The 67,219-nt window shown below is 33.3% G+C and overlaps 8 protein-coding genes across 8 annotated transcripts; 7 read left to right on the top strand and 1 right to left on the bottom strand.

Annotated features, from left to right (window-relative positions):
• The first annotated feature begins 8,180 nt into the window (after window positions 1-8,180).
• LOC123915255 lies at window positions 8,181-10,364 on the top strand. The gene has a single exon (XM_045966397.1). The coding sequence runs from the start codon at window positions 8,181-8,183 to the stop codon at window positions 10,362-10,364; it is 2,184 nt and encodes a 727-aa protein (XP_045822353.1).
• Window positions 10,365-19,407: 9,043 nt separating this feature from the next.
• Window positions 19,408-20,922, top strand: LOC123915254 (protein MAINTENANCE OF MERISTEMS-like). The gene has a single exon (XM_045966396.1). It carries the CDS (start codon window positions 19,408-19,410, stop codon window positions 20,920-20,922), a length of 1,515 nt encoding a protein of 504 aa, XP_045822352.1.
• Window positions 20,923-24,224: 3,302 nt separating this feature from the next.
• Window positions 24,225-25,811, top strand: LOC123915253 (protein MAIN-LIKE 2-like). The gene has a single exon (XM_045966395.1). The coding sequence runs from the start codon at window positions 24,225-24,227 to the stop codon at window positions 25,809-25,811; it is 1,587 nt and encodes a 528-aa protein (XP_045822351.1).
• A 2,225-nt stretch (window positions 25,812-28,036) lies between these two features.
• On the top strand, window positions 28,037-30,630 carry LOC123915252. The gene is made up of 3 exons (XM_045966394.1): window positions 28,037-29,953; window positions 30,381-30,392; window positions 30,511-30,630. The coding sequence occupies exons 1-3, from the start codon at window positions 28,037-28,039 to the stop codon at window positions 30,628-30,630; spliced, it is 2,049 nt and encodes a 682-aa protein (XP_045822350.1).
• Window positions 30,631-36,318: 5,688 nt separating this feature from the next.
• Window positions 36,319-39,057, top strand: LOC123917175 (serine/threonine-protein phosphatase 7 long form homolog). The gene is made up of 2 exons (XM_045968834.1): window positions 36,319-38,487; window positions 38,793-39,057. Exons 1-2 carry the CDS (start codon window positions 36,572-36,574, stop codon window positions 38,803-38,805), a joined length of 1,929 nt encoding a protein of 642 aa, XP_045824790.1. The 5' UTR covers window positions 36,319-36,571; the 3' UTR covers window positions 38,806-39,057.
• Window positions 39,058-41,308: 2,251 nt separating this feature from the next.
• Window positions 41,309-43,778, top strand: LOC123915251. The gene is made up of 3 exons (XM_045966393.1): window positions 41,309-41,871; window positions 41,960-43,186; window positions 43,691-43,778. The coding sequence occupies exons 1-3, from the start codon at window positions 41,309-41,311 to the stop codon at window positions 43,776-43,778; spliced, it is 1,878 nt and encodes a 625-aa protein (XP_045822349.1).
• Window positions 43,779-45,182: 1,404 nt separating this feature from the next.
• LOC123917174 (probable serine/threonine-protein kinase PBL23) lies at window positions 45,183-48,006 on the bottom strand. Its single transcript, XM_045968833.1, has 5 exons — window positions 47,558-48,006; window positions 47,193-47,374; window positions 46,891-47,080; window positions 46,132-46,523; window positions 45,183-46,004 (listed from the first exon to the last, which is right to left on the bottom strand). Exons 1-5 carry the CDS (start codon window positions 47,673-47,675, stop codon window positions 45,585-45,587), a joined length of 1,302 nt encoding a protein of 433 aa, XP_045824789.1. The 5' UTR covers window positions 47,676-48,006; the 3' UTR covers window positions 45,183-45,584.
• Window positions 48,007-61,601: 13,595 nt separating this feature from the next.
• Window positions 61,602-63,263, top strand: LOC123915250. The gene has a single exon (XM_045966392.1). It carries the CDS (start codon window positions 61,602-61,604, stop codon window positions 63,261-63,263), a length of 1,662 nt encoding a protein of 553 aa, XP_045822348.1.
• The last annotated feature ends 3,956 nt before the right edge of the window (window positions 63,264-67,219 follow it).

The raw sequence follows: 67,219 nt of genomic DNA, 5'->3' as shown, positions 1-67,219 counted from the left end.
AATTTTAAAATAGACTTAGACTCTTATGATGTTGATAGTGAAATATATTTGAATAATTAAAAGTTGTCAGAAAGATTCTAACAATTGAAAGTATAATATTTAAATTTTCTTTCACAATATTATATATTTTAACTAGTATAACTTACCCGTGCAATTGCACGGATTAATGTTCAATGAAAAATATAAATTATTAAAATTTTAATATTTTGTGATTTTTTAATTATCTATAATTTTTTTTATTTAATGTAATTTATTTAGATATGAAAAATAATACAAATTTTACATATTTTAAAGGGGAGGGTGTATATTAATCTTCCACTCCCCGTTCCCAACTCACATGTTATTTTTTCTCTCATAGACATCTGCATCAGTTTCTGTAAGGATCTCATCAACATATTAAAAAAATTGAATAAATAAATTTATTCTTCGTCTTTAAATATGCTCTTTAGATCCAATAGAAAAAACATATAGGCCATAGAGATGAGAAATGATAAAAAAAAAACTAAATAAGAGAAAAGAATATGTAAAAAAAATAATTCACAAATTGGTTGAAAAACAATCCTAGATGAGGGTGATGAGAAAAAAGAGATGAAAGAAAGCTGAGAGCAAAAATATTTTTAGTCAATTTTGGTAATGTTTCTAAAATTTTGTTTTATCATCAAATCATATTCCTTGAGTGTAGCTATCTTATATACCAAAGTTTGACATAATATTTTTGGTGCAATAATTAATTCGTAATTAACACACGATTAATATAAAGACTTCTATAGAAAGCTAGAAATTAATATACAAACTTCTTGAGAAAGTCAAATCTCATAAAATATGAAAATTTCAATAAATTAATGATAGTATTGCAAGACCAAAAATAAATTAATGTATTTAAATAAAAATAAACAAATTGATGAAGAGAAAGTTTCATTTTTGTTTAGTACCAAATTGTAAAAAAAAAAGTAAACTAATTCAAAGTCCAATGAATTTCTTTTAAGGCTTAAATATGTCATCGGTCCCTGTAGTTACACTCACTTTTGGTATTAGTCCCTGTACTTTAATTTGTTGGCTTTTGATCCCTGTAATTTGAAAATTGTTTGCTTTTGGTCCCTCCGTTACTTAAATGTTAAAAAAATGGGTATAAACTAAAGGAGTGCCACGTGGCCCAATCAATGTAAGCCATGTGGCACAACAAAAAGACTTACTTTTATGATTTATATTTTTTTTTATAACTTTTACAACTATTATTATTTAATATTTATATATTATTTTTATTAATTAAATTAAAAAATATAAGGCTAAGGGAAGAAGCAGAATCACGGCAAGAACATCTCCGGTTAAGATCCTGTCCACAACCAGTAGCCTCACCTGAACTAGAATCGCCGCTGGTTTGTGTTGTTCCTTTTTTGAGTTCGAATCTGGTTGTTTGAAGATCGATTTTCGTAAAATTTCTGGCCATACTTGGTCGCATTTGTTCATGAATGTGAATGTTGTTGATAAAAATGAAGAAGAACAAGAACACAAATGAGTTGTGAATTGTGATTGTTGTTGTCTCACGAAGAAGAAGAAGAAGAGCAGCATACTTTTTTTTTTGAACCAAGAAGAGCAGCATACTTTTTTTTTTGAACCAAGAAGAGCAGCATACTTAATCCCTCTTTTTATGCAATTTTTGTTACTTTTTAATTATTTATTTCTATTAATAAAATACTAATATTAAATTCTCATTTATTTATTTTTCTTTAAAATATAAATCATAAAAGTGAGTCTTTAGTGTGCCACGTGGCTTACATTGATTGGGCCACGTGGCACTCCGTTAGTTTATACCCATTTTTTTTAACGTTTAAGTAACGGAGGGACCAAAAACAAACAATTTTCAAATTACAAGGATCAAAAGCCAACAAATTAAAGTATAGGGACCAATACCAAAAGTGAGTGTAACTGCAGGGACCGATGACATATTTAAGCCTTCTTTTAATTAACCTAATTTTAATACCTAAAACTATGCATCATTAAACATAATTATTTGGATTTTATTTTAATATTTTTAACTATACAAATAACTAATTCAAAGTCCACTGATTGTAAAAAAAAAACTATACAAATAACTAATATGAATTCAAAAACTAAAATAATACGTAAGAAAACTACATAGTGAGGTACATATAAAATTTCATATATAAATAATGATGAACATAACACTATTGAAAAAATACATCATTTGATCACTCTGTTGATTCATTCATTAAGAGAATACATCATTGATATTTCAAGTTGTATCCAACTCATAATTATTGTTAAAGCAAGATAAGAAAAAAAGAGACTCCAAGTTTGATCTCAATTCAATCCATTTTGTCAGAATGTGATGCATTTCTTATTGTCTTTCAATGATTTCTGTGTCACAAATAATAAATTGGATTAATAAATAAAAATAAAAATATAAAGACCAAAAGAAAATAATCTAAATAGTAAAAAAAAACAATATAAGAAAAATCGAACAAAGAAAAAATAATAAAGAAATTTTTAAAAAGTGACAATAGACAAAAAAATTGTGAGTATTGAGAGAGATGAAATCTATAACAATATATAAAGGGGATAGGGGAGTTTGAGTTGACTTTTTCTTATGTCTATTTTGCCCTTCACTACATATGAGTAATTTTGTCTTTAATGTAAAATTAAATTCATTAAAGTCAAATATATTGATTCCATTTTCAATTTAAAAAACGTATTAGTAAATATATTTGTAAATAAGGCATATTCCATTCCATTATATTATAAATTGATGCACATGAATATAACTCAAATATTCCATTTTTTTAAGATAATAAAATATGAAGAATTGGCTTGTTAAAAAAAATGAAGAATTATATTTTAAAATAAATTTCAAATTTTAATTTTTATTAATAAATTGAATGTGAATAATTTTTTTATCAAACTAATGCTTATATTTTAATAAAAATATATTAGTTTTTTAGCATAATTCTTTTTATCACATAATAAGAATTTGTTTTCGTATGTTAAAAAAATTGGGGTCTTGTTTAAAAAAAAATTGGGGTCTTACCATTTTAGAATATTAGTACTATAAGTTGTTTGATTGCCTCCTAATCTCCTAATAATAATGTATTGAATTCTTACCAAAATAAATAATGTTTTGAATTGTTTCCAAATATAGAATATAAATTGACTCCTCATTTATTTTCATATGTATATAATATAAAAATAATTTGTTTTAAAACTACTCATTTATGTTAAAGGTAATTTAGACAAATGCACTCAAATAATAATACAGTTTTTTTTATTAATCAAATAATAATACACTTAAAAAATAAGAATTGAAAATATTGTAGATATTTTTCAAACGAAAAAAAAAAAACTCAACATCTAATGTTGTTCAAATTAATTTATAAGAATAAGAAATTTCTATATATAGTTATAATTTTTAAATTTGATTTTTGTGATTAAACCCGATTAATATATCAATAATTGTCTTTCTGATTTTGATTTTTGTGATTTAAACCTGATTAATATAGTAATAGTTGCCTTTTTAAATTAACCAAAGGTCAAATAAATAAAATTAGAGAAATGTTCTAATAAGTCGCCACATAGGAGATTAGTAAATAGTAGAGTGACACCTAATCAAGTGATCAAATAGAGAATGACACATAAGAAAAGTACTATGAGAGAGAAACTCTCAAACATATAAATAATAGATAGATTATATAACTTATAAAAAGACGGGGCACCAAAAATAATCTTATACTCATTATTTTCATACTCTGGATATTATTTTAAGAAAAACTTGAATTTTCCAAGGTAGAGAAAAACCTCTCCATTATTTTTGACTGAGAGTGTGGTGATTTAGGTTTGAATTGTCCAGAAAAAAATTGTGGGGGTACATATTGGCAGGACTCCTAAAATCGATTTTACTTCTTCGACATTTGTCAATGTACGAAGATTCCACTTTCCACCACCACCGTTCTTGAGAGCAGCTTTGTCCAAAAAAAACTCATTTGTGAGTTGTGTGGCAACTTTTCCTTCTTACTATACGACTCCTCCTCCATGATGTCATCCACATCGTACAAGAAAGAGGGATCAGCGGGGACTTGTAGCTTTCTCTTTTTCCATGCCGCCAAACCAACCGATGCAATCTGAGTAAGTGGGCTCCCCCGTGGTTTCTTGTATCAATAGTTTTTTGTCCCGATCAGAATATGGCTAGTGAAACCATAATGCCGCTAACTAGAATACCATAACCCACCCCCGCTTGCAATATGGTCCTCAATGTAAACCATCAAGGTCACTGCGATTAGTGACCCGATATTTACGATGAAATAAAACTAGTTAAAATTTTTATCCATTTTCTTCTTTTCTACTCTATTCTTCTCATCAACCTGGTTTGACCTAAAGCCTGGCACACTTGCTTTTAATCCTCCAGTGCCAAGGGTTGTGATGAACAGGGCCAGACATAATATTAGCAGTTGTGTCCTAGTTGAATCAAAATTTTAGGCGCACCAATATTTTTTTACTTAGTGCGTGCGTATGTGCGTGCGTGCGTCCGTATGTTAAAATAAATAAATTAAATAATTATTATTACTAAATTTTAAAATAGATTTAGACTCTTATGATGTTGATAGTGAAATATATTTGAAGAATTATAGGTTGTCAGATAGATTCTAACAATTAAAAGTATAATCTTTAAATTTTCTTTCGCAATATTATATAATTATCTAATCTATATAAGAAAGTTGATTGTTCTGAAAAACTCCTAATTGCCCTTACTTAAGATGCTGCCATGTGTCCAAAGTGAGGACAATTGGTGTCCAAAAATTTGCTAACTAAACTGAAAGTACACACCGGGAAACCGACCAAACCACATGAGCCAATTTGGAACTTTGTGAGTGGAAATGTGATTTTTCAAACCACCATTTGGTAAACTAACTAAGCCACATGAGCCAATTGTTTCATTGTGACTAGAAAAGTGATTTTTCTAACCAAGCCATGTAAGCCAACAATAGAAAAAGCAACAGAACAAAGGAAAGTGAAAAGGCAACTTTTGTCTCACTCATCACAAGTCGAATTTTGAATTTTGAATTCATAACATTTCCCCTCTTTTCACTAATTTAAATTTCATTATGTACTCACATCAAATTTCATTCACTTCTCCTCTTCCTTTTCTCTCTCAGATTAAGGACTAACAAATTAATTAAATTGAACAAATCATTGTCTTAGTCTTAGCTGTCACATTGATTTATTTTTTTTACTCAAAAAGCTGTCACATTGATTTGTGAAGGTGTAGTATGAAAATACTATGTATATTTAACAACCCAATGGACTTCAACAAAGATAAACACTTCCCTCACATCTCATACAATAATTATAATATATACTAAATAAATCGTACGCGGGATAAAATATTATATTGATTCAAATACGGGAAAAAAATTAATTATAATGTGCTAAATAAATTAAACATTGGATAAAATATAATAAATATTAAGCGGGACAAAATACGATATTGATTCAAATACGGGAAAAAATAATTATAATTTGCTAAATAAATCAAACACTGGATAAAATATGCTATCTGATACGGGACAAATTATAACTGATAAAAAACTTCAAAATAATTATCATATATACTAAATAAATCATATGCAAGACAAAATACGATATTGACTCCAATACGGGAAAAAATAATTATAATGTACGTACTAAATAAATCAAACATTGTTGTACCAAAAAAATAATCAAAAACTAGATAAAATATGCTATCAGATACAGGACAAATTATAATTGATAGCAAATTCAAAATAATTAGCATATATACTAATTAAATCATACGCGGGACAAAATACGATATTGATTCAAATACGATATTATTTATAAGTACTAAATATATACATTGGTAAAAAAAAATGCTTTCGCATACACGATGAATTATAACTTATAAAAATCTCAAAATTGCTATTATATATACTAAATAAATAATTAAATATTAATGAAAGTCTTATGATTTTTTTCAAATGACTGTCTTAATGCAATATTTTATTTTTAAAATTTTAATTAGTAAAGTGTAACTTAAAAAAATATTGACGTAACGCTACGACCCGTACGATATCACGTGTCTATTACTGGTATAACTTATAAAAAATTGGGACACAAAAAATAATCTTATCCTCATTATTTTCATACTCTCTGGACAAAGAGACAAAAGAAAAGAACAAGGTCAGAAACTGGCCCAAGCAACACTTGGAATATTTGGATCCCAAGCAACACTTGGAATATTTGGATTATGAGAAACTTCATTGTTTTTAAAGGTGGAGAAAGAGGCATTGAGTTTTTAAAGTTATATTTAGTCTCTTGGTTCATTTGTAAGGTGAATAAAATACTAGTCTCTCTTTTGCAAATTGGTTGAATAACCCTTTAAAATTGTGGTCCAAATTCGAGTGTACATATAGTATAAATTTATGGTATTATATGAGCCAAAAATAAATAAATAAAATTGAGAAAAAAAATTGATAGATATTTTCAAGGACTAATTTGAAATTTGCAAATTCTATAAGAATTAAATTGACCGACTTTTTCAATATAGAGCACTAAAATGTCTAGTATTCAACTACAAAAGTCGACGTACTCAAATTTGGAAGGAAAATTTTAGGGGTTCCATATACTCTCTGTGACGCAAAAAAAAAAAAAAAATCAGACCCAAATGGTTCAAAACATAAGGGTTCCGGAGACTGTTCCACGGGAGCTATCAGACAATAAAATTTTATGGGTATTATTTTTTTTTACTTAATGTATATGCGTGCATTCTCGTGTGCATGCGTGTGTGTTAAAATAAATATATTAAATAATTATTATTGCTAAATTTTAAAATAGAATTAGACTCTTGAAGAATTAATAGATTCTAACAATTGAAGTATAATTTTTAATTTTTCTTTAGCATTGTATATTTATAATTATTATATAATAAAAGGTAACAAAATTGTAACTCAGCAACGGGCCCTAGCTCAAAACATTTCCTTCTTCCAATTCAACCATTTTAGAAATTTTGTATATGTATACCGTAATGAAGAGAATTAATACCCCAGTTGTGAGATGTACGACAACTTATGCTTCTTAATACTATTCGACTCCTCTGTGATGTTGTCCACATCACATAAGAAAGATGAATCACAACAAGGATTTGTAGCTTCCTCTTTTTCCATATTGCCAACAACTACTACAATTTGGGTAACTGGACTCCCTCATGGTTTCTTGTATCTGTAGTTTTTGGTTCCCATCGGGAATATGACTAGTGCAACAATGAAGCCGCTAACTAGTATGCGGTAACCCATACCCCTTTCAAGACGGTCTTCGATGTAAATCATCAAGGTCACCGTGATGAGTGACCCGATGTTTATGATAAAATAAAACCAGTTGAATTTTTTTTTTCTTCCATTTTCTTCTTTTCGACTCTGTCCTTCTCCTCAAACTGAACCGACCCAAAGTCCAACACACTTGCTTTTAATCCTCGTGTGCCATGAACCGTGATGAAGAGGGCTAGACACAATACTAGTAGTTGTGTCTCGCTTGTAAGCAAGTAGGGACGGTGCATCTGGGAGGTCTTAGGATTGGAATAAGGGTTGAAGCTCCACCCCCTAAAAATATTCAAATTTGAAAGTCACGAACGCGGGCAAAATATGTGATACTATGAACATATATATGGTCGTCCCAGAAATTTTAAGTGCTCTGTGCAAGTTATAATTTTGATGCTATATTTTTTTTTATAAGTCCTCTAAAAGTAAAAATATAATGACACATGTAAAGAATAAAAATAATAGTTCATCAAAAAAATAAAAAAAATAAAATTAAATAAAGAAATAAAAATAATATTTTTTAAAAATCATTAATAAAGTATATTTTTTGCGTGTGAGTGTGACTAAAAATTCTGAATTTCTGATTAAACACCTGCGACCAACTATTCATTTAAATGACCCCTTTCTTTCGTTTGAGGTTTTCAAATTACAGACAGGACAAGGGTAATTTGGGGGTTTCACATCATTCTCCCTTCTTGTGCAAGGATTCTCTACAAACGTCACTTCTACAGAGCAACCATTTTTGGAAAATAATTTCTTCATCCTTGAAAGTTTATAGTTTCAACCCCATCACAGTTTCTCATTAAAGTTTATAGCTTTTTGAGGAATAGTCTCAAACCCATGAATCAACAGTCATTGGAAGATACCATGATTGAGGTGAGGGAAGATTTCATGGTTTCACCTGCTGGTGATAGTCAACCAACTTTCAGAACAGCCCATTTTCTAAACCCAATTGAAAACTCCATTAAAGAACCAGCTTTTAAGTGTAACCCATTTTCATCATCTTCTTCTGTTTTTGACCCAAATCAATGGCCTTTAGAAATCCATTTCAATGGGTGGCGTTACCCACAAACTAAATGGGTTAAATGGGTTGATGAACTTAAGCTCAAATATGAATCACTGTGGAAGAAAGTTGGAATCTTTGAAGCCATAATGAGCACCAAATGCTGCATAAAGAAAAATCAAGACTTGGTTTATGGGGTTGTTGAGAAATGGTGTTGGGAGACAAATACCTTTGTGTTTCACTTTGGTGAGGCAACAATAACTTTGGAGGATATCATGGTTTTAGGGGGTTACCCTGTTCTTGGTGATCCTGTTTTCATTTCACTTCAAGATGAAGAAATGAGAGAGGTGGAGAAGAAATTGATCTTTGCAAGAAATGAGCTTTATAAGACTAAATCAGGTAAGCCTAGACCATCAATATGGATGGATATTTTTATTGGTAAAGGTAGTGAAATTGAACATGAATCATTTCTTGCTACTTGGTTGTCAGTTTTTGTTTTTCCTAATAAAAACTTTTTGGTAAAAAGTTGTTTGTTTCCTATTTCTATTCATCTTGCTAGAGGAAATCCTATTGCTTTGGCACCAGCTGTTTTAGCTAGCATATATAGGGATTTAACTTTGTTTAAGAAAACAATAGTTGATTTGTCAAAATATCCTACTGGTGGTGATAGGTTTCCTGTGGAGATTACTCTTCAATCACCCTTTTACTTGGTTCAAATTTGGGTGTGGGAGAGGTTCAAAAATTTGCAACCAAAACCACAAACTATGTTGACCAACCATGGAGACCCTTTATTGTTTAGGTGGCATAAGGTTAAGGCCTTGAAAATTGACAATGTTAAGTTGGCGTTAGACTCAGCTAGCGATGATTTTCTTTGGCGTCCGTATGTTATATGTGCTGATAAATGTGGAATGTTTTATCCAAATGATAAAATTTGGGCACCGTTTGAGAAAGATTTGGATAAAGAAATGCTCTCATTTGTTACATGCTTGAGAGTTTCTAAGCTTGTTGGATTTGAGTCTATGGAGCAATATCTCCCACATAGAGTCGCTATGCAATTTGGAATGGATCAAGATGTTCCAAGTTATGTGCCTAGGCTTAACGAGACTAAATTCATTGCTTGGAAAAATTACTGCAGGCCCATATCTGATAAAAAATTGTATTTCCCACCAAGATTATTTGAGGCAGATGTTACCATGCGTTATGCAAAGTGGTGGAAGCAATTGGTATTGGGTCATGACGATTATGTTAAGAAAGTTGTGCGTCGGAAGAGAAGCGCTAGTTTAAGAAAGCACAGACTTCATGTTGTAAAATTTAACACAAGTGGTAATGATGTTGGTGTTCCACCTGGATTTCCTCCCAATCTTGTTGACACTCTTAATTGTGGAAAATTTTGTGATGATGAGGGTTTAAAAATTAAAACTAGGAAGGTTGAGGATTTGTATGCTGATGTTCCTGCTAAAAATTCTGTTCTTAATTGTTTGATAGATGATGAAATTATTGATGCTGATGTTGAGGTTTGTAAGTCTGTGTTGGAAGAGTACAAGTGTGGTGGCAAAGTCCATGAATCTAAGAATTTATTGAACCGATGTTGTTCAACCTCTTCAGAAGATGATGAGAAGATATTGCCACTGAAAAGGCCGGTTTCAAAAGATAACACTGAACTTTCAAAAGGGGTTTTGAAGGATGAGTTAAAAGATGCAAATGAGAGCAAAAAATCAAGGATGTGTAGTGGTAGAGTCTGTTTATCTGAGACTCAAGGTGAAGGCAAAAACAAAGTCTCTTTGTGTAGTCATGAATTTGGTGAATTTATATCATCGAATGTGAGTAATGAAATAGCTGGAAATGGGGATGAAACAGGAATCAAGATTCCATTTTGTGATAGAAATGGTGAAAAAGGGGAAAGTGTTAGTCCTTTTACATTAGACATGGTAATTGATCTTGAAAACAGGATTCAGAAGCTTGAAAGAGTGATTGCTAAGCTTAAAGAAGCAAGATTTGGCCACAAAGTTGACATGGTTTGAGCCAAAGCCAATTTCATGTTTCTAATTTTGTGTCATAGTTTCCAATAATTTCATTGCTAACAGTCCCCTAGTTCTTGTGCAGTATGCGATAGTTGCTTTCATTTGTAGTAATTAGTAGTAGGTGATTAATATGAAGGTAATTGACTTGTGGTTATTTTGTAGATCATTGAAATACCAAAGTGAATGAAGTTACTGATATATTTTGTTGTGTTTATCACTTTATATGTTGATTGAAATATTTTATCAGTAGCAAATTATTGATTTGTATTGATGAATAACTTGTGCATCAGAAAGTATTTTAACTTCATATTAGTGAAATTGCAGAATTTAAGCACTACTTAATGAAATCAAAGACTAGTTATTCTTTGAAGGTGATGAAAATTGACTCTGAATGAAGCTGGCAGTAGTTTTTCATTATTTGACCATGTGGTTTTAGTTTCGGTAAGATTTTCGTTCGGGTTCAACCCCTGTGGTCGTGTGACAACGCAATGGTACTGCAAGTATACAGTCGTGTCGTGTAGTTTTAAAAGATATCGAACCCAAAGGACCAATAATCGACCTACCGTATTCTAGTGTTGCTTTGTAAATCTAAGGCTAATGATTTAAAGGGTTATGATTAATTGAATAACTAAAATAAGAGAAATAAATATTTTTTTAGATTTTTAATATGTAAATAAAATATTGCTAGGACGTGCTATTAGTTGCTTCAGAGGGTTCAATACTTAGTTCGCGCTAGACAAAATTACTACCACATCTAATTGTCGTATTTTAATAAAATCGATGCTCCAGGCGAAAGCCGTTCTCACTTCCAGCTCTCACAACTCTCATCATGAAATTAATAAAATACTTTACAAAGTAGTTGCATTACTTCTAGATTTTAGTGGTGTAAACAATTAAATTTTCAAAACTATATTGTTTTAAAAATACAATTCAGATAGTATTATAAATTATAAAGGTGGTGCTTAACTCTCGTCCTCACACCCGCTAATAAAATACTCTTTGAAAAACAATATAATTTAATTAACTCTAATCCCAACTCTCGTTGCGAATTAGATTTAATGTTCAGTTTTTACTATCTAGTAGAAATCTCACGCTCTCGCTCTATTGATTTTTACTTTAATTAATTCTCACTCTCGTGACGAATTATAATCAACGCTTAATTAAAAACTGCTTAAGAAAATAAAACCGTTGTCAGTTTTCAAGAATTATATTTAATTTAAAAAACACTAATCTCAGCTCTCGCAAATCTTGACTAGCGTTATACTTAGATAAAATAAATGCTCAGCTCTCACGCGCTCACTTACCTATATAAGTACCTTTGAAAATCAATATAAAACTCACTAATCCTAAATAGCTCTCGCGGACTTTAGAACTAACGGTCAGTTTTAACTATCCGACCCTAAACCTCAACTCTCGTCAATGTTGGTTTATTGCCTTTAAAATAATCCTCACTCTCGTGACGAATTATTTGATAACATATTTATTTAAAACTGGTGGTTGAAAACTATTAAGCACGAATTAACTACCGAACCCCTATTAACTACTAACTACACATCCTAGCAACGCTAAATTTAGCTAGACATAACTAAAACTAAAGACATAAAATAAATAAATAAAAATAAAGACATAAAAATAGAAAAATAAAATAAATAAAATAAGCATAAAAATAAAGAAAAGAAAATAAAATAAAGAACCTGAATTAATAAAGGAAATCTTGAGTACGGACACCGACAGCGCAACAGCAGGAAATAAAAATATTAAACTAAGAGAAGAAATCAAGAATTAAATCTTAGTCTCAATTCTCTTCCTCAACTGTTACCAGTTGGTTGCCTAGAAAGTGGAGAAAAGGGACCTATTTATACTAAAATACAAAACACCAATGTTGTGTACTGCCCGATGTGGGACTAATTGCAAAACACGCGTCACCGTTTGATTAAATTTTGAGGAACGGCTGTGATGAAAAGTGGCAGGCGCCACTTTGGACAATTTGGCAGCCGCCACTTTGTTTTGTTTGGCAGGCGTCAATTGTTGTTTGTGGGCTGCACACGTGTGGCCCAATTGGTTGCACGTGTGTGGCCTTTTTGTCCGGTTTTGCTCCTTTTTGGTCCGTTTTCGCTCCTTTCTTCAACTCGTACACTTTTTATCTGTTTATTTAAAATACGAGAAATAAGTAACGATTCATAATATAAAACTTCGAAATCGAAATAAAAAATAATTAAAATATAATAGTAAATTAACTAAATAAATAGCACATTTTTAGGTGCATCAAACTCCCCTAAACTTGAACCATTGCTTGTCCTCAAGCAATTTAGCTTGCATGTAGAAAACATTTGAAATGCGAAGCAACTCACACACACAGACTTAGAGGAAAATAACATCACAAGTACTCATACGTGGTCAGAAATTCAAATCGGCTAAGATTAATTAGTTAGGTTCTTTACACAATCAAGAAGGGTATTTCAACGACACACAAAGTTCTCCCTCTTATACATATCGAATTCGGATCATGCCGTTGTACTAAAATCTAAATCTTCTCCTTTGTTTCATCCTTTTTCATTCTAGACAGTCACATTAAGACCCTTTATCTATGTCACACACATGGTAAGAAAATCGGTTAGCGTCTTTATTCATCTTTTTCAACCTGCAATTAGCTTGATGATACAAATTTTGATGATACAAATTTTGTATTAGCAATCATATAAATATTTTTTCAAGGTTTAACCGTATTACCACAGTATGACCTTATATATTTTTTTCTTTAAGGTTTAACCGTATTACCACAGTATGACCTTAAGAATTTTGCTTAGATGATTCGCTTATATTCATCGACAAACCTACTTAATGCGTGACTTTATAGATGGTGTCCGACTGGATAGATAAACTACTAAAGGATTCCACAAATTTAAATCAGGAGATTTTGGCACAATGGTTATTCAAATTGATATCTATACTAGGGAGACTTCTGGGTGTTGGAAAAATACCGATTTTGTTGTGAAATTCCCTAATTTCCTTAACTTAGCCTCTCGTCTTTTCTTAACCTATATACTTTCTAAGTGAGCTATTGTCCTAAGTCTTTGGAAATTTTTTTTTTATTGGTTCAAGGAAAGGAAAAATTTAAAATTTACCCAAAAATAGTGCTATTATTTTATTTGCGAAAAGGGAAATCGTACTAAAAATAAAATAACTGAGAAATAGAGTAAGGATGGTAGAATACTCCCCTAAACTTAAATCCAACTGTGTCCTCACTGTTGAGACTCAAGTGTAGCTTTGGAGCACAAAACCTGGTGGAGAGATCATGAGGGAGGATGTTGATAATTTTGGAAATTGTTGAACTGAAGCCTCAAACCGCCTAGCTCTTGTATGACATTGTCGAGCTGTTGTTGACGGTGCTCTTCGGAGCTCTCCCACCTATGATAATAGCCCTGCATCTCATGTTGGTTTTGAAGAATTTGGTCTTGCTGGGCTTGCATGAATGTCATTCGTTCCATCATCTCCTCTTGTTGTTGATGCATGGCATAGAATAATCCATCGCGCTCTTGATTTAATGCATTTTGGGCGCGTATCTCATGGAGTACATCATCGATGGAGCTTTGCCTTGATGAGGAGGAACTACCTGCAAAAGTGTTAGAAAAATGTGTAGTGTGTGCAGGTGGAACAATGCTTGCGCCCCCACCAGCAGCAGCATTTGGAGAAATGTGCGTGGGAGCTCTATTAGTCGTAGAATTATTAGTATAGCAAAGATTTCTCGGGTCACGTACATCCGTTAGCCATTGGTTAGAAAGGGTGATATTATTAAAAACACGATTTTGAATCATTAAATCATATCTACCATCTTCTCTTAACCTTACTAGGTTCATACTCCTTACCATATCTTCATCGATTAACTGAGGTGGAGTATGTTCTAAATTTCTTAATTGAGGTCCTAGTCCTATGGCTTTAGCTATGGTCGTGATTAGGCCTCCAAAAATTATCGCTCCTCCCCGACTTATATTAACTTGTGAAAGCATATGTGAAAATAAAAACGGGACGGTGTTAATTTTTGTTTTTCTAATTGCAGCAAACATGTAAAACATTTCTTTGGAGTTAACTTTGCTTAAATAGGCTCGGCCAAAGATGGTATGTGCCAATAAGTGGCGGAAATAGCGTAAGGCCGGATTATGGATGGATGAGGCCTTATTTCCTTCATGACTATTGATTTGTTTACCGATGATAGTCATCCAAAAATGGCTAAAACTATTTTGCCACTGTTCATTATCATGGACTTCACATGTTACACTTGGTCCATGGGGGAAATGCAAAATGTCAGCCATATCATTCAAAGAAAATTCATACTCAGTATTAAACATTGTAAAATAAACAGCGCCATGCGAACTCCTAGTTTCACGAACAGTGTTAACAATTAAAGAGCTTAGGAATTCTAGCGTTAGTTGAGTATAAACGGGATTTTGTTGAGATAGGAAATGTCGAAGATTTAAATTATCAAGCAAATAATTCACGCTATCTAACAATCCTAATTTTCTTAAGAGAGAATTGTCGGCATACCTTGTAGCTTGTATTTCCCTTCTTCTCAAATCCTCGTAAATTTGAGATTGATTTGAACTTCTTCTAAAAACTAACTCATAAACCATTTTGTGATTTGGAAATAGATAGAGAATTTATGCTTTAGAAAGAATGTTGTAGAAATGGTGAGTTTAGTTTGTGTTGAAAGACATGTATTTATAACTTGAAAAAGAATCTCCTTATGAAACACAAGGTCCTACCAATTAATTTTCATTGATTGTTTTGAAAGGTGGAAAGGAAATTGTGTAAGGGAATCAAAATTTGCATGCCATGAACTTCCAAAAATATTTTCCCTATGGAATCTATAGCATGGTCACGCCATGCTTCATTTTAAGAGTGTGGGAAATTGAATTTTGTTTGCTTTGAAAAATGCTTTTTGACCAAAGACTACTCTTTTGATTGAATGCACATTTAATTTATGTTTGACCAATTAAATAGACATTTGTAAATGCATATACTAATCGACTAATAGACGGTTACGAAAATAATTGAAGATTTTTGAAAATAATGACTAAAATAAATACTAATAAAATACTTAATAATGTATTGAAATGGAAAAGAAACGTTTCAATGAAAATACTAAAATATGCGGAAATAAAATCACACAGAAAAACAGGGAAACAATTCAAAGAAAAAGAAAGCAAAAATAAAAGAAAACGATAAAAGTCATGGGTTGCCTCCCACGTAGCGCTTTTGTTTAACGTCGTTGGCTCGACTTATTAGAGGTGTAAGCACTAAGGGTGTTTTGAAATTAAATCTCCGATTAAACTCCTAATTAATTTTGGTTTCCATCGCCACTTATCAACCCATCTCCCATACCCTTCACTCTTTATTTTCTTTTTCATATAGGGAGGTTCAGAGGTCTGAACATGTGGTGGTGGTTCTGGATCAATTTTTATTATTAGTTTTTCGGGTCTAGGTTTATCTTCTTCATTAGCCACCTCAAAGTCTAGTCTCCCTTTTTTAACACTAATAATTTCCCTATTGTCCTCTAAATTTCTCTTTTTATACGGGATTTCATACAAAGGGGCATTAGTGTTTATGTTTTTCAACTCTTCTACATCCCTTTTAGATTGGGATTCTACCTTGGCTTCCACAAGCCTTTGGGTGAAAGGGGTCGGTGGATTGTAAGGGGGAGGAAGAATGTAAGGTGTTTCCTTCTCTACCTCTTTGACAACCTCCTCTTTAGGTGGTGTAGGTGGAATTTTCTCAATCTCTATATTTTCCTCGTTAGATTTCTCATTGATTTCATTATCACTCTCTTTAGGATTTTCAATTTGACTTTCATTAGTTGTTATGACGTCTACATGACTCTTAGTGAACGATCCTAGAGATGCTTGTGCAAGCAAAGAGATTTGAGTCTCTATTGCCTTGCTATCAGCCGCGAGGGACTCGACCTTAGTGTTTAACTTCATGAAAGCTTCATTTACTTCTTTATTTATGCGAGTTTGTGCTTCCACAAACTCTAGCCTAAAGAGTGTTTGAGTCTTAATGAAATCCTCCATTAATATTTCGAGATTGGATTTATAGTGATTTTGTGGTTCCTCATAATATTGGGGGTGGTGGTCGTAGAGGAAATACGAGTAATCCATTTAAAAATAAAAATAAAATTGCCTTAGTCTCTACGGTGTAACACTGGAGTTACGATATCGACTAAATTGGTCCCCGGCAACGGCGCCAAAAACTTGGTCGTGTGACAACACAATGGTACTGCAAGTATACAGTCGTGTCGTGTAGTTTTAAAAGATATCGAACCCAAAGGACCAATAATCGACCTACCGTATTCTAGTGTTGCTTTGTAAATCTAAGGCTAATGATTTAAAGGGTTATGATTAATTGAATAACTAAAATAAGAGAAATAAATATTTTTTTAGATTTTTAATATGTAAATAAAATATTGCTAGGACGTGCTATTAGTTGCTTCAGAGGGTTCAATACTTAGTTCGCGCTAGACAAAATTACTACCACATCTAATTGTCGTATTTTAATAAAATCGATGCTCCAGGCGAAAGCCGTTCTCACTTCCAGCTCTCACAACTCTCATCATGAAATTAATAAAATACTTTACAAAGTAGTTGCATTACTTCTAGATTTTAGTGGTGTAAACAATTAAATTTTCGAAACTATATTGTTTTAAAAATACAATTCAGATAGTATTATAAATTATAAAGGTGGTGCTTAACTCTCGTCCTCACACCCGCTAATAAAATACTCTTTGAAAAACAATATAATTTAATTAACTCTAATCCCAACTCTCGTTGCGAATTAGATTTAATGTTCAGTTTTTACTATCTAGTAGAAATCTCACGCTCTCGCTCTATTGATTTTTACTTTAATTAATTCTCACTCTCGTGACGAATTATAATCAACGCTTAATTAAAAACTGCTTAAGAAAATAAAACCGTTGTCAGTTTTCAAGAATTATATTTAATTTAAAAACACTAATCTCAGCTCTCGCAAATCTTGACTAGCGTTATACTTAGATAAAATAAATGCTCAGCTCTCACGCGCTCACTTACCTATATAAGTACCTTTGAAAATCAATATAAAACTCATTAATCCTAAATAGCTCTCGCAGACTTTAGAACTAACGGTCAGTTTTAACTATCCGACCCTAAACCTCAACTCTCGTCAATGTTGGTTTATTGCCTTTAAAATAATCCTCACTCTCGTGACGAATTATTTGATAACGTATTTATTTAAAACTGGTGGTTGAAAACTATTAAGCGCGAATTAACTACCGAACCCCTATTAGCTACTAACTACACATCCTAGCAACGCTAAATTTAGCTAGACATAACTAAAACTAAAGACATAAAATAAATAAATAAAAATAAAGACATAAAAATAGAAAAATAAAATAAATAAAATAAGCATAAAAATAAAGAAAAGAAAATAAAATAAGGAACCTGAATTAATAAAGGAAATCTTGAGTACGGACACCGACAGCGCAACAGCAGGAAATAAAAATATTAAACTAAGAGAAGAAATCAAGAATTAAATCTTAGTCTCAATTCTCTTCCTCAACTGTTACCAGTTGGTTGCCTAGAAAGTGGAGAAAAGGGACCTATTTATACTAAAATACAAAACACCAATGTTGTGTACTGCCCGATGTGGAACTAATTGCAAAACACGCGTCACCGTTTGATTAAATTTTGAGGAACGGCTGTGATGAAAAGTGGCAGGCGCCACTTTGGACAATTTGGCAGCCGCCACTTTGTTTTGTTTGGCAGGCGTCAATTGTTGTTTGTGGGCTGCACACGTGTGGCCCAATTGGTTGCACGTGTGTGGCCTTTTTGTCCGGTTTTGCTCCTTTTTGGTCCGTTTTCGCTCCTTTCTTCAACTCGTACACTTTTTATCTGTTTATTTAAAATACGAGAAATAAGTAACGATTCATAATATAAAACTTCGAAATCAAAATAAAAAATAATTAAAATATAATAGTAAATTAACTAAATAAATAGCACATTTTTAGGTGCATCACCCTGCAAATATAAAAGCTTGTTTTTAGTATGTAATGTCATACGTGGCCCTATATAATCACACGACATGGCCTAAGAAGCCGACGTTATAAATTAAAAACAAGTTTTTAACTTTGTGCTTATAGCATTTCACTGAAAAAGTTTAGGTGAGTTAAGCTCTAGGGACTCACCAGTTTAGGTGAGAGGCTATCTCAGTGAGAATTACTATCTCAGTGAGTTCTCGGAAGAGAGATTTTGTAACTTAATTCTTTCCACCCTACTGAATGACCTTAATTATACTTCATTCTTAAGTCTTGACTTTACACTAATTGTAAAAATAGAGGATCTAAACTGTAACAAGTGGTCATAATATATGAGTCTTAGTCAAGGTTAGGAGTAATGAGTTATGTAAGTGGAAAATGTTGAACATAATATTTGAGTCTGTAGACATAGTGAGTTATGTAAGGATCTAAATCCTTAGTTTCTGTCTTCATATTGCTGATTTTTGATTATATGATATCAAGCAAAACTAATTAAAGGCACATAAGTAAAAATGTTGTAATTCTATTCTAACTTAAGGAAAGAAAAATGAGGCATATGTTACAAGGTATTCTGAATTTTTTATAACAAAACATAATTAAAAACTCAATAGAAATAAAGTACAGGATTGGTCAAAGATATAGAAGAAATGAAGTACAAGGCTACAAGCATACCAAGAAACGACAAGCAGCTATCCCCTTCACATACTTCAAATGATTCCTTGTTTGTTTGGTGTGAGAAATTAGTTACTTTCATCAAAAAGGTATTTTTAGTTTTCTACACACACATTTCTCATTCTTTTTGTGTTTGGTCCTTCATCTGCAACAATGCTATTGTGAATTGAAAGTTCCCAATACATGCTATTAGTTAAGGGAAGAATAGCTTCAATCCCAACTATCACATTCTTATTCTGTTCAGTTTCTTTTTCCCATTGAAGTTTTTCTTAGTAAAGACTTGAGCTTTTTAAAGAGTAGTGTCCAACCATGACAAAGGAACAACCATTGGATGATACCATGATGGAGGTGAGGGAAGACTTCATGCTTTCACCAGCTGGTGACAGTAAACTAACTCTAAGAACAGCTCATTTTCTCAAACCTATTGCAAATACCATTGAAGAACCAGCTTTTGAGGTTAACCCATTTTCATTATCATCTTCTGTTTTTGACCCAAAGAAATGGTCTTTGTCAATCCATTTCAATGGGTGGTGCCACCCACAACAGAAATGGGTTAGTTGGGTTGATCAACTTAAGCTCAGATATGAAAATATGTGGAAAAAAGTTGGAATCTTTGAAGCTATAATGAGCACCAAGTGCAAAATTTTGAAAAATGAAAACTTGCTACTTGGGGTTGTTGAGAAATGGTGTTGTGAGACAAATACCTTTGTATTTCCCTTTGGTGAGGCAACAATCACTTTGGAGGATGTTATGGTTTTGGGGGGTTACCCTGTTCTTGGTGATTCGGTTTTAACACCACTTGAAGACAAAGAAATGAGAGAGGTGGAAAAGAAATTGATCCTTGCAAGAAATGAGCTTTCTAAAACAGGTTGGCCTACAACATCATTATGGATGGATATTTTCATTGGTAAAGGTAGTGAAATTGAACATGAAGCATTCCTTGCTACTTGGTTGTCAGTTTTTGTTTTTCCTCCTAAAAGAATGTTTGTGAAAAGTTGTTTGTTTCCTATTGCTGTTCATCTTGCTAGAGGAAATCCTATTGCTTTTGCACCAGCTGTTTTAGCTAGCTTATATAAGGATTTAAGTTTTTTTAAGAAAACAATTGTTGATTTGTCAAAATATCCTGTTGGTGCTGATAGTTTTCCTTTAGTAATTAGTATTCAATCACCCTTTTATTTGGTTCAAGTTTGGGTGTGGGAGAGGTTCAAAAATTTGCAACCACAACCACAAACCATGTTGATCAGCCAAGGAGTCCCTTTTTTGTTCAGGTGGCATAAGGTTAAGGACTTGAAAATGGACAATGTAAGATTGGCATTAGACTCAGCTATTGATGATTTTCTTTGGCGTCCATATGTTAGATATGCTGATAAGTGTGGACTGTTTTATCCAAATGATGAAATTTTAGTATCATTTATGAATCATTTGGATAAAAAAATGCTGTCATTTGTTACATGCTTGAGAGTTTCCGAACTTGTTGGATTTGACGCTATTGAACAGTATTTGCCGCATAGAGTTGCTATGCAATTTGGAATGGATCAAGATGTTCCAAGTTACGTGCCTAAGTTCAATGAGACTGAATCCGTTGTTTGTAAAAACTACTTCAGGCCCATATCTAATAAAAATTTGTATTTTCCTGCAAAATTATTTAAGGCAGATGTTACCACGCGTTACGCGAAGTGGTGGAAGCAATCGGTATTGGGTCATGAAAATTTGGTTAAGAACATTGCGAAGCGGAGGAGAAGTGAAAGTTCAAGTAAACATAGACAAGCTAACATAAGTGGTAATGATGTTGATGTTCCACTTGGATTTCCTCCCAAAGTGTAGTCACAAACATATGAAATGAACAAAACATAACAACTTGAAAGATCCTGGTAGGAAATCATCTTCTAAGTGATTTGTAATTAATTGTCTAGCTAATTACAACTTAAGTTAACCAACTTCAAGTATCTAGCTAGTTAGTTTAGTTGGAATCTGCCCCAATAACTTGCAAGTTGCAACATAAGCAACAGGGACTAACTAATTTCTGCACTGTGATTCTGCAATTGAACATTGATATTTCAACAATTGCCAACATCATTAAATCAAAATAACTATGGACACCCCTCAGAAGTATTCCCGGTGTCAGACACGCGTCGGTGTCAGACACCGACACTTATGATTACACTAAATCATATCATTTTCTCAAATTATTATTGGCGTCGATATGTCAATGTCCGTGTCGTATTTGGTGTCCGTGCTTCATAACAAAATAATCGACACAAGTTTGTATTAGTAATCACATGATCAAAGAAATGAATATTCATCTCATAATAAAAATAAGGTTAGAGCTTGATAAAGAGAAAAACTCATTAGAATTCATAGATTAATTGAGAAAAGATAGTAAATTATTTATCCTCACATAAATTTTCCTTACAATAAAGCTATATAAGCTAGTGAGAAAAGCTTTTTACCAAACATATTTATTTTTTTTGAACAAGTTTATAAGCTAGTCCAATAAACTATAGTAACTTATTGAACTTACCAAACACATCTAGACTAGACTGTAACAACCTAGATCCTACATTTAGAAAAAAAAAAGGAAAATTTGGGTTTTGTACACATTTACCATTTTTTGTCCATGCATGAATACTTTTGTGAAGTCGCAAAAAGCATGAAATTATGCTTATTTTAGTTAATGGTCAAAAGCAGATCCACGTGAAGAAAAACATGAGGAAATAACATGTCCAATCTTATGCATCAAGTTCATTTAATAAAAATGGGCAAACCACTAGTATATTTTATCATTGAAAGTGCATATTTTTTTTTTGACGGATTGAAAATGCAAATTTAGTTATCGACTCAAACAAAAACATAAATTATTTTTCCACTTTGCAATTTGTCAGTCTTTTTCTTTTCCGGTGTAAAATTTGTACTCCTTCACCCTTCTTTATAAATAAAAGTCAACAAAAAATGTTAACCTCAAGTATAAATAAAAGTTATCAAAATCAGTCTCGATGAGCATAATTCAATTAGTAGGGACATTGCAAATTATTGCAGAAATCGAGGTTCGAATTTCGGTACTATCATTATTCACCTTTAAAAGGTGGAATTCTAGCAATCACATTACTTGACAATTTTTTTTTTTATCAAAATTAACTTTATTTAATGTTATTATTTCAAAAATACACTCATTAATTGTTATAGTTTTTGACATGACATGACAGTACAGTTCCAATACAAATTTAATGTATTGTTAGAGGTAATTTAGTAAAAATAAAAAATTTCTTAATAAATGTGAAACAAGAGAATTTTACTTATAAATAAGATCGATGAAGTATTTGTTAGTAGTTACAAACCCAAATTGCAAATATGACATTCTTTTGGGTGGTTTGAAAAATTTGGAAAAGATTCTCTTTAGTTAGATTATTGTGCAGTTAAATCTCAACCTTTTAATATGTTGAGTTAAAGTCAATTGAATATTATTTCGTGATCTTAGCTCAGTTGGTAGGACATTGTATTAAATATGCTGGGAGTTGAGGTTCCAACTCTAGTCATCTTAGTTATCCACTTTAAGGGTGAAATTTCTAACACTGAATTACTTGACAAAAAAAATAAAAAGTCAATTGAATATTTAATGGTAAAGATTTGCATGAGATCTCACCGGAGAGAATCTTGATCTTAGAAATTCGATACAAGGATTCAGATTGTGCATAGTCGGAGAGATGTGATTGCGCTACATTTGATTATATATGAACCGTTTGATTACGATTGGTCTAAATTTTCAACTCAAATTTTATTAAAAATATTAAAAATTAAAATTTTGCTCTTAAAATCTAGACCGTTTTGTTTGTGGTCGTCTTGGTATGGTGTCTGTTCGGTTTAGATTCACTGATTATATTCAATCCGGTGCATATTCAATCAATGACCTTAGCGTCATTAACGTTGTAGACTCGAATACATGGGTATTCCGAGCACCTCAATCTCATCATATTTGTAGGTTTTGTCTCTTTAGGCTATGTTTGGATTTGTGGTAGAGGATGGAATGAAATGGAATTGAGTGGTAACTAACTAAATTCCATTGTTTGAATTTGCAAAAAATGAATGAAGTGGAATGTAACACAATGGAACTCATTCCATCCCATACCATCCAATCTTCTAATTTTCTTTCCCCTTGTGGGGGTGTATGCAATGGAATGAATATTTATAAAATGGGTGATGTTAACTTGTGCCTTAAGGGCACATGTTAAACTACCTAATAATAGAAATATATGATTTAATGATACAAAGAATTTAATGTTTAGAGAATTGAATACATCACAAGTTCAATAAATTCTTTCCACATTTATCTTCTTAACATGTGCCCTTAAGGGCACATGTTAACATTCTCCTTATAAAATATATCCAAACAATGGAATGATATCTATACTCCATTCTGCTTCGTTCCGCTCCATTCCATTACGTTCCATTCCGCTCCATTCCATTTTGTACCACCAATCCAAACATAACCAATGATGCCAGGATTCAAGATAGGGAATATTCGACTCAAACCCATTACTCTAGCTCTAGGATCCAACTCATCCAAGACATTCTTTTTACTACTGGATAATGGAGTTAGTAAAGTTGCCCAACACTGCTACTGCTACTGCTACTGCTACTGCTACTGCTACCCCTATAATCAAAATTTAATTTTCACCTCTGAACGTTTGCGTGAAGCTACCATTTTCACTTCAAAATTTTAAAATGGCTCATCCTTGTTAGTTTATTTTTCAAAATTTCTTTTCCCATCAAAGTTTCTTAGTAAAGATTTGGGCTTTTTGAAGAATAGTGTCAAACCCATTATTATGAAGAAAAAACCATCAGAAGATTCCATCATAGAAGTTAGGGAAGATTTCATGCTTTCACCTGCTGGTGATAGTGAAGAGACTCTAAGAACTGCTCATTTTCTCAAACCAATTGCAAACTCCATTGAAGAACCAGCTTTTGAGTTTAACCCATTTTCATCAGCAGCAGAATCAAAGGAATGGCCTTTGAAAATCCACTCCAATGGGTGGCGTTACCCACTTCAAGATAAATGGGTTAGATAGGTTGATCAACTTAAACCAAAGTATGAATCAATGTGGAAACTAGTTGGAATCTTTGAAGCTATAATGACCACTAAGTGCCGCATAAAGAAAGATCAAAACTTGCTATTTGGGGTCGTTGAGAAATGGTGTTGTGAGACAAATACATTTGTGTTTCCCTTTGGTGAGGCAACAATCACTTTGGAGGATGTTATGGTTTTAGGGGGTTACCCTATTCTTGGCCATCCTGTTTTCGCACCACTTGAAGACCAAGAAATGAAGGAGGTGGAAAAGGAATTGATCCTTGCAAGACAACAACTTTATAAGAGTAAACAAGCTAAGGCTAGAACAACAATATGGATGGATGTTTTCATTGATAAAGGTAATGAACTTGAACATGAAGCATTTGTTGCTACTTGGTTATCAATTTTTGTTTTTCCTTATAAAAGTTATGTGGTGAATAGTTCTTTGTTTCCTATTGCTATTCATCTAGCTAGAGGAAATCCTATTGCTTTGGCACCAGCTATTTTGGCTAGCATATATAAGGATTTATGTTTGTTTAAGAAAACATCAGTTGGTTTGTCAAAATATCCTGTTGGTGGTGAAGGATTTCCCATGGATGTTACTCTTCGATCACCCTTTTACTTGGTTCAAATTTGGGTGTGGGAGAGGTTCAAAAATTTACAACCACAACCCATGTTGATAGAACATGGAGAGCCTTTAATGCTTAAGTGGCATAAGGTTGACGACTGGAAAGTAGACAATGTTAGGTTGGCATTAGATTCGGCTATGGATGATTTTCTTTGGCGTCCATATGTTAGATATGCTGATAAGTGTGGACTGTTTTATCCAAATGATGAAATTTTAGTATCATTTATGAATCATTTGGATAAAAAAATGCTGTCATTTGTTACATGCTTGAGAGTTTCCGAACTTGTTGGATTTGACTCTATTGAACATTATCTACCGCATAGAGTTGCTATGCAATTTGGAATGGATCAAGATGTTCCAAGTTATGTGCCTAGGTTTAACGAGACTAAATCCATTGCTTGGGAAAACTACTGCAGGCCCATATCTGATAAAAAATTGTATTTTCCATCGAGATTGTTTGAGGGAGATGTTACCGCACGTCATGCAAAGTGGTGGAAGGAATCAGTATTGGATCGCACCAATTTTGTTATGAAAATTGTGGGGACGAAGAGAAAAGTAAGTTCAAAGAAACATAGACCCTGTGCAGGAAAATCAAACAAACGTGGAAATGATGGTGGTTCCAAAAGTAAAACTAGGAAGGTTGATGATTTGCATGCTGATGTTCCTAATGAAAATTCTGTTCGTAATTGTTTGATATCTGATGAAAATATTGATGTAAATGGGAGCAAAGAAGCAAGGGTGAAGTTATCTGAGACTCAAGGTGAAAACAGAAGGTATGCTTTAAGAAGCAAAGTCTCTTTGTCCAACAAAGGATTTGTTGTGCAGCACGATCTCCAGTTTCACTCTGATAATGCTGCTCATGCAAAAGCTAAAAGACCAGTTGAAGATACGGATGATGATGTTCTGGTTTTCTTGAAAGATAAATACTTGAAGAATCAAGAGGTACTCACACGTTTGGCAAAACAACAGGATGAAATCTTACGGTTAATGGCTTTGAGGGAGAAGAGTCGAGCAGCTCCTTAGTGTTCTAAGTAATCAACAACCACCACTATCATCTTTTTAAAACTATATTTAGTTTATAAACTCTCTGTATCAAACTCATGACAGTGATAGTCTACCCTCTATTCTGTTGATAAGAATTGAAAGAGAAAGTAAGACTAGTTTAGATGAGTTATGATATATGTTTTTCTTATCTGCTATGCATGAGTTATTTATCTTTTTTGTAGTATACTATTGGCATGACTACCATATATTTCTCCATGCTTTTACACAGATATATAGAATAAGTATGGTGAGAACTGAGAACACTTGGTAAATGTGATAAAGAATACGAGGAAGTGCAGGAAAGGAAAAAAAAAATCAGAATACAACTCCAATATATAGTCTGTTTAAGATAAAGGGATGAAACCTGAAGAAATTGATTGCTAACTCACTACGTATATATGTTGTTCTGTAATAGTACCTTTTTTTGTTCTTGAACAACCTGTGTTATATAATAGCTTTCATTGGTAGCAATACATTAGAAGTAGGTAAATAAATGTGAAGGGTCTAAAGTTGATTCAATATTGAAGTCAAATGAATATATATTGATTTTGTTGTATAATCACTGTCTATGAAAAATCAGCAAAACAGAACAATTTGAAAGGTAGATAAGTAAATTCTGCATAATTTGCAATAGAGGAGTGCTAGCAACACACTCCAATAACAAACACACTCTAACACGCTCTCTTCTATTGGTTAAAAATTATATGGGTCCCATAAAAGTTATATGGGTCCACATTTTTTTATGGGACCCATGTGAATTTCAACCAATAAAAGAGAGTGTGTTGGAGTGTGTTTGTTAAAGAGTGTGTTGTTAGCATTATTCTTTGCGATATTCTGCTAATAGTACAATAAAATGCCTTTCATAATACACCTTAACGCGATCTACTCAACATCTAAATCCAAATAATGCCTTAGACCAGTAGCACCCAGCTCCCTGCTACTTTTTTCTGCTTTTACTTACGGGTCATGCTAACTAGTGCCCCTGGGGCATGCTAACTAGTGCCCCTGGGGCACTAGTTAAGGAAACAAAAAAGTAAAATTTTGCATTGAAAAGATGATTTTCAAAACTTTTAAGAGATTGACAACACAAGTTTCGTGGTACTTTTACTATATTTGGGTTCCTTAACTAGTGCCCCAGGGACACTATTTAACATTTTTCCTTTACTTAATTTATTGTGTTATACTTGTTGATTAGACAAAATGTTAGAATAGAAAATATAATAATATTATTTGTTGAGAAAATATCTCGATTTGGTTTGTTTATTATAATATTATAATATTATTTGGTTTGTTTATTCTTAGCCCTATAATAAAGTGATTTAGTTTAGATTTAAATTTATTCACTTGGTTATAAATACCAAGGTAGTATCATACTATTTGTTAATGTAAATAATGTAAATATTGTAATTAGGGTTATTGACTCCATTATCAATAATATTTTATTGTTCCTTATTATTTTCTCCTATTATTTCACCTAAACTCCCCGAATTTCAACATGGTATCAGAGCCATGGTATCCACCTTGAAACATAATTCCGCTGCAATTTTCCCCGAGATTTCACTCTCGATTATTCTTCGTTTTACTTACCTTTTTGTTCATATATGCCTTACTTAACCTTTTTTTCATATAAACCCTAGCAGTCATTGAAATTATTTCTTTTTATTTTGTTACCCGTTTGTGATTCTTTAATCCGCGGGTCCCCGTTACCTTTAATCCCGTTACCCGTTTGTGATTCTTTAATCCGCGGGTCTTGTTACCTTTAATCATGTTACCCGTTTGTGATTCTTTAATCCGCGGGTCCCCATTACCTTTAATCCCGTTACCCCTTTGTGATTCTTTAATCCGCGGAATAATATGCATATAATGTGTTTGTTGGTCCATTTATTTTAACTTATTATGCATAAATTAGAACCCAAAACTCATGCTTCATTCCATATTATGCATATTATGCCTATAATGTGTTTGTTGGTCCATTTATTTTAACTTATTCTACAAAGGACAATTTTGGTTTTCAAACTGCCATGTACTATACCTGCCTTACATTACAATGGTCAAAACAACACAATGTTAACTTTCAGTACCATACAGCCATTTTTTGTAAAGCAAAAACATAAATGGTTCCTTGTTGTTAGTTTCAATCTACAGTTTCATCTATCACATTCTCATTAAAAACTAAACCTTTTTTTATGAATACTCTCATACCAATGAATCATCAACAACCATTGGAAGAAGATACCATCATGGAAATCAAGGAAACTGACATGCTTTCACCTACTGGTGACAGTGAAACAACATTCAGAACTGCCCATTTTCTCAAACCTATTGCAAACTCCATTCATGAACTTAACTACAATCACTTTAACTTTAACCCATCATCATCTTCTTCTGGTTTTGAACCAAAGAAAGGGTCTTTCAAAATCCGTTTCAATGGGTGGCGTTACCCACAAACCAAATGGGATAGGTGGGTTGATCAACTTAAGCCCAAGTATGAATCAGTGTGGAAGAAAGCTGGAATCTTTGAACCTATAATGAGTACTAAGAGCCACATAATGAAAAATCAAGACTTGGTTTATGGGGTTGTTGAGAAATGGTGTTCTGAGACAAATACATTTGTGTTTCCATTTGGTGAAGCAACAATCACTTTGGAGGATGTTTTGGTTTTGGGAGGTTACTCTCTCTTTGGTCATCCTGTTTTCACATCACTTGAAGATCAGAAAATGAAAGAGGTGGAGCAAAAGCTCATCATTGCAAGACAGGAGAGGACTACAAACTGTCAGACACCTTCAACATCAATGTGGATGGATATTTTCATTGGTAGAGGGAGTGACATTGAACATGAAGCATTTCTTGCTACTTGGTTGTCAATTTTTGTTTTTCCTCATAAATACCATGTGGTGAAAAGTTGTTTGTTTCCTATTGCTATTCTTCTTGCTAGAGGGAATCCTATTGCTTTGGCACCTGCTGTGTTGGCTAGCTTATATAAAGATTTGAGTTTGTTCAAGAAACAAATTGTTAATTTTAAAAAATTTCCTGATAAATTTCCCTTGGTATTGGATGTTAATCTACAATCACCCTTTTACTTGGTTCAAGTTTGGGTTTGGGAGAGGTTCAAAAATTTGCAACCACAACCCAATTTGATCAACAATGGAGACCATGTATTGTTGAGGTGGCAGGAGGTTAAGCCGTTGAATATTAAGAATGTAAGGATGGAATTAGATTCAGCTGTGGATGATTTTATTTGGCGTCCTTATGTTCGATATGCTGATAAGTGTAGAATGTTTTATCCTAATGAAGAAATTTTGGTACCATTAAAGGAAGATTTGATGGATGAACAAATGCGTTCATTTGTTATATGCTTGAGAGTTTCTGAGCTAGTTGGGTTTGAATCTATAGAGCAATATCTACCACATAGAGTTGCTATGCAATTTGGATTGGATCAAGATGTTCCTGGTTATGTGTCTAGATCCAATGCGACTAAAGCCATTGCTTGGAAAAATTACAGCAGACCCTTATCCGATTCTGATAAAAGTTTATATTTTCCATCTAGATTTTTTGTGGCTGATGTTACCTTGCGTTATGCAAATTGGTGGAAGAAATTGGTATCACCTCCTCAGGGTTTTGCTAAGAATGTTGTTCCACAGAAGAGAAGTGGAACAAGTTCATCAGAATGTAGACCTCATTCTAAGGTTCCACTTGAGTTTCCTCTTCCTAAACTTGTTAGTTGCACTGCTGTTACTTATGGAAAATCTTGTGGTGATGATTCAAAAACTAGCAAGGGAGATAATATTGTTAGTGATGACGTTTCTTCTAATTTTGTTCCTAAACTTCTGAAAACTATACCCTCCGAAAGTTCTGTTCCAGATGGTTTGAAAGTTGGTGAAAATATTGATGCTGATGCTCCTTCAAGTTTACCACCAAAACAGAACATTCTGACTCCTTTGATGTCTTCTGAGAATTGTAAGCATGAGTTGGAAGATGTTGAGTTTAAAGAAGTAAATGAGAGCAAAGAAGCAGACTGTCAAATGACAGAAGCTGCGAATCCGGGACTCAAGAAGAAAGCTATATTGATTTATGTGAAGGAATCACAGCAGAACTTGAAGAAAGAGTTAGCCGACTTGAGAGTCTTCATAGAGGACCAAAGATGACAAGGTTAGGCCTCAGTTGAAAACATTATTAGCTCATCAAACTAAAAACCTTACTGCTTAAATTTGGATATGAAAGTTAGTTTATAATAAATTTGGATATCTGAATTTATATCAAATAAAATAAAATTATGTCCTGAATTATATTGTTCCAGTTGGGACTTGGGAAAACCAACACATTACCATTTTCATTTTGATTTTCAATTGTAAACTCTAGTATTGCCATTGAAAGTGATTTTATTAGTGATTAGCACATTATAACTTATATGAAGTTTTACTGGTTTTTGCAAACCTCATTGCAATTTTTTTTTTTGTAACAAGATATTTGTGTTTAATTGTTATCGTCATGACGAATTATATAATTCACAATGTTGAATCTTTGCTGTGTCCTTTTGTTGCTTGACAGATTGAATGGAAGGTAATGAAATGGGGGGTCTTTGGCATCAAAACATGTAAGATGAATTTTTCTGATTGGATTATGGTTTTTGATTAAGGTTTTTATTAACACCCTAACTAAGTGCTGTGTTACATTGCAGGTTGATGCTTTGAAGCCACTTGATAGAAATGGATTTCAAGAGAACATGGAATTTCTTGCAGAGATTTTGCTTTTGAGTCTTTTATACCACCTTAATCTTGTCAATTTAGTAGAATTATAGATAGTAAGGTTTGGTCACACTTGAAAACATCATTATACAACTAGTTAATCTATATGACAAGTATGTTAAAAAGATGAAAACCAAATGAAACATGAACTTTTAGGATATTAATGTTACCAACTTTGTTCTGCTTTTATTTCATTACACAGAAACATAGTTATGAATTAGTTATGAATTTGTGAACTTTCATTCTTGACATACAAGGTAACTCCCAAAGCATTGACATTGCCATGTTATCTGTAGTATTTACTAGTTCCATGATTAAGTTGGCTTCTAATTTTATGAATCTATGTATAGTCCATATATTTATTTGGTATTGCTACTCTCTGCTTCTTATGAATAGTTTATTTTGCAAATTTCTACCTTTGAAACAATTCCAACAACTTTTCTCGTATCGAAATTTTCCAGCTATAACGATTGAGATTTATCCTAGAGAAAATTAGGGAAACAGCTGCTACCATCATTGTGGCTGCATTTCATCTGATATGAAAAGTTGAAACCATCATGGTAACATCATCCAATTTAGAAGGGCTTATAGTTAGTTTGTTTTCAAGGGCATAATTACCATATATATATATATATATTTGCAGAACCAAATTTTTATGTACCTATAACAATTTTTTTATCTAATTATATTTGCACTGTTAAAAATTGAAAAGTATAGGGAAAGAGAGGGATGTAGTCTCTGAAGTATGAAATGAAATGGTTATAGGAAGAAAAAGACAATAACTGTGCAAATGTTGTGAAAAGCAAGGTTTTAAATTGCGGTCTTCATCGGCAATTGTGGTTGCAATATTGCTGATGCGGTAGGCTCCGAAACCGCATCGCACCACAATTGTAGTGTGATTTTTATTCACGTGTATGACCGCATCCGCAATCGCAACAACCACAACTGTTATCGCATCCGCAACCGCAATTTAAAACCATGGTGAAAAGTATAGATTTTTGTACTAAAAACAAAAGATGTAGTCTCTAAAGTATGAAATGAAAAGCTTCTCACAATATTGTAACACACTTTTGAAATAAATTGAACTTTTTATGTGGTACTAAACTTAAACAAACATGAAAAACAAAATTACTCTGCAAAATAACAACTAGGCTAAATAAAATACAAAAAGCACCATAAATTAATGGTCAAACTCACCTCCACAACCCATCATGATGATTCATCAATAATAAAAAAAAGCACCTCCTTGTAGGTTAAGTTTCAAGATTCAATCTCATCTTATCTATAACATTCTCATCAAAGACTCAAAATTTTTTATAAATACTTTCAAATCCATCATGATGATTCATCAACAATCATCTGAAGATACTATCATGGAGGTCAGGGAAGATTTCATGATTTCTCCTGCTGGTCACACTCAACCAACTTTCAGAACTGCCCATTTTCTTAAACCTATTGCAAACCCCATTGAAGAACCACCTTTTAACCTCAACCCATCATCTTCTTCTTGTTCTGTTTTTCAACCAAAGGAAGGGTTTTCAAATATCCATTTTAATGTCACTGTGCGCTATGAAAAGTGGTGGAAAAGAAGTGCTAGTTCATCAAAGTGGTGGAACAGTGATAATACTGTTGATGATGATGTTCCCTCTGGTTCTATATTCCTATGCCCTCTGAAAATTCTGGTTTTATTCATTCTGTTGCTCCTTCAAGTTCGCCTCCAAAACAAAACACTCTAACTCCTTTGATATCTGTTGTTGAGGATTGTAACCATGTCTTGGAAGATGTTCAGTTTAAAGATGCAGATGAGAGCATGGAAACTAGGATGTCAAGTAACAGAATACTCGACAATGGTTCAAAACCTAGCAAGGGTGATAATATTAATGATAATGTTCCTTCTGGTTTTATGCTATCTGATAATTCTGTTGAAGATGGTCTGAATGGTGAGGATTGTAGGCAAGTCTTGGAAGATGTTGAGTTTAAAGATGATGCAAATGAGAACCAAGAAGCACAGCTGTCAAAGGATGAAATCTGCGAATCTGGGACTAAAGAAGAAAGCTATAGCGATTTATGTGAAGTCATCGTAGTGGAACTTGAACAAAGAATTAGCCGAATCGAGAGAGTGCATAGAGAACTAAAGATGGCAAGGTTAGGCCTAAGTTGAAAACATTATTGGTTCATAGAACATAAATTTTACTAATTGTTTACATATATTTTACTGATTTCTTTTATCATCTTAGCCAAACATTATGTGCTGAATTGTATTAATGGTGGCTTTGAAAATTATTTTATATATTCACGTCGATTACTATTAATGGTGGCTTTGAAACATTATGTGCTGAATATATTCACAAGTGTTAAATATGTGAAACTGACATTGGATCCTACTTGTATGTAGTAGTTATCATCATATCAAACTAAGTTTTCACTGTGTTGTGAATTCGTCTTAAAATCACACCAATGAAAAGAACTTGATGTGTGGAGCAATAGAACGGCAACCAATGATTAAGCGGAATAAGCAATAATAATAATAGATAAACAAGATAAAGGAGAAGAAAGAACACGATAATTTGTTTACCCAGTTCGGTCCAATAATGACCTAGTCTGGGGGAGAGAGCAGCCCCTCCGTTCCACTATATCAAAGAGTAACGCTACAAAGAAATTCCCAATTGGGTTACAAGAATTAATCCTAATTCTACCCAAAACCCGAATCTCTTCCCGTGGCCAAGAGACTCAATTTGATAAGTGTTTCCCAAGGTGTAATCAATCCCCTTTGCCCAACCCTAGAGTTATACCAAGAGACAACCCCTCTTGTTTCTCTCTAAAACCCTAGCCTTGTGTCGGCGGCGAATCCTAATTGAAAACCCTACATTGTTGCTCTCTTTCTCTCTCTCTCTCTCTCTCTTTTTCTATGAATAAAGCACTCCCTATTTATAGAAAAATAATATGCCAAAAAATTAGTAACAAATCTGTTTTAAAATAAAACAAATCCAAGTCAAAGTATCTTCCAAGAAAATATATATTTTTCCCAAAAAATCTTCAAAACATCAAAGATGCAAAAAGATTCAACAAAGATTTTTCTGACTTCTTGTAACTGAGATTTCAAGGCATATCCAACAATTCTCCACCTTGCCTTTAAATCGATGGTGATCCCATATCAACAAACCGTGCTGCTCTCTCCATCTTGAACCTCTATTCAAGATCACCGGATCGTACCTCCCTCTTCATCCTCGGAATGCCTTCCGCTCTCATGAAGATCTTGCATCCCACTACCATAGGATTTTAGGTAGCCCCACAAGATTCACCGCACCCTCTTCAGACTCCGAACTGGTCAAGTCCGTACCTCCCTGAAGAAACGCCTGCTCCCAACTATCATCGGAATTTTAGATAGCTCAACAAGCTCCACCATCCCTCTTCAGCCCCCGGATTGTGCCTTTTCCGTCCTCCTGAAGAATCGCTTGCCTCTGACTATCCATGGGATTTTGCGATAGCCCTACAAGCCTTCACCACTCTTCGACCCCGGAATGCCTTCCGTACTCTCGAAGTTTTGCTTGGCTCCAAACCAACCTTGGAATTTTAGGCGGTTCCACAAGCTGCAACATCAAACTCTCCTTGTATCCAACTACCTCCAGCAGTCTCACAAGTTACCAAGTCTGATCATCTGTTGCTTTCAATTGCCTCCCTGAAGATCCTCTCAAGGTCTTGCACTTCTTCAGCCACAATTGAAACATAACCCACAAGGTCTCCATGGTCATCCTCTTTGGTTCAACAATACCACTCTCCTCCCTATCTCCGATTAGATAGCTAAGAGCTAATGTTGACTGTCTACCGCTATTGGAAGACTCCACCTCAAACTGAGTTTCCACCAAAGTATACCCACCATGATCTCCACCTTGTAACACGCAAGACCTCTCCAACTCCTCTGAAACATACTTCAAGCTATTGTTAGTCTCCAACAATTCCAGTTCAGTTCAACACCTAGTAAACCTTGTTCACTAGTCCAACTAAACACATGTCACTAACAGGTCCACCCGAAGTCCCACAACTCAACCACATTATGAGAATCACCACTAGTAATAGATGCATGATCAACTATCTTTGCATCTAAGTTCAGAAACATACCTCACATCATGTAAAGAAACTCACGATTGTCAAACTTCGTAAGACAAACTGAACCCATACCTTGAAACTTCAAGCTTGCCCATTTTCAAGATGAACAACTCCACCTTCAACTAACTCTAGAGTCTCAAAGTATTCATTCTTTGAACACATGTGATAGGAGCATCAAAAGTCCATGACCCAAATACTCCACCGGTTCTCAACTTCCACTAGCACCTCTACATAATAATAAAGTTGTTGTTTCAGAAGTAACCCGAGTATTCTTAGCACCGCCTCTCCAGGCTGATGTCGAGTATTATTACCACCGCCTCTCCAGGCCGACCATCTTCGCCATCTCCATTAACTTTTTATCTTCGAGGCACCGGATAACAACACTCCATGTTTTACCCATCACCCCGAACATTAAAATTGCTTCCATCTTCACTTTCCACAATTCCAAATTGCTTTCGGAAAGTCCCTCGATATCCGACTTATAACCCATGGTGCTCACTTCAAATTGTTCCAATTGCCCCACGGTGGGCGCCAATTGTTGTGAATTCGTCTTAAAATCACACCAATGAAAAGAACTTGATGTGTGGAGCAATAGAACGGCAACCAATGATTAAGCGGAATAAGCAATAATAATAATAGATAAACAAGATAAAGGAGAAGAAAGAACACGATAATTTGTTTACCCAGTTCGGTCCAATAATGACCTAGTCTGGGGGAGAGAGCAGCCCCTCCGTTCCACTATATCAAAGAGTAACGCTACAAAGAAATTCCCAATTGGGTTACAAGAATTAATCCTAATTCTACCCAAAACCCGAATCTTTTCCCGTGGCCAAGAGACTCAATTTGATAAGTGTTTCCCAAGGTGTAATCAATCCCCTTTGCCCAACCCTAGAGTTATACCAAGAGACAACCCCTCTTGTTTCTCTCTAAAACCCTAGCCTTGTGTCGGCGGCGAATCATAATTGAAAACCCTACATTGTTGCTCTCTTTCTCTCTCTCTCTCTTTTTCTATGAATAAAGCACTCCCTATTTATAGAAAAATAATATGCCAAAAAATTAGTAACAAATCTGTTTTAAAATAAAACAAATCCAAGTCAAAGTATCTTCCAAGAAAATATATTTTTTTCCCAAAAAATCTTCAAAACATCAAAGATGCAAAAAGATTCAACAAAGATTTTTCTGACTTCTTGTAACTGAGATTTCAAGGCATATCCAACACACTGTTTTGAAGTTTTTCTGTGCAAGGTAGTTAAAATCGATATTTCACGCAAAATCACAAAGGGGAAGTAAAATCGTAAATCATGCAATTGTAATACCAATCGTAAGATTATACGAAATCTATAAAACTCAAATATATGCATATAAATTCATATATATATATATATATATATATATATATATATATATATATATATATATATATATATATATATATATATATATATATATATATATATATATATATATATATATATATATAGTGTGTTACTTTGCAGGTTGTTGCACTGAAGCCTATACTAGTTATATATGCTACATGACAACTGAAACATGAACTATTAGGATATTAATGTTGGTGGTACTTAGTTCATGCTTTTACTTAGTTTATTGTGTTTGTTTGGAAGAATATCCATGTAGGTATTTTACATACTTAGTTCTAATTTTATGAATCTATATTATATAGTCCATATTTATTTACTATTGCTATCATATTGTCTTATAATGTGAGCTATAAGTAGCTGCTTGAAGTTCAATTTTTGTTCATCTTTACTATACTTAGTTCTAATTTTATGAATCTATATTATATAGTCCATATACTAAATAGCTCCTCCTTCTTAGTTAAGTTTCAATCTTCAATCTTGAACCTCATCATTTATTCACATATCCATTATGATTTATCAACAATCATTCAAAAGTACCATCATGGAGGTAAGGGAAGATTCCATGACTTCACTAGTTGCTCATAAAGAACCAACTTTTAGAACTGCCCATTTTCTCAAACCTATTGCAAACTCCATTCATGATGAACTTAACCTCAATAACTTTAACAACCTTAACCCTTCTTCTTCTTCTTGTCCTGTTTTTGAACCAAAGGAAGGATCTTTGAAAATCAATTTCAATGGGTGGTGCTACCCAAACCCCAAATGGGTTATGTGGGTTGATCAACTTAAGCTCAAGTATGAATCAGTGTGGAAAAAAGCTGGAATCTTTGAAGCTATTATGAGTACTAAGAGCCACATAATGAAAAATCAAGACTTGGTTTATGGGGTTGTTGAGAAATGGTGTTCTGAGACAAATACATTTGTGTTTCCATTTGGTGAGGCAACAATCACTTTGGAAGATGTTATGGTTTTGGGGGGTTACTCTCTATTTGGTTCTCCTATTTCTAAACCACTTAAAGATCAAGAAATGAAAGAGGTTGAAAAGAAATTGAAACTTGCCAGAAGTCAGCTTTATAAGACTAAATCAGGTGCGCCTAGAACATCGTTATGGATGAATAATTTCATTGATTGTAATGATAGTGAAATTGAACATGAAGCATTCCTTGCTACATGGTTGTCAATTTTTGTTTTTCCTCATAAAAAAATGTTTGTGAAAAGTTGTTTGTTTCCTATTGCTATTCATCTTGCTAGAGGAAATACTATTGCTCTAGGACCTTCTGTTTTGGCTAGCTTATATAAGGATTTGAGTTTGTTCAAGAAACAAATTGTTGATTTGAAAAAATGTACTGATAAATTTCCATTTGTGTTGGATGTTAATGTACAATCACCCTTTTACTTGGTTCAAGTTTGGGTTTGGGAGAGGTTCAAAAATTTGCAACCACAACCCAAGTTGATCAACAATGGAGACCCTTTATTGTTGAGGTGGGACATGGTTAAGGCCTTGAAAATTAAAAACGTGAGGTTGGCATTAGATTCGGCTACCGATTATTTTATTTGGCGTCCGTATGTTAGATATAATGGAATGTTTTATCCAAATGATGAAATTTTGCTAGCACTTAAGAAGGATTTGGATAAAAAAATTCTCTCATTTGTTATATGCTTGAGAGTTTCTGAGCTAGTTGGATTTGAATGTATAGAGCAATATCTTCCACATAGAGTTGCTATGCAATTCGGAATCGATCAAGATGTTCCAGTTTGTGTGCCTAGGTTAAATAACACTAAAACCATTGCTTGGAAAAATTACTGCAGACCCTTATCTGATACAAGTTTATATTTCCCATCTAGATTTTCTAAGGCTGATGTAACCACACGTTATGCAAAGTTATGGAAGAGAAGTGCTAGTTCAACAAAATGTAGTCCTCCTAATGCTGAGATTCCACCTGATTTTCCTCCCCCTAAACTTGTTGGCACTGTTACTTTTGGAAAGCCTTGTGATTATGGTTCAAAAACTAGAAAAGGTGATAATATTGTTGATGATGATGTTCCTCCGGCTTTTTTCCCCACATTTTGGAATACTATGCCCTTTGAAAATTCTGTTGTTGAGGACTGTAACCATGTCTTGGAAGATGTTCAGTTTAATGATGGAGATGAGAACATAGAAACATGGTTTTCAAATGACAAAATCTGCGTTGATATTGTTGCTGATGTTCCTTCTAGGTTAATGCTCTCTGATAACTCTCTTGAAGATGGTCTGAATGCTGAAAGAAATATTGATGCTGATACTCCTTCAAGCTTACCTCCAAGTGACTGCCAATCTGAGATTCGAACTGAAAACTACAGCTATTTATCTGAAGAAAGCATAGCGGAATTTGAACAAAGAATTAGCCGACTCGAGAGAATGCGTAAAGAACTGAAGAAGGCCAGGTTAGGCCTACAACTATTTACATATTTTACTTATTTCTTATTTTTTATACCTGCTAGATTAATGGTGCTTTGTTATGCTTTTACTTTGTTATGCTTTGTGATATTAATGTTGGTACTTTGTTATGCTTTTACTTGATAAGTCCAATATAAAACTAGATTAATGGTGTTGAAAGTAATTTTAAATTCAAAGCATGTGCTGAAATCTTAATTATATATGTGTTTTATAGTTATCATCATATCAAATTATGTATTTATTAAGGTTGTGAGTTACATCGATCCTAAGTAAGTGTTGTGTTACCTTGCAGGTTGTTGCACTGAATCCAGTTGACAGAAATGGATTACAAGGGAATAAAGAATTTCTTGTGGAGGTTTTGATTTGGAGTCTTTTGCATCAGCCTAACCTTGTAAATTTAGTAGAACTAAAGATGGAAAGGTTTGGTCACAGTTGAAAACATGAATATGATTATACTAGTTAACCTACATGACAAATGAAACATGAACTTTTACATATTAATGTTTGTGGTGCTTAGTTCTGCTTTTACCTAATTTCTTATGTTCATTTTGCTGCAACAGTTTTGGTGCCTTATTTGTGTCTTAAGTCACTGGTACTCTCCTAAAATATGCTGCTTGATGTTCACTTTCTGATCCAATTCAACTTTCAGCTGTCTTTGATCATCTCTAACTCTAATTCAACGATTCTCTCATTTAATTGAATCTGCAGTTTATATGTTGGTTGTTTCTCTTCCAACTCTGCAGTTTTCAAAACCCCCTGATTTGTTCGGATTTTAAAATCCGGACATGTAAAAAGTTGGGTTTTTTTGAACATTTGGAATCTGGATATTAAAATCCGAACAAATTAGAAGATCGACTTTGAGAACTGCGGGGTTGAAAGAGAAATTACCTTGTATGTTGTTTCATTTTCTCTTGTAGTTTTAAGTCATTAATGGGAGGCTGAAATATGAGAATCACTAAGTTTTAGTTGACATAATAACATATTCCATGATAGTTAGCACATTTACCTTGAGAAAAGACTATGTTAACTCATGTCATAATAAGAAACAGAATTATTAGTGGCAACAAATATATATAAAACACATGTGAGTATTTTCTTAATTAAAGAAGTAATCTCACTAGAAGCAAGAAAACAAAGAAGATTGAGGGGAAAAGATTTAGAATAAGAGACTCAAGATTAAATTAGGGTTCTAATTGGGAACTAAAATGGAGAAGATGGAATCAAATAGAAACAAGAGGAGATTTGATTCAAGAAAAGGATGCATGCAAGTTACAATTCCTTCAAACCCTAAAAAGGTGAGTTCTTATTAGGTTTTGATTTTGGTTTAATTAGAACTCTAGAATAACCTTTTGCTGAATAATGTAATTGTTGAAATACATGTAGGGGATTTAGGGATTTGAATATTCATTTTCTATTAGAACCATTTTCGGTACACATGTTATGTGGATATGTACCGGTACATCCCACCCTACCTGTAGCGGCAAGGCACGGGCCGGGATGCTCCATCGGGATCCCACCGGGATCCCGCAGGATCGACTACACTATGTTCGCCACAATGAAGAAACAAGGTGGTATATGAGAACGATAGTGGGAAAAGATAAGGGATATGAGATACGACAAACTTATTATTAGTTTCAATTGTAAATGTGCGTGTAGAATTTCGTGAGTGACTAAAAGTCGGTTCATGTTAAAGATTTTATCAAAAATTGTTCCCATCAATGTTGTAAATATTATTTTTGGTATAAGTTTTCAAAGTACATCGTTTTAGTTTAAAAGTTATTGGATGAAACTCTTGGAAATTTTCTTATCTACCCAAAAGTTTATCCCGTGGTAGGTCTCTCTATCTTGAATGGTGGTCATTGACTCATTGTTTGTGATTTTAGCATGATGCAATGGTAAGAATAAGAGTTGTACAAAGGATAATATAGTTTATAAATAGTTTTTGATGATATGATCTTCATTTTGGGATGTCATGAAAGTTTGAGCACTTCTAAATTTCAATAGCTCAGTATTTTAGAAAGGTGTATAGGCTATAGCTAGTGATTAGGCTTGCACTTGCTGGATATATGATGAGTTAATATTAGCTTGTGCGCCGATCATGATCTGAGATTGGGTAGTGACAACCAACGTCGACGCGTGACGTTGTTAGAAAAATTTCACTCACCGTCTCTTTGACGTATTTTCTTAGAAAGATTTCACTCTATTTTGTAAGAACAAAGGTGGAAGGTGAGGATATCATGAGAGGAGATCATTATCATGTATTGGTTTTAAGAATTAGACTAATCTATGTAAAAAGACAATTAATATATATCCAATAATTTAGAAATGAGGTTAAACATTTTTTTTTTCCTTCTTTCAAATATAGTCTGTATTTAGGACTAGACTAGTGGCCCTTTAAAATACTTGTCCTTTTGTTTGAGAAAATTACTGCATTTAGCAAAAAGGATAATTTGGGTTTTGCACACATTCCCTTATTTGTATGTGCAAAAGTGTAGTTGTGAAACTGCAAAATGCATGCTTTTATGCCAATTTTGGTGCTACACTACCACCTACCTTTACCTGCAAAAAATTTGTTACAATATAATCACAGTAATAGGAGTGTGGTAAAAAACAGCACAATGTTACATTGCAATCTAGACAGTACAATGTTACATTCCCGATTTTACCCTCCCAACTTCTTGTGACCAAGTACTAAGCAACCATTTTTGAAAACCATAAAACAAAAATCTCATTAAAAACTAAATCTTTATAATGAATAGTTCCATACCCATGACCATGATTCATCAACAATCATCCAAAAATACTATCATGGAGGTCAAGGAAGATTTCATGACTTCTCCTGCTGGTGACAGTAAACCCACTTTCAGAACTGCCCATTTTCTTAAACCCATTGCAAACCCCATTGAAGAACCAACTTTTAACCTCAACACATCATCTTCTTGTTCTGTTTTTGAACCAAAAGAACGGTCTTTGAAGATCCATTTCAACGGGTGGCGCTACCCACACACCAAATGGGTTACTTGGGTAGATCAACTTAAACCCAAGTATGAATCAGTGTGGAAGAAAGCTGGAATCTTTGAAGCTATTATGAGTACTAAGAGTCACATAATTAAAAATCAAGACTTGGTTTATGGGGTTGTTGAGAAATGGTGTTGTGAGACAAATACATTTGTGTTTCCATTTGGTGAGGCAACTATCACTTTGGAGGATATCATGGTTTTGGGGGGTTACCCTCCCTTTGGTAATCCTGTTTTCACATCACTTGAAAATGAGGAAATGAGAGGTAGAGAAGAAGCTCATCATTGCTATACAGGAGAGGACTGTAAACAGGTTAGTACCTTCGACATCGATGTGGATGGATACTTTTATTGGTAGAGGGAGTGAAATTGAGCATGAAGCATTTCTTGCAACTTGGTTGTCAATTTTTGTTTTTCCTCATATATACGATGTGGTCAAAAGTTCTTTGTTTCCTATTGCTGTTTGTCTTGCTAGAGGGAACCCAATTGCTTTGGCACCTGCTGTTTTGGCTAGCTTATATAAGGATTTGAGTATGTTTAAGAAAACCATTGTTGATTTGAAAAAATGTCCTGATAAATTTCACTTGGTGTTGGATATTAATCTACAATCACCCTTTTACTTAGTTCAAGTTTGGGTTTGGGAGAGGTTCAAAAATTTGCAACCACAGCCAAACTCGATAAAAAATGGAGACCATGTATTGTTCAAATGGCATAATGTTAAACCCTTGAAAATTGAAAATGTGAGGTTTGAATTAGATTCAGCTATGGATGATTTTCTTTGGCGTCCGTATGTTCGATATGCTGATAAGTGTAGAGTGTTTTATCCAGATGATGAAATTGTGGTACCATTTAAGAAAGAGTTGATGGATGAACAAATGCTCTCATTTGTCATATGCCTGCGAGTTTCTGAGCTAGTTGGATTTGAATCTATAGAGCAATATTTACCACATAGAGTTGCTATGCAATTTGGATTGGATCAAGATCTTCCAGGTTACGTGTCTAGATTCAATGCGACTAAAGACATTGCTTGGAAATCTTACAGCAGACCCTTCTCTGATTCTGATAAAAGTTTATATTTTCCATCTAGATCTTTTGAGGCTGATGTTACCACGCGTTATGCGAATTGGTGGGAAAAATCGGTATTACGTCCTCAGGGTTTCGTTAAGAACGTTGTTCCCCAGAAGAGAAGTGCAACAACTTCATCAAAATGTAGACCGCATTCTAAGATTCCACATCCTATTCCTAAACTTGTTGGTTGCACTGTTACTATTGGAAAATCTTGTGGTTATGGTTCAAAAACTAGCAAGGGTTATAATAATACAGTTAGTGATGATGTTCCTTCTAATTTTCTTCCTAAACTTTCGAAAACTAGGCTCTCTGAAAATTATGTTCAAGATTGTTTGAAAGCTGGTGAAAATATTGATGCTGGTGCTTCTTCAAGTTTACCTCCAAAACAGAACACTCTGACTCCTTCGATATATGTTGAGAATTGTAAGCATGTGTTGGAGGATGGAAATGAGAGCAAAGAAGTATGGCTGTCAAGTGACATAATCTGCGAATCCGGGACTCAAGAAGGAAGATACACCGATTTATGTGAAGTAATCGTAGCAGAACTTGAAGAAAGGGTTAGCCGACCCGAAAGAGTGCATAGAGAACTAAAGAAAGCATGGTTAGGCCTCAATTGAAAACATTATTAGCTCATCAAACTAAAACCTTAGTGCATGTTTAGTTAAGCTGCGTGACAAGAATGTTACAAAACAAGACCAAATGAAACATGGCCTTATAGGAACTTTATGTGTAGAAAATGATTTTTGTTTGCTGAGATACTAAAGTTATTTTATATTAAAGTTGGATATCTGAATTATATTTTACTAGTTGTTGGGAAAGCTAAAACATTATCATTTTCTACTGTAAACTCTATTGATGCCAGTGAAAGTGATTTTAAATTCATGTCAATTACTTTTAAATCTGTGAAAGTATCATTAGCACATTAGAACCTATGGAGTGTTTTATTGGTTGTTTCAATCCTTATTTCAATTTTCTCTGTAACAAGATATTGCTGTGTCCTTTTATGACTTTGACAGAATGGAGGGAAGATAATGAACTGATGAACTTTTCTGATTGGATGAAGGTTTTGATTAACATGCTAACTAAGTGTTGTTTTACATTGTAGGTTGTTACTGAGAAGAAACATGACAGAAACGGATTTCAAGGCAATAAGGGCTTTTGTTGTAGAGGTTTGGTCACATTTGAAAACATGATTATACACTAGTTAAGCTTTTCGACAAGTCTGTTAAAAAAAAAAGGACCAAATGAAACATGAACTTTAGGATATTAATATTACTCCAACTCTGGTCTGCTTATAGTGCTTTAACTTGATTATTACAAGAAACATAGTTATTAATTGGTACAAAGTTAATGAAATGTAGCAAGCTAGCTACATAGAATAGTGGATATTTGCTAGTGAATTTTAATTTTTGGCTTGCAATGTAACTCCAAGGATTGCCATCAAAGTATTTATTGTATTCACTTGTCACATTTATTGTATTGGTGATAATACTAGTTAATTTTGCAACTAATTTATTTGTTATTCAAAATTGTGGAGATTAATTCAAGGAGAAATGACATATATGATTGGTGTGTTTAGAGTGAACTCTGAGAAAATTAAAATTAATTAATATTATTGTAGAAATACCATGTATTAGTGGTTTTTGGTTGTGTATTACTTCCTCTATTTTAAAATAAATAATGCAGTTTGATTATATGCATTGTTCATCTAATCTATTTTGATAATTTTTTTAATATATAAATGTGAATAGTACTAGTAACATATAAGCTGTTGATTTTTTTCGATGTGGATGATCCTCCGACTGCCTCCTCGTGACCCAATAGAAAGGAGGGTTTCAACTTCAATAGTGGGAGCGAAAAACATTCTAATACATCGTCTATGAATGCTTCTGCTTAGTTGTTAACTATATACATTTAAAAGCTAAAGTTGAGATTGAAAAAATTGACTACGAAAATATGAAAGGTGCGTTCGTTCTACAGAGTTGGGAAGAAGATTGTTTTTATGGTCGCTTTATAATGGTGGTGGAAGAAGATGAATCGGGTTTCAGTTCGTTCTATAGGTTGGGAAAAATACACTGATTTTGAACTATGAAAGAAGATGAAGTTGTCGTGATGATTTATTCGATTTCGATTTCCAAAATATAAGATTGAAAGTTAAAAAACAATATATTGAATGGACTAAATATTTTAACTTGAAATATATTAGGCACTTAGTTCCCAATATTAATAGATACGAAAATACACAGTAATAAATGATATGCACCAGCAATATCATACGAAATTTTGTCGATATTCTATCAGTGGGTGAATCAGGAATACATAAACAAAAACAGCAATTGAACCGGAGAATGCGATTGCATTATAAGGCCGCAATTGAACAGACCGAGCAAGTTCAAATTGACGTGTCATCACTTACTTGTTACACATTGTTTGTTGATTGGCCAGAATGCTAACTACACCGAAAAAGTCATTTTACTGACTTCACCATAGAAATTTTCCTTGTTTAAATCGAAGAATTCTATAAACTATTTCAATTTTTGTTTAGTGGAAAATTTAAGCATAATAGAGTGAATTTTGAAGACTAGTTTTAAAAGACCTTTGTGTATGTAAGACAACACTATTTTCTTAAAGTACATGTAAATAGGTTATCAGTGTCATAATAATGAAGACTCTATTACCATATTGAAAAATGTATTGAATTCAGGTATGATCTTTTGACTTGCAGAAACATGATGCAAGAAATAATGAATTAATACAAGGATTAAGATATAAGCTAATTGTTGCCATGCTTGATATCCTAATACAAGCCATGCATAAACTAACTTATAAAATTGAATGACATAATATTAGGATTGACAAGTATTCAAACTTGAATTAGCTATGAATGCATGAAGTATAGTTTCATTTTCCTTGTGAACCATTTAGGTGCTCAAACTATGAGTTTGCAAATTATTTCGCTACACCTTTCGGTTTGTATTGAGTCCGGTCCAGAACAAATGTCATTGACTGTGTCTTCTTGTAATTTTAACTTTATTATTATGACTATCGCCATCATCGTCTTCATCATCATCGTCATCATCGTCGTCGTCATCACCATCCTCATCCTCTTCTTCTTCGTCATCGTCGTTGTCATCATCATTCTTTACTTCATTAGATTCATTGTTTCCATTATCACTTTCACTTTGGGAAGAAAAAGACTGATCTTTTGAAACCTTTTCTCCATCATCATCTTTCTTCTTTGCTAAAAATTCAAGAGCTGTAACTACATCACTGATTAAAGGCCGAGTATCGGCTTCTTCTTGGAGACACATTGCTGCAACAGCTAGAGCTTGGTATAGACTCTTTATAGGGTATTTATTTTCTAGCAATGGATCTGCCATTTGTGTGAATTTCTTTCTGTCTTTTAGAAGAGGTTGTGCCTGCAAAAGATGAAACATCGATGATCAATCGCATAATGAATAACGTTAAATTAGCGTTAAATTTTGCAGATATAAACGAACAATTAATGATTTTAGGTACATAAGAAAGGTTTGAAGAAGACAATACCCAAATGACTAAATTTTGCTCTTCTGATGGTCTTGAATTGTCAATGACTCTTCTTCCTGTGATAATCTCCAAAAACACGACTCCGAAACTATACACATCTGATTTTGTAGTTAATTGCCCTGTTGATGCATACTCTGGAGCACAATAGCCATAAGTTCCCATCACTCTTGTCGATACATGTGTTTTATCACCGGTCGGACCGAGCTTTGCAAGTCCAAAGTCAGAAAGCTTTGGATTGTAGTTTTCATCTAATAGTATATTTGATGCTTTGAAATCGCGATATATCACCGGAGGGTTTGCTTGTTCGTGTAAATATTCAAGCCCTTTTGCTGCTCCTGCTGCAATTTTCATTCTTGTCTTCCAGTCCAAAGGCTTTATACCAGGAGCTAAATCTGATAATAATCATTTTATTGTTTGTCAGATAATTATGTGGTGATGAACATGTTTCATATTCCTAGTTAAATTCTATGAATCACTGATACAAACACCAGACACGACACTAACACATCAACGCCTCTATTAATTTGAGAAAGTCAATTATTTAAAGGTAACCAACGAACCACATGTGTCGGTGTCATGTCAGTATCAGATACTAACACGTGTCAAATACCAAACATGCCTTAAATCCGAAGTGTAGGTGCTACATCGCTTAAATCAATGCATTGGTTCAAATTGGACACTTAAATTGGATGCCATTAAAGATTGTAGCTTTCTGCAATATAGAACAAGGAGATTGTGTTAAGAAGTATAGTTACTTACCAAGCAAGTGATCTTCTAAGGAACCATTTGGCATATATTCATATACCAAAACCCTTTGATCACCTTCAGCACAATACCCTACTAAATTGACAAGGTTAGGATGATGCAAAAGACTCAAAATCAAAACCTCTACAAGAAATTCTCTATTCCCTTGAAATCCATTTCTGTCAAGTTGCTTCACAGCAACAACCTGAAATGTAACAAGGCACTCAATTATGTTATGATGATGTTACTTATAACCTTAATGAATAGTCTTTTTCATGAACATAATATTGAAATGAGAATTTTGGTTGAAGTAATACTTGATCTGTGTTTTTAATTGTTCCTTTGTATACCCTTCCGAAGCCTCCTTCTCCAATCATATTGGTATAGTGAAAATTCTGAGTTGTAGCACATAGTTCGCGATACGAAAAAATCTTAGAGGTAGGATTTCCTTTTCCAAGCTTTGCTATCTCTTCTGCTATGAACCTTCTCTTTCCACTATCTACAATATAAAATTTATATACATTTTTTACTACATAATATAAAGAATTAGGATAAAATTAGCACATAATTTATATACATTGTTTAGAACTTTGATTGGTAAAACATGCAATAAAATGATTAAAAAGAAACAATAATCCAGATAAGAAGGAAAAAAGGCATTGAAAATGAGAGATTAATTTACCAGTTATATTGGCAAATGAGGTTAATGTTTTTGCATTATGGTATTCCTTAATACTTTTCTTCAATGACTTCTTGTTGATTCTTTCTTGTGAAGGTGCACAACAATGAAAACAACTCATTTTTCACCTTATAACAAAATTTGATCTAATCAAATCAAACAATTACAAAAACTTAACCTTGCCAAATCCATAATCTCTCTACAACATGCAAATGTTTCCCTATAATCCAATATGCTAGAACAACCTTGTACAAATTCAATAAACCCCCCCAAAAAATAAAATGTTTTGGATGTTTTTGATATACACCAAGTTGATATTCAAGATTCAAAGAATCTTTTCATATCAACATGGTTTATTTTGCTTAGATTTTCTTCAAATGCATCTTTGAGTTTGGAAAAAGGAGATGAAGACTTTGTCAAATTTGCTAAACCATAAATAACCAATGTGAGTCATTTGTTAAACTATGGTTCTCATTACCTATAATCCATCTGTCACAACAACTAATGTATGATTTTATAATTTTTAACCTCTCACATCATTTTTTACCTAATATAGAATAAATAATACAATGTTATATGTTTGAGCATATATACATTTTTGTCCTTTTCATAAAAAAACGTAATTCATTTCATTAAAACTATAATTGCATCGATAAAAACGGAGAAGAAAATCAAAATATTGTTTGAGAATTGTCCGCCTTGCTAGAGAATGAGTATATTAGCTTGTCTCCTGACGAATTTTACCACAAAGTTAATTATGCATATTTAACATATCAACTTATTTTTCTCCAACTTTTGAACCTTGAATTGCGCCATGGCGCAGACCTCTTGCGCCCAGGGACGGATTTGGCGGGGGGCAGGCAGTGGCCAAGGCCCCCCCCCCCCCCTCCCCTCCATCTCTTACATATAAATATCTGTATATTATACTCCTATATTATATGTTATATGTTTCACTCCAACTCTAGTAGTATATATACTTAGTATTAGTATATATATTATATAATTTATGTTCCTATAAATATAGCTCAGTTAATAGGTATATTGCATGTAATATTAACTGATGTTCAAAGGTTTAATTTCGGACTCATGCTTATGAAAAAAATTCAGTTGAGAGAGAATAACTTCGTACTTATAATATGATACCGAAAGAAAATTATAGGGACAATGTAAACAAATATAATCTCTATAAATAAATTAGGTTAGTTACTTTTCGGCCCCCGGTATGAATTCTTTCAGGATCCGTCCCTGCTTGCGCCATGGCGCAAATGACAGAAAATCCGGTCCTCCTGAGCAGTTGAATTGCGCCATGTGCAATACTCCTGCGCCATGGCGCAAGTTTATACCAAAAGCCTTCCACTTGCTTGCACAACACTCTAACTTCAATTTGGCCTTTTTTCCACCGATTGTGATCAACTTTAAATGAATGATTTTTGAGCTTATGCGAAACAACTTATGCAAATATATAAATAAACTTTTATGTGTTATTATAACTTTTTCAAGGTAGTTTATAAGAAAACAACTTATAAAGATACAATTTTTATTAGTGAAAACTTATAAATTAACATAAAAATTTATTTATTTGCATAAACTATTTTCAAAAATAAAAAATAAGCTAAATTCAAGGACCATGTATCTAAAACTTATTATTAGGGATGGTTATTGTTATTATTGAGAAAAAAGAGTGTATATATAATGAATATGGAATTTTTAGTAACAAATATAGTACTACTACTCTTTATTTTAGTACAACCTATAAATGAAATGGTGTTAAAGAGAGAATCTGCTGCCATTCTCACTCCCACCCATTACTTTACTTTTGACCATTGTTGCATTGTATTGTAACAAATTTTGCAGGTAAGGTACGTAGAAGCGTAGCACTAAAATTGGCATAAAAGCATGCATTGTTGTGATTGAGCAACCTCAAAAATAAGGGGATGTGTGCTAACCCCAAATTATCCTCTTTTGCTGAATGTAGTAATAATTTTTTGTTGGTTTGTGATGACTTGTTTGTGATGACTTGTGTTAATTAAGGGACACTAATTTTGTCTTTATAATTGTTAGGTGAATTGTACTTACAAGACTTCGTAATAAAAAAAAGTGTATAAACATGTACTCCCGCCGTTTTTTTTAGTATCATCATTAGAATTTTTTTTTCTATTTAATTGTCATTTTGATAGTTTAAGATTAGTTAACATGAACATTTCACCTAAAGAATTGGGGTTCTATGTTGGATAAATAGGATCAATCACAAGCCAAGGAATATTGAACTTGATAGACAATGTTAAATTATTGTGATTATTAGAATTTTATTGCCATGGCTAAAGCCTAAATCACCAAAATAGACAAAGAGAGGGATCAACCAATTCCTAATCGCCTTTGGCAATATTAGTTTCCATTATTAATAAAATTATCGCAAACAACCAATCTCAAATCCCCTAATTTACAGATTTTAATTAATCATCTTAAGTTAATTATAATTGTTTAATTGATATTAGAACAATCCTTGATATGAACATTTTATTATTATTATTTGACGATAATTTAGGACACTTATAAAAAAGTCATCACAAACCAAACAAACAAACAAACGAAGTAGGATCCTAAGCTGGATATGAGAAACAACACCAAATCAACTTTGAAACAAACCACCAAGCCTGAACAAAGCATATAGGCCAAGGGCTGCGGCAACTGCTTACTCAACCCCAATTGGGACTTTTAGGTGCCATCGATGCCAAAGCTAGCTGGTGCGACACCAAGATGCCAATTTATTAATATTTTTATATGTAGTTCTATTCGGTTTTGAAGAATTCAAAATTCGATTCGAGCTGTTTTCATAAAAGTACATTAATTCTAACAAATAAAGTTTGATTTTGAGCGGTTTTTGGTTTTTTATTTGATTGCTTATGATCAGGCTTTGAAGGTGGAGGAGAGCGTTTGGTATGAGAAGGCTAGACTCAAATGGCATGCAGAAGCACGATTAGAAACTCAAAAAAAAAAAAGTAATCGAAGTCTAGCCGATCGAGTACCACATAAGATAGGAATACTCAATTCTTTCATAGCACTGCAAAAATTAGGCAAGCCACTATAAACATATATTCTGATGAGGTTATTACTGAGCCTGCTAAGATTGAGAACAAATGTTTTACTCATTTCAATTCCATTCTTAATGTTAATAATAATTGTTCTTAATGATTTGATATTTGATAGAGGACGTGATTCATAGTCTTGTAGATGACCAAATGAAAATTATGATTCATAGTCCTTTCTTTGACCTACCTTGACTTTTGTGAGTCTACGAAACCGCGGAGGGACAAATCTGCCGGTGACCAAGCATCGAGTCAAGGTGCTAATCCCTGTATGTTTAAGATTCAAATGACAAAACATAACACTATTGTTCCTTCTATATATGTTGAGGATTCTAACCATGTTTCAAAAAATAACATTTTATTATTTTATTTATATTTAGTTAAAGGGTCATGTTAACTAATGTCCCTGAAGCACTAATTAAGTAAATGAAGAAAAATAAATTGTGTTGAAAAGAATACTTTAATTTAATCCTAACTCACATATATGTGTTATAAAAATTATTATTGAAGTAAAAAAAATTCACCATATTCTATATATAAAAAAAAACCATAAAAAAAAAAATCACCATAAAATTTGCGCCCCTGATCTAGGATCCTTGTTCCGTCACTGGCTTCAATCCCATCACAATTTCCCAGTAAATATTTGAGCTTTTTGAAGAATAGTTTCATTCATACATACCCATCATGAATGAACCTATCATTGAATGAGGGATGACTTCATGTTTTAACCAGCTGGTGATAGTGAAGTGAAGCAACACTCACAACAACACATTTTCTAAAACCAATTGCGGACTCCATTGATGAACCAACTTTTGAGTTTAACCAATTTTCATTATCTTCTGTTTCTTAACCAAAGGAGTGGCCTTTGACAATCCATTTTCATGGGTGGCGATACCAACAAGAGAAATGGCTTAGTTGGGTTGATAAACTTAAACCAAAATACGAATCTTTGTCGAGGAAAGCTGGAATCTTCCAATCGATTATGAGTACTAAATGCTACATACATAGAAGTCTAAGCTTGCTGATTGGAGTTGTGGAGAAATGGTGTTCCGAGACAAATACATTTGTGTTTCCATTTGGTGAGGGCGTGAGGCGACAATCACTTTGGAAGATATCATGGTTTTAGGGGGTTACCCTGTTCTTGGTGATCCTATTTTCATATAACTTAAAAGATCAAGAAATGAGAGAGGTGGAAAAGAAATTGATGGTTGCATGATACCAACTTACTGCTAACAAGAAAACTAGAGGTCGTGCGACAACATCAACGAGGTTATTTTTGTTTCCAATTGCGGTTCTTCTTGGTAGAGGGAATCCAATTGCTTTGGCACCAGCTGTTTAAGGTAGCATATATAGGGATTTAACTTTGTTTAAGAAAACAATAGTTGATTTATCAAAATATCATGTTGGCAGTGATAGATTTCCTTTAGAAGTTACCCTTTCATCGGCCTTTTACTTGGTTCAAATTTGGGTGTGAGAGAGGTTCAAAAATTTACAACCACAACCCATGTTGATCAACCATGAAGACCCTTTATTGTTTAGGTGGAATAAGATTCAGGCCTTGAAAATTGAGAATGTTAAGTTGGCACTAGACTTAGCTATCGATGATTTTCTTTGGCGTTCGTATGTTAGATATTCTGATAAATATGGAATGTTTTATCCAAATGATGAAATTTGGATACCATTTGAGAGAGATTTGCATAAACATATATTGTCACTTGTTACATGCTTGAGAGTTTCCGAGTTTGTTGGATTTGACTCCATAGAGCAATATCTACCACATAGAGTTGCTATGCAATTTAGAATGGATCAAGATGATCCAAGTTATGTTGCTAGGTTCAATGAGACTGAAATGAGATCTGATAAAAATTTATATTTTCCACCAAGACTTTTTGAGGCAGATACGTTACCACACGCTATGAAGAGTGGTGGAAGCAATTGATATTGGGTCACGACGATTTTGTTACAAATATGTTGCAGAAGTAGAGAAATCCAAGTTCAAGAAAAAATGTAGAACTTTTGTAGGAAAAGCTGACTAGAAAAGGTCTAAGTTTTCTTGAACCTCAACTTCTTTTCTTCTACACAATATTCTTAACAAAATCGTCACGACCCAATATTGATTGCTTCCACCACTTTGCATAATGTGTGGTAACTATCTGCTTCAAAAATTCTAGGTGGATAATACAAATTTTTATCAGATACGGGTCTGCAGTAGATTTCCCAAGCAGTCTCTTTAGTATCATTGAAGCTAGCCGCATAACTTGGAATATCTTGATCCATTCCAAATTGCATAGAAACTCTACGTGGCAGATACTGCTCTATGTTGTCAAATTCAACAAGCTCGGAAATTCTGAAGCATGTAACAAGTGACAGTATTTGCTTATCCAATCTTTTTCAAATGGTATCCAAATTTCATCATTTGGATAAAACATTCCACACTTTTCAGAATATAGAACATATTGACGCCAAAGAAAATCATCAGTAGCCGAGTCTAATGCCAACTTAACGCTGTCTATTTTAAAATTCAAAGCCTTATAACCTTATGCCACCTAAGCAATAAAGGGTCTCCATGGTTGGCCAACATCGGCTGTGGTTGTAAATTTTTGAACCTCTCCCACACCCAAATTTGAAAAAAGTAAAAGGGTGATAGAAGGGTAACTTCTACAGGATATGCATCACAACAAACGAGAAATTTTGAAAAATCAACTATTGTTTTCTTAAACAAAGTTAAATCCTTATATATGCTGGCTAAAACTGTTGGTGCCAAAGAAATTGGATTCGCTCTAGCAAGAATAATAGAAATTGAAAACAAATAACTTCTCACTATGTTGTTAGGAAAAAACAAACACTGAAAGCCAAGTAACATGGAATGTTTCATGCTCAATTTCACTTTCAGTAATTTTACTCTTCCAGGGTTTTTTTCATGCTTGGATCAATTTATTTTCTACCTCTCTCATTTTCTTTGTAGTTCCTATGGCTGACTGCATTATGCTAAAACAACTTAATGTGCTAAGTGCAACATGTTGGACAAGATGTCTCATCCATTCTGGTGGTATTGGTTTGGGGCCTGGGAGTGTGCTCCTCCTTAAGGTCTCAGGTTTGATTCTCGCTAGTGCTAATTTGAGTGAGCTAATTTAGCTTTTTCAAAAAAAAGATGTCTCATCCAGAGTAGGACATCTTGCCCAATGCAACATGTTGAACAAGATGTCCCAGCTTGAATAGGACATCTTGTACATGAAGAAGACTTCATCTTATCTCATAAGCGCACGTGAATCTCTCTACGATCTGTAACTTGGAGAAGGATTTATTTAAATCTTTATCTTATAGAGTTAGTTTTAAAACAAAATTTGTTTTAAAACTAAATCTTATCATGATGCAACTAAAACTCGAACAAATCAACAGAATCTACATCACTATATAAGAAGACTCAAGCCAACGTTTTCAAATACGAGAGCAAGGATTGAAGATCATAACCTAAGGTTTAGCTAGAGTCTTTCTTTCCAAAGCACCCTATTTTAATTAACACATAGTGGTTGGTTGGGTCGTTGAATTTGCATTCAAACTTATCTTGGTTGGAAGTATGTTCCAACCTTGATTTCAGTACTTGTGCAGTTGCATAAGGGTGACCTCCTCTAAGGTTTAGAGCTAGGTGATGTTGAATTAGGTAATTCAACATATATTCGTGATAAAAGAGTTACCTTCACTCAAGCTGGGTGATCGTGGGCAAGTGGGTAGGTTCTCATATTTAGGGGGAGTAAACCTCTAAGTATAAGGTTCACTAGGATTAAGAAAAAGCATAAACAACAATATGATTTGTTGTTCGTCGTAAGACTAACTATTAATTCAAAGTAATGGTCTTCTTTCCTGTATTGATATCCTCCATAGTAGGTGCAGTTTCATCGAACTGGGTTAACAATTACTTGTGTCCTTTACTTGCTTTCACTATTTATTCCTGCATCACAATTGTTATGCACGTTGTCTCTGACATCATACAGAAAAACAATTGTCCCAAACAACGTGTATGTCCCTGAAGAACAAAATTTCATCCTTATCAAGTGATGTGAAAACTCGATGACAAAGAACAGAGCAACCCCTAAAACCATGATATCTCTAAAGTGATTGATGCCTCGCCAAATAGAAACACAAATATATTTGTCTCTGAACACCATTTCTCCACAACTCCAATCAGCAAGCTTAGACTTCTATGTATGTAGCATTTAGTACTCATAATAGCTTGAAATATTCTAACTTTCCTCCACAAAGATTCATACTTTAGTTTTAGTTTATCAACCCAACAAAACCATTTATGTTATTGGTATCGCTACCCGTTAAAATGGATTGTTAAAGGCAACTCATTTGGTTCATAAAAAGAAGAAGATGATGAAAGATAACCTTAAAAGTTGGTTCATAAATGGAGTTTGCAATTGGTTTTAGAAAATGAGCAGTTCTTAGAGTCTCTTCACTTGCACTAGCAGGCGAAACCATGAAATCGTCCCTCACCTCAATGATGGGTTCATTCATCATGGGTATTTATGAATGAAACAAATCTTTGTTGTGAAACTGTAATGGGATTGAAGCTAAAACTAACAAGGATGAATGCTTTCACAAACTTTAAAATTTTTTTAAGTAAGAATGGTGAATGTGTAAAAACCCCAAATTACCCTTTTCTACTATTTGTAATAATTTCTGAAATCAAACAAACAAGAGGCCATTTCAACAATTTTGGAGGATTTTTTTTACACCAATATTCAGCATATTTTATACTAAGTTTACTAAGTATTTTGGTTCTTAAACAAATTTTTGGTTACACTTTAGGCCTTAATGAATAAATATTCCGCTTCGGTCCCTTGATAGAATTTTTATTTTTTTTAATAAGCCCCTTAATAGAATTTTACACCAATATTCATTACATGTCAGATCTACTTAATGGTAACGTTAACGGAGGGAATTCACTCTCGTAATATTGAAAATTGGAATAACAAAATATAATTCAACACAAGAGTTTTCTCTTGATCTCTCGTTTATCTTCCATGTACAACCAAGGTTGTCGGGATCAAGATCTTGCATATATAAAATGATCCAAAAAGAATAGCAAGATCGCAAAATAAAAAATCGCAACTAATTAAGATAAGAGAATTTTACATAATTAATTTTGTAGTATCAAGATTGGGTAGCAAATTCATAAAACATAATATCATAATCAAGATCGGAAGATCCTATACAAAAATAATACTAGATAGTAAATATATATTATATACTGCATAAGTTCATACGTTAAACATAAAACAATCAAATCGATCTCAAATCTTAAACATAAAACAGAGTAAGGAAGCAAAATAGAGTAAAAAGGAGACAAACCAAAGTGAGAAGGAAGTAAAAAAGAGTGATGAGAAGGTCGCAAGTCTCTGACGAAGAATAAGGTCACAAAACAAAGAGACAATCCGAGCGAGGCAGTTAGTTGAGTGAGGATTCGAGGAAAACAAATTAGGGTTTTGTCGCTTTTTATATAAGCCGATTGCAAACAGGGTCGAAATTGACCCGAGTAAAAATGGCCCAAAATTTTCAATCAAGATCCAGTAGAATAATCTAGAATTCGCATGATTTCAAATCATTTTGCTTCATTCTAGATTCTACGGATTTGGATTTAGATTCTCACAATGATGGTACAATTATTAATTGGGCTTAATTAAGTGGTTATTCCGCGTACCTATGAGAATATGAGAAGAGCCCAACTCAAATCGCCCCCCCCCCCCCCGCCCCAAACACTCTTTTATTCCCCCTACCCTAAAATTACTATTTTGCAATTGCGAAAAAAGTTTGAAAAATACGTTCCGAACTGTTTTTACAAAGGCAAAAAAGGGAGGCGGGGAGAATTTTTCTCAAAATAATTGAAAATTTTAAATGTTCTACTATAAGGTTATGGTCAGCAGTGAGTCAGGGTAATAATACAAACAATTCTAAAAATTAACCAAAAAATATATTAAAGCTCAATTATGATTCAAAGTTTAGAAATATGTTAAAATGCTCAATATTAGACATGAAAAGCTTTCAAAATATCAAAACACAAAGCCATAAAACATGTGCTAAAATGCATACTGATCACTTACTACACTTAAATTTTTAATGTGGGACTCTTAACATTGTCACCCCTTTAAGAGTAATGTCCATGACAGTTTCACTTTGTCGGCACTGATTCGGTTGTAGCCATTTTCTCTTTGTTGGATTCACTCATCCATCAGTATTCAATTGAATACCTTAATTCAACTTATATTTAGCCATGCAGGTGAGCTAAGTTTCAATAAAAACACCGATTATTATAACTTATAACCCATAAAGAAAGCCTTATAAATAATTTTTATATACTCGATGTAAGACATTTTCCTAACACTCAATGTGAGATTTAAGTACAATTTTGTAAATTATAAGAATTTCTTTCGCTTGTTATAGGAAGGAAGCATGAATCAGATGTGTAGTAAGTAAGTATGTCATTGTGCCTCAAATCACTGGATGTTAAGTTAGGTCCTAAATTAACTTTCGGTGATTTATTTTTGAAAAGTTTAGAAAGTATGTCACATCGGTCCCTTAATTATCTTATTTTTTTTTGGAATGTGGGGAGTGGTTATAATTTTTTCGATAAAAAAATCGAATGGTTTGTTTTTTTCGTTATGGATTTCTTGGAACATGTCGTCATATTTTTCTCCGAATTCGTATGGAAGATATTCAATCCCTCGTACTATAAGCTAACCCTAATATTTTCTTTGGCAAATAAATGTTTTGAGAAGAAGGAATATATAGTACAAAGAGTAAAAAATCCTCAAAAACAATATAGAAAACTGGGCTAAAAAAAAAAACAAACAAACAAAAGAATGTGGCTTATCTTTACTAGCCTGTTAACCGGTAAAGGAATAAAATAAATGGGTGAGGTGGCTTATTATAATTGGAGTGTGTTTAAAGAATGTGTTAAAGGGTGTGACCCTAGCATTACTCTTACTCAAAAACTAAAACTATAATTTCTTCTGCCACAACATTAACGCCATCCGTTCGATCATCGAAAATTCCTTGATTTTGTTGGCGCCATATACACCACAGAACAAAGTTCCAAACCAACAACAAGCTATTATTCCTTTGCTTTTTCCCAATACTCAAACCTCTCAAATAGTTTATCAAAGTAAACAGATCCGGTGGTAAAATTAAAACCAACCGGTGGTAAACCATACCCTCGCCGCAAAGGAGCAATGTTAAAAGCGGTGTAATGAGTGTCATTCAAAAAAAAAAAAAACAGTGTAGTGAGTTTTAACCGCGGAGTCACATAAATAAAACACAACCTCGGGACTTTACTGGCAAATTCAGACCCGTCGTTGAAGATTCTTTCTAGTTGAAATTTTGTCAAATAAAAGTTGCCAAAGAAATGGTCCTCTTTACATTTCCAAATAAAGCAGAAAACATCCCCCTCCATTCGGGTTAGTATAGTACATGTGGATAAGATATTGACAAGAAAACGATAAGTTGAATTGACCGTGAAAATTTCCCCTTTCTCTGGCAATTTTTTTTCTTCCAATAATTGTCTGTGTCCCTAAAATAAAAAACGCTTTAATTAGTTAAATAGTCTCTTAAAGATATTTTGGTTTTACATTGGCCCTTTAAAAAAAAATGTTCGAATATGTCCCTTAAATAAAAAAAGATCCGAATAGGTCCCTTAAAGACATCTCCGTTAATCAGTTTGGTTCTTTCCGTCCATTTTTTCGAGGACCAAACTGATTAACGGAGATGTCTTTAAGGGACCTATTCAGATCTTTTTTTTTTCTTTAAGGGACCTATTCAGTCCTTTTTTTCTTTAAGGATCAATTTGAAACCAAAAATATATTTAAGAGACCATTTTACTGATTAAGCCAATAAAAAATTACAACGATGTCCTACTTTTCTCCAAAAGTGCAGTAAAGTCCTACTTTTTAATAAATTCTGCAGCATCCGTACTTGCGTAAGATGGATACACGGCCCCTTCCACCATTGCAGTGGAGATGACGACACCGGTAGTGTTGCCATTGGCCCACTTTTTTTTTTCTCTTATTGTTTTCTACGTATTGGGAAACGGTTTGAAGGCGATACGAATACAATACAATACATATATGATATTGATACGACGATATGAAAAAAATTAAAAATTTAAGATACGATATGGCCAAAACACTTAAAAAAAATAATATATAAATGCAAAATATGTAAACTTAACTAAAATCAAAAATAAAATAAACATTCACACCCTTAAAATTTAATGTTGGATACGTCTCTGATACTTCTCTAATACATATCGAGAAATACGCAAACGTGTCTGATATTTTTTTTATTAAAAACATTAATTACAAAATCTGAGCGATGATGTTTATTTTATTAAAAAAATTAAGGGTGTAATTAATTTTTTTTAATACAAAAATATTAGATAAGCAATGTGAATCCGGGATTTTTCCATCATGGTGGAAAAACTAATTTTGGCATGTTTGAGAGACCATTTGGGTAGATTTATCACTGCCTGATTAATGGACTCACTTCCTTATTATCTGCTAGAATGTATAAAAGATTTAGAAAATGGTAGTATAGATATTTCAGATAGATTATATATTAAATATGTATTAGATTAGATTATAGATATATTTTTTTTTTTGGTAGAAGATTATAGATATCATTAATTGTTACAAAAAGAAACTTTCTCATTCAGATGTTTTGAATTAGGCCTGGCATGGCCTGAAACTATTTCAGCCACATCAATTTGATTAAACATTTTTTTTTTAACAGACATGTCAAATAGCTTAACTAGCTACTAGTACAAAACTGGGATTTAACGTCTGGTAAGGACTTTTCACGCCGGTTGGGCACCCGACGTAAAGACTATCGACGTTGTAAGTTGAGACGTTTCACGCCGGTTTCTAAAAACACCGAAGTGAAATCATTCTTTTGGATTTATATTTCACGACGGTTAATTTATGCAACCGACATGAAATCTATTAATTTTTATAAAAAAAAAATCATGGCTTTAATGCAGTTTTGATCCCCCTATTTTGAAAAACTTTAACTTTTGATCCCCCTATTTTAAAATTCAACACTTTTGATCCCCCTATTTTAGTTTTTTGTTAGTTTTAGTCCCCCACCTCAATTTGGTCAAACTTTTGCTAATGTGTCATGCTCACTGATGATGTGGCATTGTACATGTGGACAACTTGCTATGATGATGTCAGAAAAATTGGTGACACACAATATTTGACCTATAGAGATGCATGTTTTGCAATGAGATTCCTTAAAGATGATCGTGTTTACATCACTGCAATCAAAGAAGCAAAAGATTGGGGCTCAGGACACTATCTAAGGAAATTGTTTGTCCACATGTACAATGCCACGTCATCAGTGAGCATGACACATAAGCAAAAGTTTGACCAAATTGAGGTAGGAGACTAAAACTAACAAAAAACTAAAATAGGGGGATCAAAAGTGTTGAGTTTTAAAATAGGGGATCAAAAATTAAGATTTTTTAAAATAGGGGGATCAAAACTGCATTAAAACCAAAAATCATTTTTCTACTGCTATACAAAATTTAGAATTAGAATCAGTCCAACATCATGCTCTCAAAACTCATCATAATTGAAAAAAAAAAAGAGAAGAATATATATTAACAATAAGAACACAAACTCTTAATTCAAACCAAATTATTTGGATGTCTTGGAATCACAATAGTTTTTGCCTTTCATGGTCATTACCGATGAACACACACTTCAGAAATAACCAAGACAGGAATAATGTATGTATAGAATTAAAACTATGAAAACAATAATTTTCCTCTCCTCTATTTGCTTCACAGCCGAACTTTAGATTATCACGGCCTCCTTCTCCGAGAACCAGAAGGTTAATAAGAAAATAATAATAATTTTTTTTGGCATATATCAAATCACACAATAATTTAATAAAAATTGATCAATGTAAATAATTTAATAATAATAGTTGACAGTAATGATCTTGATATGAATAAAAGAAAAAAAAAATTAATTGCATAAGATATTCTATAATCTCATAATACACATTATATTAAATGTATTGGTTGAAAAGTAAAAGTGAAATAAAAAATAAAAAACAAATTTTGTATTATTTTTAAATTAACATGCTAAATTCTTCCCTTACATAATATTAATTGAATAAGATATTTATAATCTTATAATACACATTGTTAGATTCAATGTATTGAAATAAATAATAAAATTAAAATCCATTTCTGTATTTTTTTTTCAAACATGGTAAATTCTTTTTTTTTGACCGGACAAACATGGTAAATTCTTATATCACATAAACATATTAATTGTATAATCTCATAATACATTAGATTCAATGTATTGAAGATTACAAAATAAATAAATAATCTAAATCCCATTTATGTATTTTTTTTCAAAGTTGCCAAAGCAACCATTTTGTGAGTGTAGTTTAGCTTCAACCCCATCACAATTTCACAATAAAAATCTGAGCTTTTTGAAGAATAGTTTCATTCATACATACCCATCATCATCATGAATGAACCCATCATTGAGGTGAGGGATGATTTCATGCTTTCACCAGCTGGTGATAGTGAACCAACACTCAGAACAGCCCATTTTATCAAACCTATAGCAGACTCCATTGATGAACCAACTGTTGAGTTTAACCAATTTTCATCATCTTCTGTTTCTGAACTAAAGGAGTGGCATTTAACAACCCATTTTCATGGATGGCGATACCAACAAGAGAAATGGCTTAGTTGGGTTGATAAACTTCAACCAAAGTACGAATCTTTGTGGAGGAAAGCTGGAATCTTCCAATCGATTATGAGTACTAAATGATACATACATAGAAGTCTAAGCTTGCTGATTGGAGTTGTGGAGAAATGGTGTTCCGAGACAAATACATTCGTGTTTCCATTTGGTGAGGCGACAATCACTTTGGAAGATATCATGGTTTTAGGGGGTTACCCTGTTCTTGGTGATCCTATTTTCATATCACTTGAAGATCAAGAAATGAGAGAGGTGGAAAAGAAATTGATGCTTGCAAGACAACAACTTACTACTAATCAGAAAACCGGAGCTCAAGCAACAACATCATTGTGGATGGATATGTTCATTGACAAAGGTAGTGAAATTGAACATGAAGCATTTCTTTCTACATGGTTGTCAATTTATGTTTTTCCTCACAAATTTTGTGTGAAAAATTGTCTATTTTCTATTGCTGTTCATCTTGCTAGAGGAAATTCTATTGCTTTGGCACCAGCTGTTTTGGCCAGCATATATAAAGATTTAAGTTTGCTTAAGAAAACAATAGATGGTTTGTCAAAATATCCTGTTAGTGGTGATAGGTTTCCTTTAGAAGTTACCCTTCCATCGCCTTTTTACTTGGTACAAATTTGGGTGTGGGAGAGGTTCAAAAATTTACAACCACAACCCCTGTCAATCGACTATGGATACCCTTTATTATTTAGGTGGCATAAGGTCAAGGCCTTGAAAATCAACGATGTTAAGTTGGCATTAGACTCCGCTATCGATGATTTTCTTTGGCGTCCATATGTTAGATATGCTGATAAGTGTGAAATGTTTTATCCGAATGATGAAATTTGGATACCATTTAAGAAAGATTTGGTGGATGAGCAAATGCTCTCATTTTTTATATCTTCTAGAGTTTCTGAGCTTGTTGGATTTGACTCCATAGAACAGTATTTGCCGAATAGAGTTGCTATGCAATTTGGAATGGATCAAGATATTCCAAGTTATGTGGCTAGATTCAATGCGACTAATGCCATTGCTTGGGAAAACTACTGCAGGCCTATATCTGATAAAAAATTGTATTTTCCGGCAAGACTTTTTGAAGCAGATGTTACTACACATTATGCTAAGTGGTGGAAGCAATTGATATTTGGTCACAGCGATTTTGTTAAGAATATTGTGCGGAAGAAGAGAACTCTACCTTCAAGAATACGTAGATCTTTTGTACGAAAAGCTAACACCCGTGGTAATGATATTGGTGTTCCACCTGGCTTTCCTCCCAATCTTGTCGACTTTCTTACTTTTGAAAATTCTTGTGATTCTGGTTCAAAAAATTCTGTTCATGATTGTTCACCAATGACAAGTCATAACACTCTTGTTCCTTCCATATATCTTGAAGATTCTAACCTTGTTTCAAAAGATAACATGGAACTTTCAGTAGGAAGTTTGGAGGAAGGTTTTAAAGATGCAAATGGGAGCAAGGAAGCTGATATGTCTAGTGACAAAATATTTTTATCTGAGACTAACGGAAAAAGTTGTAGCAATGCCATCCGAAAAAATGTCTCTTCATCTAACAACATTACCGCTACTCAGCATGATGTTCAATTTCTCTCTGATAATGTTACTCAAGTTGAAGCTAAAGAAACGGTTGAAGAAAAAGAAAGAGAAGAAAATGATCATGAAGTTGTGGTTTTGTCAAAAGAGCAATACTTGAAGATTCAGGAGGAACTCGCGCGTTTGGCAAGACAACAGGAAGAGATGTTACCGTTAATGCAGTTGAGGGAGAAGAAGGATGAAGAGTTGAGGAAACTCCTCACTAGTGTTCTAAGGAATCAACCACCACCATCATCATCTTCTTAAAACTCTATCATATTTTTAACTCTATCAAAATCATGACATAATAGAGTTTTAAGAAGATGATGATGGTTATTGTTGATTCCTTAGAACAATAGTGAGGAGTTGCCTCAAATCTTCATGCTTCTTCTGCCTCAACTCTTCATCTTTCTTCTCCCTCATCTGCATTAACTGTAACATCTCTTCCTGTTGTCTCGCCAAACGTGCGAGTTCCTCCTGAATCTTCAAGTATTGCTCTTTTAACAAAACCACAACTTCATGATCATTTCCTTCTCTTCCTTTTTCTTCAACGGTTTCTTTAGCTTCCACTTGAGCAACATTAACAGAGTGAAACTGAACATCGTGCTGAGCAGCAGTTACTTTGTTGGATGAAGAGACTTTTTTTCGGATGGAAAAGTTACAGCTTTTTCCTTGAGTCTCAGATAAACATAATCTGTCACTAGACATATTATAGCTTCTATGCTCTCATTTGAAACATGGTTAGAATCTTCATCATATATGGAAGGAACAAGAGTGTTATGTTTTGTGATTGGTGAACAATCTTGAACAGAATTTTCATAATGATCATCAGCATAGGAATCATAACAATAGTTTTTAGAAGTAAGACTGTCGACAAGATGGGGACGAAATCCAGGTGGAACACCGATATCATTACCCCTTGAGTTAGCTTTTCCCACATAAGATGTTTTACATTTTCTGCACAATATTCAGAACAAACTCACCACGACCTAATATCCTTGTTGCGTCCGATTTTTGGCATTTAGAGTCCGTTTTGGGCTGACGCTCCAGAGCAATTTTGTTGTAGGGAATCTCTATGATGGGTTCATTCATGTTGATAAGTATGTATGAAGTAACTATTCTTCAAAGAGCTGAAATCTGAAACCAAACAAACAAGAGGCCATTTCAATATTTTTGGAGGATAATTTTTACTCCAACATTCATGCATATTTTATACTAACTGAAACTTTTTATTTTACTAACACATTTTGCTTAAAAAAAACACATGCTCATATTTATACTAACATATTTTATAATAGTACATATAAATAAAATTTTTAAAAAAAATTAAAAAACTAACCGATAATAATTTGATAAGAAATGTCTCGAATGTTAGAAACGCGACTGCAACAGAAATATCATCGGCAATCCTACCAATAGTGAAAGTAAAATACTTTTGATAATATGGTGTATGAGAAAAATGAAACTTTCCTTCCATATATATAAAAGATGCTACAACGGTCACAAAACGGTAATATTTGTAAAATGCGATACAATGATGCTACAACGGTCACAAAACGGTAATATTTGTAAAAAAGGCATCTTGTTCGATGCGCTCTGACCAATCACGATTAACGGTCACATTCTTGTACTTTCCGAGGAAACGTCCCAACGGTCATTTTTTGTACATGATAAGGAATTCTTTCCTCGGAAACAGCCTCGTTGAAAAGTGTGTCTCCACAACGGTCATATAAAGGCATTTCTGAGGAATTTTTTCTCAAAATGTTGCGAGGGGTCTGCTTTTCTAAAAAAGTTTGGTCGAAATATTTAGATTTTTTTTTTTTGCAGTGAAGAAAGTGTACTTTAGAATAAGGTTGTTTACTAACTATGTAAATTAAATTATTGATACTAATCACAAAAATATGGTATTTTCTTTATATTGCAACAAATTGCCCAATTTGTTATATATATAAACAGTGAAAGGGAAGAAAAAAAAGTGCATATTGAGAAGTTGAACATTAAATTCTTGTTTTATCTTTTGACTAAAAGTTGAGAATTGAATTAAGAACTGAAGAAATAGTAAAAAAAAAAAAAATTGAATATGAAATTTGGTAATTAATAAAAAATTTGGACCCTTAAGTTTAAATTCTTTGGTCCGTTACACAACTAATGTTACAATAAAGTCCAGATCCACTCAATTTTTTTATCCTCCATTACTCTCCAATTTTTATTCGGATGAGTGACACATGACAATTAAACTTTTCAATGAGTGAGATAAAAAACATCAATTTATGCATGTCACAGAGAAACAACAACAACCTTGTTCTTCTTTGCTTCATCTTCTTGCCGCCATCCATCTCTGCCCATAACAACCTCTCCCCGGTCAGTCCTAGCCGTCACGGCCACAACACGGTCTTGCTGTGACGTCGTCTTGAACAGTGGTGGCGAGTTAAGTTCCATGGTTTTATTTCTTCCTTGCACATACAACATCATTGTTCATCTTCTTTGCTATTCATCCTCTCATCGCAAATGGAAGTAATCGCTTAATGTAGCACAAAAAACCTTAGTCCTTTTAGTCGAGTCCAGATCTCCTCCATTTCCCTCCATTTACTCCACTTTCAATTAGTTAGTCCTTTTGGTCCACCTTAGAGACATTGTAGGTTAAAAATTAACGGAAGAGACTATTATAACTAACGGAAACATAGTTAAAAGACCTAAAAAAACAAAAAAAAAAATAGTTATGAGACCAAAATGAAATCAACAATTTAGTTAAAGGGCCAAAAGAGTAATTCAACATTTCTATTGTCATTTTTTCAATTTTTTTCAATTTCTTCTAATCCACTTACACCTCAAGTTACATGGTATTGTGGCACCAAAAATGAAGACCTAATTTGGTTAGTATAATACATGTGGATAACATATTGACAAGAAAACGATAAGTTGAATTGACCGTGAAAATTTCCCCTTTCTCTGGCAAATTTTTTTTCTTCCAATAATTGTCCCTAAAATAAAAAAGGCTTAATTAGTTAAATAGTCCCTTAAAGACATTTTGGTTTTATATTGGTCCCTTAAAGAAAAAAATGTTCGAATAGGCCAAGACATTTTTGTTAATCAGTTTTGTCCCTTAAAGACATTTCTATTAATCAGTTTGGTCCTCAAAAAATGGACGGAAATGACCAAACTGATTAACGGAGATATCTTTAATGGACCTATTCGAATTTTTTTTTTTCTTTAAGGACCTATTCGGTCCTTTTTTTCTTTAAGGACAAATGTGAAACCAAAAATTCCAATAAAAAATTACAACGATGTCCTACTTTTCTCCAAAAGTGCAGTAAAGTCCTACTTTTTAATAAATTCTGCTGCATCAGTACTTGCGTAAGATGGATGCACGGCCACTTCCACCATTGCAGTGGAGATGACTACACCGGTAGTGTTGCCATTGGCCCACTTTTTTTTTCTCTTATTGTTTTCTACGTATTGGGGAAGGGTTTGAAGGCGGTATGGATACAATACAATACATATATGACATTGATACGACGATACGAAAAAAAATAAAAATTTAAGATATGATATGGCCAAAACACTTAAAAAAAAAAATTAATATATAAATGCAAAATATGTAAACTTAACTAAAATTGATAATAAAATAAACATTCACACTCCTAAAATTTATCGGGAACATGTTTGATTTTTTTGTATTAAAGAAATAAAATTTAATCGTTGGATACGTCTCTGATACTTCTCTAATACGTATCAAGAAATATCTCAAACGTGTCTGATATTTTTTTATTAAAAACATTAATTACAAATCTGAGCGATGATGTTTATTTTATTAATGCTTAAACAAAAAATGTTTATTTTATTAAAAAAAGTTAAAGGTGTAACTAATTTTTTTAATACAAAAAAATTAGATAAGCAATGTGAATCCGGGATTTTTCCATCATGGTGGAAAAACTAATTTTGGCTAAGGATGATAATTTGACCCATACCTAGTGGGTATCTGCACAAAATACTTATAATGGGTAGGGTAAAAACCCGCATTTTGGGTACGGATACGGGTATGGGTAATTACCCGTAAAAATGAAGGGGTATGGGTGGGGGTACGGGGTACCTTAGTATCCACCCCGCCCCATACCCACATAATATTTATTTATTTATTTTATATAGATTATTATATAATAACATATGTATATCAATTTAAAAAATACAACACTATTAAACTATTACACATTTTTAATAAAAAT

Source organism: Trifolium pratense, linkage group LG3 (genome assembly GCF_020283565.1).
Source record: "Trifolium pratense cultivar HEN17-A07 linkage group LG3, ARS_RC_1.1, whole genome shotgun sequence".
Classification (NCBI taxonomy): Eukaryota; Viridiplantae; Streptophyta; class Magnoliopsida; order Fabales; family Fabaceae; genus Trifolium; species Trifolium pratense.
This window is presented reverse-complemented; position numbering and strand designations above follow the sequence as displayed.

What these genes read in the sequence shown, in the direction of transcription:
- LOC123915255 (XM_045966397.1), top strand. Translation starts at nt 8,181, where the DNA reads ATGAATCAACAGTCATTGGAAGATACCATGATTGAGGTGAGGGAAGAT.
- LOC123917175 (XM_045968834.1), top strand. Translation starts at nt 36,572, where the DNA reads ATGATTTATCAACAATCATTCAAAAGTACCATCATGGAGGTAAGGGAA.
- LOC123915254 (XM_045966396.1), top strand. Translation starts at nt 19,408, where the DNA reads ATGACAAAGGAACAACCATTGGATGATACCATGATGGAGGTGAGGGAA.
- LOC123915250 (XM_045966392.1), top strand. Translation starts at nt 61,602, where the DNA reads ATGGTTTTAGGGGGTTACCCTGTTCTTGGTGATCCTATTTTCATATCA.
- LOC123915253 (XM_045966395.1), top strand. Translation starts at nt 24,225, where the DNA reads ATGACCACTAAGTGCCGCATAAAGAAAGATCAAAACTTGCTATTTGGG.
- LOC123915252 (XM_045966394.1), top strand. Translation starts at nt 28,037, where the DNA reads ATGAATCATCAACAACCATTGGAAGAAGATACCATCATGGAAATCAAG.
- LOC123915251 (XM_045966393.1), top strand. Translation starts at nt 41,309, where the DNA reads ATGGAGGTCAAGGAAGATTTCATGACTTCTCCTGCTGGTGACAGTAAA. An exon ending in GTGGATGGATACTTTTATTG is followed by an intron (nt 41,872 to 41,959) that starts GTAGAGGGAGTG and finishes TGTGGTCAAAAG; the next exon opens with TTCTTTGTTTCCTATTGCTG. An exon ending in AGAGAACTAAAGAAAGCATG is followed by an intron (nt 43,187 to 43,690) that starts GTTAGGCCTCAA and finishes TTTACATTGTAG; the next exon opens with GTTGTTACTGAGAAGAAACA.
- LOC123917174 (XM_045968833.1), bottom strand. Translation starts at nt 47,675, where the DNA reads ATGAGTTGTTTTCATTGTTGTGCACCTTCACAAGAAAGAATCAACAAG. An exon ending in CTCATTTGCCAATATAACTG is followed by an intron (nt 47,375 to 47,557) that starts GTAAATTAATCT and finishes TTTATATTGTAG; the next exon opens with ATAGTGGAAAGAGAAGGTTC. An exon ending in CAATTAAAAACACAGATCAA is followed by an intron (nt 47,081 to 47,192) that starts GTATTACTTCAA and finishes GTTACATTTCAG; the next exon opens with GTTGTTGCTGTGAAGCAACT.